The following is a 58290-nucleotide window of genomic DNA, read 5'->3' on the forward strand; positions in this document are numbered from 1 at the left end:
TGAATGATGAGGTCAAGCATCTGTGTGGAAATGAGCTTTGAGAAGAAGAAAACTCAATGTTCCTTATGGTGTGTTTTTATGTGCATCAAAAGTAAAGTATTACGTCTGTTTTTACTTTTGTAAGTACATTCATTTGACCTTTGACCTCCTGATACTCACAGTCCACGGCCATGTCTGTGGTTCTCACTGCTGGTAGAACACACAGCAGCATAAAACACACTTCAAGCACTCTGACCATGTCTCTCGTCTCTGGACGATGAGGTCTCTCTGGACAACTGGAGGATATTATTACAATAGAATTCAACTTTTATATGATCAGCTTCAATGTTTCATTTCAAAGAACACACAGTGAATATTATATATTGAAGTAATTTGGTGCAGACTTCAGTGTCTGCATGAAGGCATGTGTAATGCAGGTGATCACTGATCAGTCACATGCGCTCTTTGTTTGATTGGGGCAGGCTATTTAAACCTCCCTGCTTACTGCTCATTCTTCAAATCCAAGATTTGTCTGACAATTCTTTTTGTTTTTAACATGTCTTCACCCAACAACATTCACCCTTTGTCAAGTCACGCCCCTGGTTGTGCCCCTCTTCGCACCCATTGGTTGCCAAAATTCCTTTCCGCCAATCCACTACCATTGAAATAACGTGCTTTTCAGTTGCTTCGTATTGATATTCTGTGCATTCAAAACAAACTGGTCAAGGCTACTACTTGGCCTTACGCCCTGAACCCACCTCACCCCTGCCCACTTTGACAGGCTGGAATGGCTTAGGGTTGACAGCATCTTGCAATGGGTCTGGTCCACAAGATTCGATACACCACCAAGATACCCATGTACTGTCTAAATACTTCCTTATTGTAAACGAAGTCTACACCCACAACACCAGAGGGAGATTCGGCAGAAACAAGGGACTTAATTCATTTCGCTCCTATGCCACCAAAATGTGGAACGCCCTACCAACAGTCATTAAGACATGCAAATCCCTTGACTCCTTCAAAACTGCCCTCAAAGGGCACCTACGGACGGCTGCAAATCGAAACTGGCCCCCGTAAAAACCCACCCCTTTCCCCCCTGACTGTTTCTTTTCCCTTTTTACCTCCTCTATGATGATTTCCTGTTTTGACTACATAGCCTGCTGGTTAGTCGGTCAGGGACCAATCAGATGGCTGACAAATGGTGAATTGTGACATTCTTAAAAATGTCACATCATGAAAAGAGAGGAGAAATAAAACACAAGGTGGAAATAGGTCTAACAGTCATAATGTTTCCTGTGATTGTCTTTGGTCCAACATGGTGGCATTGTGCACATTGGCATGTTCCCTGTAACCATTCATAGTAATACTACTTTCAATACTGGGTAACAATTAAGCTGCTGTATAATATATGATGTCAGTGAGAAGAGAAACACTGTAAAGGCCTATTCATACCCCAGTTTTAGGTGAAGAGGTGGCCACCTTTTCGGTGGTTTTGATGGTGGCGCTCATAGTCCATCCCGGAGCGATCTTGTTGACCACCATTTCGGTGGTTAGTAAAAACAGAGAGAAGGGCTGGGGAGAGTGGATAGCGGTGGTCACCTCATCACTGAAAACTGGAGTATGAATAGGCTGTGTGTTAATGTACCATGATCTCATGTAGCTTCCTGTAAACCAGAGCCTTGTAAGTAAACTTGAATATTTGACCAGCAGTACTTTTTCAAGACTGGGGTTACTTTGTCCATCACTGATTCTAATAATTTATGTGTATATTATGCATTACATGATTACAATATAATGTATTATATTTATAAATATGTTTAAATGTTATCTTAATACTCACATCGTCCAATATGTGTGTTGTCCTACAGAGGTCTTCACTGGTGCACTCTGAGCTGCTGTGTGTTCTAATCTGACTTTAAGAGCAGGCTTTGGTGTTTCTTGAACAACTTTATGAAAACATGAATTTGCCTGAGGGAGAATAATATTTGATATCGGCATTCTAAAAAGCAAAATACAGAGATCACAACAGACCTCTCCATGTGTCCAGCCCAGTATGAGGAACCAGATGTTGGGGTCGACCAGGACAGCATCGAACAGGTGGTCAAAATAATGTTCTTGACATTTTGATAGGGTACATTATGAATGACAATAAAATAGAATTGTCGGTTTATTGATTCTGAAATTGAATATGGGCACAGGAGACGCTCCAATGTTTTGGGGGAATTGTCAATGCTGTTTTGTTGTAGTTTTGATAACTTGCAAACCATATATTTGGCAGTGACAGTGACAATGGTACAGTAAGTTATAGGAACTGTTAAGAATTGAATAATAATTTATTTTCCGTGCAACGCCCACATAACAATTTACACAGTATGCTGAAGTAGGTGGTAGTTATAAAACATCACACCATCACATGCCTGTCCTATTGTTTGGTGGTGATTATTGGTGACTCTCCTTTTAGCAAACAGATAGATTCCAGTTAGATTCTAACTCAACTTAAGGAAATCACCACAGATAGAATACTGTACATTTTAATAACAAATAGCTTGCATCCCTTAAATCATCATATTTATGGCAATAAAACACTAAATTAACTTCATTTTCAATTTCACCACATGTACACACCCACCCATGTGCTGATATGCTGCATGCATCTTTATAGGCCTCTGTCCTGTCCTCTTTTCTCATGGAATACTACAAAATGATGAAGCATGCATGATAAAAAAAATATCTCAACCACTTCTTTACACCTGTAAACCTGTGATGTGACAAAACTCACAATGATTTTCTTTTTAAAGAAACAAAGCATGGGTCATTGTTAGACACAACTTCCTCCTAGTGGTAGTGGGCTATATGTGGCTGACTGCTGTGTTATCGGGCCATGGCTCTTTAGCCGGAGTAGGCAAGTATAGGCAAGTAGTAAAGCAGCCACCTATAGCCTACAGTAGTCCTTTAGATAGCTTAGAAACGAATTAATTGACTTGGTTAGAAAGACTAATTCAGCCTATTTATAACTTAAAAAAAACTGCAGTGTTGTTTGTATCATTGAATATATAACTGCATTTGTAACTACTAACTTACTTAACTTGCCCTGCAGTTTCATCGCTGAACTAAGATAAATATACAGGTTTCTTTTCACAGATCCAGTAGGCATGATATGAACATAACCAATTATTCCACCCGCCATCCCTGTGAAAGTAGGTAGCACAGTTCCTGTCTTCATTCTTGCGAGGCCATCCACTGCCCCAGTACCTGCACAGTAAAACAACATCATGTGTTTAACCACATCCACTCAATCACTGACATAATGTGACTTGATAGGATTACAATAGAAATGCAGGTAAAATGTCTCACTGTGTTGTCAGTGGTGTTCCATCCACCCACGTCCATATACCCTCCGTCATTTTCACACCAATCCATGAGGATGCAAACAGATTCCCAGGGTTCAATCCTCTGATGAATTCCTGATCATTTGTACATGATTGAACCATTATTGTCTCTAATATGTACAGGGTACACTATAATCACAGAATTACACCATTTGCAATATTGATGACACAAACACTGTCAGTAGTGGGGAAATGGTTCAGTTGAGAGTAGGCTGCCATGGGGAGAGGTTGACACTCTGTTTAAGTTATGTTTGAGTTGCCTTTTCCTACAGTAAGTTGTCCAGTTATCCTGGTCTGGAACACATTAAAAACTTTTTTTTTCACCTGCAAGCATGCCTCCTGGTCCATTCTGTCATTTTAAAGGTTTTCTCACTGGCACAGCCAATGCACAATCCCACTTGGTAACAAACATGCAAACAGATATACTAACCTGTTCTTCTTTACTGTTAATGATCAGAAGATCTGCTCCTGTCTTCACACATTGTTCTCTACTTTCCTCCCAAGTTTTAAATGCAGTAGATGTGTAATAACAGCTGCATCCAAACTTTTGCCATCCACTGGGACAAGACTTGTCTAAAGAAATATTTTGTGGGGGAGAAAATTTAGTAGGCAGGTTTTTGTCATTTCAGTTAGCTTGTTATTCCCATTGATGATGGCATTGGTAGGCAGGTGTCTGAACTGTCCATAGTCCACCAATGAATGCATTTGTGCCGAATTTGGTGAAAACAAAATCCTGTTTTGTTTTGTGGAAGTGAAATTGTGATTCAAATTTGGGGCAGAATAAACTGCAAACTTTGCAAGCCAAATTGATTGGAATATAACAAATCTGACTTATACATGATTATCATTATACCTCCAGAGTAATGTGTACCGATTTGTATGAGTTTTGGTGAAAGTAAGTACAAAAGTGTGTTTTTTATTTCCCACTATTTTGCAACAATTTTTTTGTAATCCTAGGCGCTACACTAGACTGCCCCCCCCCAGGCGCCAACCTGGGGGGGCACTGGACTAACCTCATGCTTCCTTCTATGCATGAGGAGTCCAAGCTGCTTCTTTTCACCTGACAGGGGGAGTTTCCCCGGCCGGACGTAGCGCATGGAAGGACCAAGGAGCACGGTATTCCGATCAGTTCCTTTCCCCTCCATCAGGCGCCCCGGCTGGCCAGGGGGAGGTAGTTTAGAGACCAGGATTACTACATGTTTGTTGAATGAACATTCAAACTCCACACAGAAAGGCCCTTTCGCCAACCCCGCCTTGTGTATTGGCACTGATGACGTGGAGGAGAGAACATGCCCCAGCGCCCACAGCGTCCCCAGCAGGAATCAAACCCAGGACCTTCTAGCTGTGAGGCGACAGCACTACTGACGAAAATGCAAAATGGTGGAAAATATTGTGTGGCAGAAATGGGTGTGGCCTACGGACAGGGGTGGAAAGTCATCTGGTCTAGTGAGACAATATGCTACACTAGTTAATAGAAAATGCTGGAAACCTCTCTCACCTGCTCTCTCTCTCTTAAACTGGTTTACTTCTCTTTGTAATTGGTCTCTCTCCACAATCAGGTTGTTATATTTTGTGTATAGCTGGTCTCTCTGCAGGATCAGGTGGGCCTCTAGCTGGTCTCTCTCCAGGATCAGGTGGTTGTATTTGGTGTATAGCTGGTCTCTCTCTAGGGTCATGTTGTAGCAGTTGTTCTGGATATAGTCTGAATGATCTGTAAATGACAATAAACACAGTTGTTGCTACTGTTCATGATTAGATCAAGTGGAAGTGAGCTTTCAGAAAATGAAAAATGGATATGGGGGCTTTCAGGTGTGGGGGTATCGGGGGTGAAGTGAGTAGGGTGGGTGGTTATGGGGTGGGTATGGGGCTTAAGTTTCCTGGATATTTTCGGGTTAGATTGTAATTTTCAGGCTCAGTGTTTCTTTTATTTTTGAGGGGCGCTAGCCTGTCCTATGCCCAGCTTTGAGTGAAATATTGTGTAAGCACAAACATTGTGTAAACACAAACATTGAAGGCAAAAGTGAGGACGCAAATTGTGATTGGCCGGCGTGATTGGGTGGGAGATGTGCCATTGGTTGAGAATGAGATGATGTATGATGATAAGAGCGCCACTCACTTCACACAGGTGTGATTCTTTAATTTGACAATTTGACCTTTGACCTCCTGATACTCACAGTCCACGGCCATGTCTGTGGTACTGACTGCTGGTAGAACACACAGCAGCATAAGACACACTGCAAGCACTCTGACCATGTCTCTCTGGACGATGAGGTCTCTCTGGACACCTGGAGGATATTATTATATTATTATAATAGAATTCAACTTTAATATGATCAGCTTCAATGTTTCATTTCAAAGAACAATATTGGAATGCAATGGAATCACAGCAGCTTAATTAAGCTGTTGTGATTCCATTTTTTGATTTCTGCAGCTGCAATAACATATAGTTGAACATGTCTTCACCACCTAAAATGCAATTGTGACTGACAATGTGACAATTTCATCTTGAAATGAGAGGAGAAATAAAACACAAGGAGGAATAAGCTCTAATGTCCATAATCTTTCTTTTGATTGTCATTGGTCCAACATGGTGGCGTGTCCCTCGTAACCATTAGTAACTACTGGGCGATAAACTGCTGTAGTAATGATGTGATAAGAGTGTGTTGATGTGTACCATGATCTCCTGTAGCCTCCTGTGAACCAGAGCTTTGGTCTGTGAGACTGTCTGACACCATGTTCACCTCCTTTCTCCTCCTGCATCTCCTCCTTGACTCCTCCATCCTACTGAACCCTCTTTGATCTGACTGGCTGGCCAGGAATGTCTAGAAATGACACAACAAAGTAACTCATAATCAGTAAAACAAAATACTAATAATCAGTGGACAGTAGAGTACATTTACACGCACGCACGCACGCACGCAGCCTCTTCCAACAGATACATTACAAACACTTGACTGACTGATGTATGGTATTGGTAGTTATAATGTACTGTTCTGCTGAGTTTATAATCCATTATGACCAGCACATATGTCATAAAAATCTTGTTATACATAAATTATAATGTACGTTATAAACAATTATTATGATATGTATGAAGCCTTGTAAGTGCATTACAATAAATTATGTACATATATTATGCATTGTAATATAATATATTATATTTATAAATTATGTTTAAATGTTATCATGTACTCACATTGACCAATATGTGTGTTGTCCTACAGTGGTCTTCACTGTTGCACTCTGAGCTGCTGTCTGTTCTAATGTGACTTTAAGAGCAGCCTTTTTTGAGCCTTGGAAAACTATCATTTGCCTGAGGGAGAATAATATTTGACATATCCTAAAAAGATAAATACAAAGATCCCATCACAACAGGGTTGCATCATTACACAACACCTCTCCATGTGTCAACTGGACCTTGTGCTGCCCAATAAGATGAACCAGATGTGGAGGTCTGTCTGCGAGAACATGAATGATTGTCGGTTTATTCTCAAATATAAATACTATATGGTCACATAGACACTTTAATTAACATGCATACCCAATTAGGGTGACATGTCCAAACTGTTCATTTAAGGCAGGGTTTTTTTTTTTCAACTGATTATGAACCAGGGACCACCACGCTGACTAAGAATCAACCTGGGGACCACCACCGTGACTAAGAATCAACCTGGGGACCACTGTTGAGTTGGGTGAGGGGATATTAAAATTAATATCAAATTTGTTAATTTGAGGTGAATTAAATCAAGCCCTTAACAGTCAGTAATTTAACTGGCATATGCTAGTCGTCCGGAGCTATTCCTTTCCCATGGTTGCCCTTTTCTCTTAACCTTCCATATTAAACTCATAGATAGCAGACACATGCGATTGCATGATTATATGGGCACATTTGACATTTCGTAATACTCAACCAGTCAATCCGGTTCACTTTTCCTTGAAATTCAAACTCCCTTTCTGTGGAAGTTCGTTACATCTGACTTCCCAGTAACTGACATTGATGTCATCATAAATCACCAGGTCACTTAATGAACTAGTTATTTTCCCAACTAGTGGTCGATAAAAAACATACTAAATGCATGGCCAGGGACCACATGCAATACCTTCATTGACCACCTGAATAGTGGTCCACGGACCACCAGTTGAAAACCTCTGATTTAAGGGACAGAAGTATCGCTTGTGTGGGACAAGTGGGACAGGACGGGACGGGTTTAGTAACGTATTACTTAGTTGCTATTTAAATGAATTGATGTGATATTCAGAGCGGACGTAGAATACACACATCGACAGGCTGGGTGCTGGGCTAAAGAAACTTCAGTAGATATTGGATGGAGCCCGCACACCACAGGTACAAGAAAGACGTTCTTTATTGAGAATTCTGACGTTTCGATCTATTTGACCTTCATCAGGTCATACCCGACTTGGTACTGAAAATGGTAAACGTTGCTGTTCCCATCCGGTCACTCTATATCCCTGAGCCACTGCCGCCCCTACTATTGTAGCCTAGGAGATATTTTAACAGGCTTAAAAATACATCTTGCAGGAAAATAGACAATGAGAGAGCTTTACAACTGAAAACTGTTAGGAGACTAAATATTTGGGAATTTGAACACTGATGCCTGCCAGTCACAATGTGGGATAGAGTCTCAATTTGTGGGACGCCTGAAAAGTCTTGGAAATGAGGGACTGTCCCACGCAAAGGGGAGCATCTTTTAATTGTTTATATCAAACATTTACAGACACATTTGCCACAGACACATTTGTCCATGTACGGGCCCATGACCCCTGATCTTTTTTCTTTTACTCTGAAAACATATAAATGAAATCAAAGGCCCATTTGGTTCGTTTAGCAAGTTCTCTGAGTTAGAGACCTGTGAAGGTCATTTACATTATTATATGAGCCCTCATTACATTATGAGCAGTTATTATATTATGAGTTCCTACAAGGTCTGCTTCCTACTGTAACTGTCAATCATTTAACTGAAGAGCCCCTGGAATCTGATCACGGACACCCAGGTGTTGGCAGATGTTTTTTATGCTGAATTACTATGGTGTGTGTGTGTGTGTGTGTGTGTGTGTGTGTGTGTGTGTGTGTGTGTGTGTGTGTGTGTGTGTGTGTGTGTGTGTGTGTGTGTGTGTGTGTGTGTGTGTGTGTGTGTGTGTGTGTGTGTGTGTGCGCGCGCACGCATAGTGGATACTGTATCCACTGGATACTCATAATTTCACCCCTCCGAAATATAGGACAGTATTAAGATGTTGATATAAATTTTGCATTCATCTTTAGGGCTCCAAATCACACCTTAGAATGCACGAGTGTCTATTTCAAGTGTTTTTTGACTGGGGATATTTTGACAGTAAACTGCCTGTCATAATTTCACCCCCCTCCTTATCGAAGTATCGGACAGTATTAAGATGTTGATATTAATTTTGTATTCATATTTAGGTCCCCAAATCACGCCTTGTACTTTTTTAAATTTCACCCCCCTTTCACCCCCTAAATTATTGGACAGTATTAGGATGTTGATTTTCATCTTGTATTCTAGTGTCTATTTCAAACGCAAAGTGTTTTTTGACTCATATGACTCATTGAGTCATATTTTGACTGGCTGCACACACTATACTAGCAAAGCAAGTAAATCCCTGTTGTTTGTTTTCACATAATTGTAAATGTTCTTGCTTTTGTGAATATCTTTCACACACTGTCCTCCTGCCATCTCTATATTTGTTCAAGGCTCAGCTTGTATTCCTTACAGTATAACTTTCCTTGATATACAGTATAGTATACTGTATCAAGTCAAGTTATACTTTTTTTTTTTTTTAAATACATCATTAATAATGTAGTACTTTCAGATAAATACAAACTACAATACTTTCAGACACCCTAAATATTGCATTTGAATATTGCATTTGACAATAAATGAATGGCCTTTTTTTTGTTAGTAGTAAAAATCACTAAAATGCTACTGTAAAATACCTTCATGCTTGGATTTTGATTATTTGTTTTGTTTGTTTTGATTATTTGATTTCTGGACTGGCAGTGAATACCTTGTGCTCCTCTGTCCACTAGATGTCCTCTGTGTGTTATCCAGTCATTAAATTCACTTTTGTTGATTGTATATTGTATACTGTGTTTTTTACAGTATATTGTGTTTTCACCTGTGCTCCTATTCCTTTGACATATTTTTTGTCGTTTTAACGCATCCCTCACCAACCTAAATCTGGTCGGACCAGTACTACCAGTATGTCGAACCAAAGTCTGCCTCCCAATTGTGAGAGAAATGAATGCAATGACAGCAACGGTAGCCGTTAGGCAGAACAATACTGTATCTAGATGGGACAATAGGCGGACTGACAGCTAGGGAACTCACATGTTGGTATCTGTTGACCATTTATAGTCCAGGTCTTCATTCTGTGCTTCAATTCCTGTATTTTGATTCAGCTCAGAAGCAACCAGCCAAAAACACAACTTTGAATGGTAAGTCCATTTTCTGTTCATTTCATTATTATTTGGGCTCAAGAGGCAGAGCGGGCCCTTTAGAATCGGAAGGTTTGCAGTTTGCTCCCCGGCTCCCAGCTTTGTGTTGAAGTGTCCTTGAGACACTGTGAGCATAGTAAACAACCCAAAACTTAGGAAATCCTTGACTATAGGTACAGACTCAGTGAACACAGCCTTGCAATAGAGAAAGATCACCACACAGACAGACCCCTCTCCCAAGGGAAGATACATACTCCCATACCGATACGAAATACAACAATGTGCAGACACAGCAGCAAGATTTGTGAACTGTTGCGATAAAAGAAGGCTTTTTAATTGATTGATTGAAGTATTTATTAACAGTTTGCAGAATTGCAGTACTTTTCAAGGACTCCACCAGGGCAGGTCAGGTTGTGGCCTCCTGGTGGCGCTATAATAGGCCAATGTGAAAAGGGTGCCATTTCATATTATATGCCTTGGATGGCAATAGGATGATTTGAGGCATTTTGTTCCAAAAATGTGTTTTGCTAAAATCCACCTGTTGGTGGCGCTATAACAGGCCAATGTGAAAACGGTGGGATATATTAGCGGACAGGTCCGTATTGATCACATGACTGTAGAGATAGTGTATAGCATGAGTAATGTAAAGAAATGGGTTTTGCTAAAATCCACCTGTCACATTGTCAATGCAAAGTAATACCTTTAAATTAAAAAAGAGTTGCAAAAATATTTGGCCACAATACAATGGTCTTAAACTTGAGTACTTCTGTACTATGGTTGTATTTCCAGGCAGTTGTTTACAAAACAGGTAAATCTGGTAAAGTTTACACAAATTTTTCGGGGGCCAGTTTCGAATTACAGCCGTTCCGTAGGTGCCCTTAGAGAGCGGTTATCACACAGTCAAGGGATTCACATGTCTTAATGACTGTTGTAGGGCATTCCACATTTTGGTGGGATAGGAGCTAAATTAATTTACTCTCTTGTTTGTGCCGAATCTGGGTTGTACATGGTTTGTTGAACTCCCCTGGTGTTGTGGGTGTGGACTTCGTTGACATTAGTGGATAGAGCAAGTAAATCCCTGTTGTTTGTTTTCACATCATTGTAAATGTTCTTGCTTTTGTGAATATCTTTCACACACTGTCCTCCTGCCATCTCTATATTTGTTCAAGACTCAAGTCATCAATATGACGTATATGTATTCAGCTCACATTCAGCTTGTATTCCTTACACCTTTCACCAAAACTATTTAGCATGTTTTTTTAAAAGTATAACTTTCCTTGATATACAGTATAGTATACTGTATCAAGTCAAGTTATACTTTTTTTTTAAAAATACATCATTAATAATGTAGTACTTTCAGATAAATACAAACTACAATACTTTCAGACACCCTAAATATTGCATTTGAATATTGCATTTGACAATAAATGAATGGCCTTTTTTTTGTTAGTAGTAAAAATCACTAAAATGCTACTGTAAAATACCTTCATGCTTGGATTTTGATTATTTGTTTTGTTTTGATTATTTGATTTCTGGACTGGCAGTGAATACCTTGTGCTCCTCTGTCCACTAGATGTCCTCTGTGTGTTATCCAGTCATTAAATTCACTTTTGTTGATTGTATATTGTATACTGTGTTTTACAATTGTATACTGTGTTTTTTAAATTTCACCCCCCTTTCACCCCCTAAATTATTGGACAGTATTAGGATGTTGATTTTCATCTTGTATTCATTTTATAGGGTCCCAAATCATAATCTAGAAAGCATTATAGTGTCTATTTCAAACGCAAAGTGTTTTTTGACTCATATGACTCATTCATATTTTGACAGCTGGCTGGCTGCACACACTATACTAGCAAAGCAAGTAAATCCCTGTTGTTTGTTTTCACATCATTGTAAATGTTCTTGCTTTTGTGAATATTTTTCACACACTGTCCTCCTGCCATCTCTATATTTGTTCAAGACTCAAGTCATCAATATGACGTATATGTATTCAGCTCACATTCAGCTTGTATTCCTTACACCTTTCACCAAAACTATTTAGCATGTTTTTTTAAAAGTATAACTTTCCTTGATATACAGTATAGTATACTGTATCAAGTCAAGTTATACTTTTTTTTTTAAAAATACATCATTAATAATGTAGTACTTTCAGATAAATACAAACTACAATACTTTCAGACACCCTAAATATTGCATTTGAATATTGCATTTGACAATAAATGAATGGCCTTTTTTTTGTTAGTAGTAAAAATCACTAAAATGCTACTGTAAAATACCTTCATGCTTGGATTTTGATTATTTGTTTTGATTATTTGATTTCTGGACTGGCAGTGAATACCTTGTGCTCCTCTGTCCACTAGATGTCCTCTGTTTGTTATCCAGTCATTAAATTCACTTTTGTTGATTGTATATTGTATACTGTGTTTTTTACAGTATATTGTGTTTTCACCTGTGCTCCTATTCCTTTGACATATTTTTTGTCGTTTTAACGCATCCCTCACCAACCTAAATCTGGTCGGTCCAGTACTACCAGTATGTTGAACCAAAGTCTGCCTCCCAATTGTGAGAGAAATGAATGCAATGACAGCAACGGTAGCCGTTAGGCAGAACAATACTGTACATCTAGATGGGACAATAGGCGGACTGACAGCTAGGGAACTCCTGTTCCTGTTAGGTCACATGTTGGTATCTGTTGACCATTTATAGTCCAGGTCTTCATTCTGTGCTTCAATTCCTGTATTTTGATTCAGCTCAGAAGCAACCAGCCAAAAACACAACTTTGAATGGTAAGTCCATTTTCTGTTCATTTCATTATTATTTGGGCTCAAGAGGCAGAGCGGGCCCTTTAGAATCGGAAGGTTTGCAGTTTGCCCCCCCGGCTCCCAGCTTTGTGTTGAAGTGTCACTGACACTGTGAGCTGACACTGTATGCTGACACTGTGAGCATAGTAAACAACCCAAAACTTAGGAAATCCTTGACTATACGTAGGTACAGACTCAGTGAACACAGCCTTGCAATAGAGAAAGACCACCACACAGACAGACCCCTCTCCCAAGGGAAGATACATACTCCCATACGGATATGAAATACAACAATGTGCAGACACAGCAGCAAGATTTGTGAACTGTTGCGATAAAAAAAAAATCTTTTTAATTGATTGATTGAAGTATTTATTAACAGTTTGCAGAATTGCAGTAAATTTCAAGGTCTCCACCAGGGCAGGTCAGGTTGTGGCCTCCTGGTGGCGCTATAATAGGCCAATGTGAAAAGGGTGCCATTTCTTATTATATGCCTTGGATGGCAATAGGATGATTTGAGGCATTTTGTTCCAAAAATGTGTTTTGCTAAAATCACATGACTGTAGAGATAGTGTATAGCATGAGTAATGTAAAGAAATGGGTTTTGCTAAAATCCACCTGTTGGTGGCGCTATAACAGGCCAATGTTAAAAGGGTGGGATATATTCCTTAGCCTAGTAGGAAATGATTGAAAGATTTAACGTAAATTGCACGCTGTGTTCATGATGGTTTTTGTTCAAAACAGGCCAATCCTGCAAACTTTGAAAGCCAATGTTAGCCATTTCGGATGGAATATGAAATATCGGACAGATCCGCCTTGAACACATGACTATAGAGATAGTGTGTAAAGATTTGTGGGATTTCTGGACAGAATCTGGAGGAGTAATATCCAAAATATGTTTTTCCAAAGTCGGCCTCCTGGTGGCACTATAAAAGGTCGTTCTGGAAAATTTGGGGCAGAGGGTCATTGTTGGCATCCAGGGAGTGTGTGTGTGTGTAAAATTTGTTGTGTGTGTGTGCAAAAATCGACCGGGTTAACGGTGCCGGAGATCAGCTGGTAACAGACGGACGGACGGATGGACAGACACACGGACACACACTTGGAAACACCAGTGTTTCCCAACCTTTTTTGTCCCAGCGCACACTTTTCATAGCCTAAGAATCTCGGGGCACACCTAGATATACGGTGTATAGGCCTATATACATATACTGTACAATGTACATACATACATATGTGTATATCAGGGAGTAAAACTTATTTGATACTCAACCCAATATACTTTTAAAAACACACATGAGACAGTGCCTTAGTTTCACCAATTTATTTTTGAAAACTTATATACAAAATATAGCACACACATTGTCAATGCAAAGTAATAAAGTAATAAATTAAAAAGGAGTTGCAAAAACAAGAACATAAATATTTGGCCACAATACAATGGTCTTAAACTTGAGTACTTATACTATGGTTGTATTTCCAGGCAGCTGTTTTCAAAACAGGTAAATCTGGTAAAGTTTACACACATTTTTCGGGGGGCAGTTTCGAATTACAGCCGTTCCGTAGGTGCCCTTAGAGAGCGGTTATCACACAGTCAAGGGATTCACATCTTAATGACTGTTGTAGGGCATTCCACATTTTGGTGGGATAGGAGCTAAATTAATTTACTCCCTTGTTTGTGCCGAATCTGGGTTGTACATGGTTTGTTGAACTCCCCTGGTGCTGTGGGTGTGGACTTCGTTGACATTAAGGAAGTATTTAGACAGGTACATGGGTATCTTGGTGGTGTATCGAATCATAAGGACCAGACCCATTGCAAGAATCTGTACTCTGTCGTCAACCCTAAGCCATTCCAGCCTGTCAAAGTTCTCAGGGGTGAGGTGGGTTCGGGGAGTGAGGCCAAGTAGTAGCCTGTACATTGGCTAGCCAATGGAATACAACCACCGTCCACCACCCTACCAGGATTACTATCTATAATGAGTATGCTGCTAGACCTACTGCACATTTAGTTTGGTAGTTTGTGACATCTTGATGAGACATCCTACATATTAGGATTGTGGAGAGTTATTATAGTTATATATTGTTACACCACCAAGATCAAGCTCAGTGAGCAGATGGAGGTTCTGGGTCTTTGCTGTTTTCTCAAAACCTGTATCTGCCTAATAGAGACGAAGCAGTGAAACCTTTCTGTTTTATGAACAAAAGGCTGCTGTATTGTATACCTCATACAAAGCATTTATATGAGGTATAAAGTAGTACAGCAGCCTTGTGTTCATAAAACAGAAAGATTGGGTATTGGGTAAGACTGACGTTATGTATCTTTCACTGCTTCGTCTCAACCATTACTCAATGGCTCTGGTCTCAGCCACCGCGGTGGATATTTTGACATTCCGTTTAAGTTTTTTTAATGTAGCCACTACTGTTGGAGCAGCCATAAACTACACAGGTTCATCTCGATGTTCTGGGCATCTTTGTAATGTTAGTGTTAGTAAAAAGCAGGTAAAAGAGTAACGTTTGAGGCAGACTAACATCACTCACTCTACCGTTCACTGTAGTGCAAGAGATGCGCCTGGCTAACAATGCGACAGTATGCAACATACTAGCGTCATGCCCAGGGGGTGTACTTGTACATCAAGCTGCCTCACACTACAGAAACAGGAGATAGGCTCCTGCCCTATGGGCCTCATGATGGCATGTCAGAAAACCTGTATTCATGTCAGAAAACCTGTATATAGCCTCTCTGGCTATATACAATAGCCAGAGAGACGACGCCCACTGTGTAGCTCTGTGAATTATCTCTCGTCTTCCTCCAACAGTATCAGTGAGACAGAGATGTTAAAGAAGATTTTCCTGCTTCTGGTGGCTGTCAGCATTGTCAGCTTCCTGCTGAGATGGTGAGTGTTGAATTTGTCAACAAAAACTATGATGAAAAAATGTTTGCCGACTACCTTTTTTCACTGACAAATTAAATAAAGACTATAAACTATGATGACAAAAACTAAGACTACATATATTGACAACTTTGTCAACAAATAAAAACTAGGCTAAACTGAGAAGGACTAGTGGAGAAGAGATCCATTATAACTAAAAGACAAGTCATTTTAAATGTTTGGTTGCGTTCGGGACGGGTGTTGTGCTCTGAATGCAACCAAACTGTAATATATGGCATTATGACACCATCAATTAAGGCCCGCTAAAATAAAATTGTGTCGACTAAATTCTTATATTTAGTTGACTAAAACTAGAAATGCACTCTTGAGATGCCAACTTGCGCCTTGCACACAAGTAGGCCATGTATGGCCTACTAGGCCATGTATGGCCTACTTTCGTGCTGTGTCCGATCACGAAAATAAAATTCATGGCCTAATAGAAAATCACTATTCTTGGTCCCTGATTGGCCGATGGAATACACCGACATACATACCTTGCTGAACGCAGTACTTGCACTCTCTGCTTGCGCAAGTAACGAAAACATTTCAGATTTCTAAATGATATTTATTCAAAAGACAATGAATAAACTAAATTAGTTGTTAAAATTAACAGTAGTTGGGTGTTCATTTAACTCTCACATTTAAGCACTTTCAACAAGGCTTCCTTAAGGGGGCCATGCACACCATATGCCTACATTTGACATTTTTCAATAATTTTGTATTTTTAGTTTCCCCAGTGTGTATAAAAACAGCATGTATAAAAACGAATTGAAGGCCAATATTTATATAATACATTTGATTTAAAATGAATGGTGTGGCCCCTTTAATATGGTAATATCATTATAGTCAGAAAGCCTGTTGCCTGTGATTGGTTAGCTGATTTGTTTTGATGTTTAATTTACGTCATATTTAGCAGAATTTTGACCTAATTTCTCCGTTCATTGTCAATGGAAAATCTTGAGAGGTGTGGGGACAAAAGCTGTATATAAGAGGGGCTAACGCCCCTCAAAAAACACACCTGTGTGAAGTGAGGGGCGCTCTTATCATCGCACATCATCATGCATCATCTCACTCATACTGGCCAATCAGAATGCCATATTTGTCATGTCATATTTGGCGAACATTTGGCCTAATTTCTCCTTTGTCGATGAGACGTGTGGGGACAAGATGAAGAAATTTTTCATTCATTGTCAATAGCATTTAATGTTTGCGTTTGGGACAAAAGCTGTTATATATAGGAGGGGCTCAAAAACAGTTTTAAAATGCATGTTGTAGTTCCTATAAGTCAGGGGTATCCAAAGTGCGGCCCGCGGGCCAAATGCAGCCCTGGGACAAATTGTATACGGCCCGCAGCTTCATACCTGAATTGTATTATGAACGGCCTGCCAAACCCTGGGCATTTGCCCAGAGTATTATTTGTCAGTTTTCCTTGTTCCTTGTATATATTCTTTTACCTTGCTCGTCTGGTTTTGGTAATGTGACACATACCCCTGAATATACCCCTGATATAAGTGAATAAATTAAATGTAAATGCTCTCTCTCCAGGACCATGGATGGCTTCCACCTGAGCTTCTTTTCACAGTTCTCCCAGCCATCCCCGGGCCTGAAGCCCAAAAAGACCAATGTGGTTTTCCTGAAGACCCACAAGACGGGCAGCAGCACCATGCAGAACATACTGTTCCGCTTTGCCGAGCGTCACAACCTGACTGTGGCGCTCCCCATAAAGGAGTGTGGTCACCTGTTCTGCTACCCACACTCCTTCAAGACCCGCTTCATCCACCCAGGCACCCTGCCAGCCAACATCATCACCAATCACATGCGCTTCAACCACAATGAGGTGCTTAACTTTAAACTGTGCTTTCATCTGAGACACGGACGGTCTAATGTGTGCTGCTGTGTGTGGCTAAAAAATGACGCATATGCACGTGCATGCACAGTGACGTAGAGTCCGTGGGGGCCCATGAGGAATTAGACCTTATATATCGGCCCCCATGAGGAATTAGACCTTATATATCGGCCCCCATGAGGAATTAGACCTTATATATCGGCCCCCATGAGGAATTAGACCTTATATATCGGCCCCCATGAGGAATTAGACCTTATATTCGCCTCGGTTTGTCCCGTTTGTACCACACCAGGTTGCGTTGCACCCGTTCGCGCAATTTGAATTTTGTATGTAATCACGTCGCTCTAACCATCCAAGTCTGAATGCACCTTTAACTCCTCTTTTTTCTTCACTGTCCGGGGCGGGGGGTGGTGGGGGGTGGACTGTGTTGCCTGTCCTCTTGTACACATGCAGATCAGGCATTGAAATGCTAATCTGGGTGCTTGTTTTCACCTGCCAGATAGGTAAGGGCATGCATACAGTACTGTACTCTGCTTAGGCTACTTGTTCACAATGAAACCACCAGCAAGAACACCCTGGCTGGCAACAGCGATGCCAGCCTGCCGTTGAAAGCTTCTGCCGTGTTACAAATAAGTGTGGGGAGGGGGGGCGGGCCCCCATGACAATTTTAAAAACATTTAGTCTCTGTGCATGCAGACATACTTTAGACATTTTAAAGTATTCATTCATTCATTATTTTCAGTTTGTGTCATACAAACATTTACAAACTGTGAGGTGTGAGTGGGATTTAAATGGTGTGTAACCAAAGTGAATTGATATTTAAGACAATGGAAGCGGGACGCTGCAATCCAGCATGTGTGGGGGATAAGTTGTTATCCCAATAGGGAAGACAGTGGCAAATTAAATCACAGGAAAAAAAGTGTCAAATCGTCTCAAGACCGTCTGTGTAGTAGGTTGTCGTGTTAATACATTCTCACACGTAGAAGCACATGAAGGCACATACATGCACACTTCTATTACTGACTTTATTTCGGCCACTCAAAATTGCTGCTTTTACGCTTTAAACTGTTTCAATTCAAGTTCAGAATTGCTTCTCTTGTCTTTGTATCTTGTTAACTACTTATTGTATTCTGTGTGCAAAGTTTGTGTTGTGAGAGCACCTTTGGTTTTACTCAACATATGATGATAAAACTTCTTGTATCTTGCAGGTACGGAGGCTCATGCCGAACAACACTGCATACATCACTATTCTCCGAGAGCCAGCCTCCATGTTTGAATCAATGTTTACTTATTTCAAAGATGACTGTGAGAGTTTCAAAAAGGTTCCCAACAGTTCCTTGGAGGCCTTCTTGAAGGAACCATGGCGGTACTACCAGCAATACGAAAGATCTATGCCTGCCCGCAATGCCCTGACCTTCGACTTGGGCGGTGACAAGGACCGGCCAGAGACAGACGCAGCATACATCCGTGACTTTGTGGCGGAGGTGGAAAGCTCCTTCTCCCTGGTGATGATTGCAGAGTACTTTGACGAATCACTGGTTCTGCTCCGCCACCTGCTGTCCTGGGACCTGGACGATGTTCTGTATGTCCAGCTCAACATGCGTGCAGACAGCTCCAAGCTTAGCATCACACCGGGCCTCACCGCCAAGATGCATGCCTGGAACTACCTGGACACAAAGCTCTATGAACATTTCAACGCCTCGCTTTGGCGGAAACTGGAGGCCCTCGGTCCCGCCTACGTGGCGAATGAGGTGCGCCTCCTGCGACAGGCCCAGGAGAGCCTGATGCAGAGCTGCTTTGGAGAACGGATGCCGCAGCTCCGCTCGGCAAAGCTGATCAAGAACAAAACGCTGCAGCCCTACCAGCCCAGCGACAAAGTCGATATCATGGGCTATGACCTACCATATAACATCAGCCATGAGTCGTCTAGCCAGGTCCATGAGCTCTGCCTCAAGTTGATCATGCCTGAGACGCAATACAATAATGTTCTCCTAGACCGTGTCTCACGGTCTAGGAGAACGGTCCTAGACCGTGTCCGTGTCTCACGGTCTAGGAGACCTGGCTGGGAGGCTGCACACAATGCCAGTAGGCAAATTAAGTAAAAAAAAAAAATTTATTCACATATTGTAAATATTCTTGATTTTGTGAATATTTTTCACATTTTGTGAATTTATAATCTCAGATCCACTATCTGTCCTGTCATCCGTCCATATTTGCTCAAGACTGAATTTTTGTAATGCCGGACCTTCTGCTATACAGCGTCATGTCTGGAATTCCTGCTCCGTACACCTGAGAGCACCACAGTCCACTGATGCTTTTAAAATGGGCTAGCCTAGAAACCTATTTTTGTTACCTTGACCTTTTACTTTAGTCTAGTTGGTTCCAATGTTGTTTGTTACTTACCGGTATGCTGTTTTTATACCATGCTTTTAAACCCTGTAGCACCCTGTAAACATATGATTTGATGTAGGTTTAGTTTGACTGAACAGTCTGAAAGTTGTATCGTAAGTGATCATCTATTTGAGTGAATATTTCACTAACATTAAAGATGGATGATTTTTTTCCACCCTAAAACATGATCATCAGGGCTGCGTCCGAAATCATTCCCTATGCCCCATATAGTGCACTACTTTGAGGTTCCGCCATTTTGTTATAGTGTCCGAATATGTAGTGAGCATTTTTGCACCCTAACGTAGTGGACTGAAGTATCCCACAATGCACCGGGAATTGTAGGGAGCATCCGATGGTCACTACAAAAACACAGCGAAGCAAATCTGCCCCATAATGCATTGCGCAAGCTCGCTCTTGAGCGCACATGCATGCGTTTGCGCACGTGCGCTGCTTCTGCATGCATGCGCTCATTGCGCTCCAACTCAGAAGAGGCAGAAGTTGAACCAGCGAAAGAAATCAACACAAATGTACTTTTTAAACTTTCGTTTTCCCCTCTTTTCTTCCCTGGCGGATCTCGAAGCTACAGATCTCGAGACAAATGATCTGTGCATTTATTTGAAATTGTTTTATTTTATTTATAATAAATCTACTCATTTGCAATAGTATTACTAATCTGATTCATTGTATCACCCAGGCCCAGCGCATGACGTTAGGAGAGGAATCAGTTGCTTGCTGTAGAATATATTTGTGAGATTCTTTATCACAAACGTAGGCTAAATACATGCATGTGAGACACATATTAATTGTGTCCGAACATATGTTTTATTAATATTCATTCATTCCTGCCATGAAAAAATATGCTATCTAACATTATTTCATTGAATTGCGATAAATACATTAAAACTTCATTGTGTAGGCAGTCATTTATTGGACTGCTGTTTCTGTTAACACCAAACGTCCGTATTGTGAGCAGAGCTTGTAGATCGGCTACTTTTGGTAATTCTTTACCAAAAGTACCCAAGTAAAAGTATACAAGCTCACAACATGGACGTCGCGCGTTGCTTATAGATCGGCTATTTTTGCCGTATCCCCCCGCCCCAGGATTAGCGGGGGTTCATGTGGTTAAGATTCAATCATGCTGCTGATATTTTCATATATTGTCAAGGTTGTGCACTGTTTTCATATTGCTGGATAATGGATATAGCCTAATATTAATTTATTGATAATAAAATTGATTTTAAAATTGATGCCTTATATACAGCTTTTGTCCCCACACCTCTCAAGATTTTCCATTGACAATGAACGGAGAAATTAGGTCAAAATTCTGCTAAATATGACGTAAATTAAACATCAAAACAAATCAGCTAACCAATCACAGGCAACAGGCTTTCTGACTATAATGATATTACCATATTAAAGGGGCCACACCATTCATTTTAAATCAAATGTATTATATAAATATTGGCCTTCAATTCGTTTTTATACATGCTGTTTTTATACACACTGGGGAAACTAAAAATACAAAATTATTGAAAAATGTCAAATGTAGGCATATGGTGTGCATGGCCCCCTTAAGGAAGCCTTGTTGAAAGTGCTTAAATGTGAGAGTTAAATGAACACCCAACTACTGTTCATTTTAACAACTAATTTTGATTTAGTTTATTCATTGTCTTTTGAATAAAAATCATTTAGAAATCTGAAATGTTTTCGTTACTTGCGCAAGCAGAGAGTGCAAGTACTGCGTTCAGCAAGGTATGTATGTCGGTGTATTCCATCGGCCAATCAGGGACCAAGAATAGTGATTTTCTATTAGGCCATGAATTTTATGATTAAAATAACCTTTTTATCATAGATATATAGGCCTAAATGCCTGCAAACATATTTTCATTAACCTATTTTTTCTTTATTCATTCATGAATTTAAAAATAACTTTACAAACTGTCCTTGCAGGGAGGTGACAGTCTGCAGTCACTTATTTGATACAGTCTGTTCCTAGCGGAAATTCAGCAGCAGCGTTTTGATTGGTTTCTTGTAGTCAGTTGATTCTTCATATCCAAATGAGTGAAACGGCCGGGATGATTTGTTTATTTTTCAAACAGTTCTTTATGAGGCGATCTGAAAAAACCTAATGGGGATTTCATGCAAATAAAAAGTACATGAACCCGCGGAACTACAGCGCCCTCTATCGATATTGACGTCAGAGTCGGTGCTCCCCATACAGGGAGTATTGTCCTAAATCATCACTATAGAGTCCACTAGAGTCTGGATCCCCGTATGGGGGATAGGGAGTAGGGAACAACCCTAGCAATTCGGACGCAGCCCAGGTCTTTGTTAAAATGTTGTTTTTATGTGGACACGCCCACCTGGTTTGCCTGGTGGGTGGTGAACTTAAGCCATACCCACAGCTGATAAAGGGCGATTGGTTTTAAATAAAAAAAGAACATGTTCAAAACAAAGACCAACAATACTTTTGGGGTCCAAAAAGTAAATATTTTTAAACATTTTATTGCAGAAGATTTTCAGATACTGATGATAATACAGTATACAGGAAATGGATGCGGATATGCACAAGATAACACTGTCAAACAAGTTTAGCATGTGTGTGGATTGGAGTATTCTTCAGAGCATATTGTACAGTGTGCACTGCTCTATACTGCACACTTGTGGTCGTGATACAAAACAGCAAGCTTGCATGTACCTAGCTTGCATGTACCTATAGCCTATTGGGGTGCATATACTTAGTTTAGACTAGTCATTGGTTAGACATGGGTTAGGTTAGGTTTAGGGGCTCCAATTTCGTCTAATCTTTCTAAATACACTGTTTTGGGATTTAGCAGTGGGGAAGGGGTGTTCCCCAATAAAGTTGGTATTTTGGTTACCCGTCTAAATCCCTAAAATACCTCCGTTATACCCGTTATATTATGCATAGGTTTGGGCGTTACAATAATTAAACCAAATTTAAAACCAAATTTGTAAGCTTTGTTTTCCAAGTAAGAAGTTGTATAATTATGGTGTAAATAAATAGATCATACTAAAGTTACAAATTTCACTTGTATAATTTCCCTCTCTCTTACATTACCTCTCACTTTCTTCCTTTCCACACAGTACACACGCATGCATGCACATGTCTACAAGTATGCCAACATTTAGGTGGTTTCGGAGAGTTGCAATGTCCTTTAAATGCATTGTGTAAACGATACAGCATTACAGCAATGTATTGATATAAAAAAAAATGTACTTTGTAAGTTGTACTTACAATGTTATTAAGAGCAATACTTAAATTAACTTTAACTCAAGTAAACAAATTTGATTTCACTTGATGTTGATGTATGTATTGAATAGCAGTATATATAATTTGACTCAAGTACTGCAGTTAATAATTTACATTATATTATGTGTTACAATATAATGTATAATAAATATTTATAAATATGTATAAATGTTATCTTAATCACATTGTCTTCACTCTGAGCTACTATCTGTTCTAATCTAACTTTAAGAGCAGGCTTTGGTGTGCCTTGAAATACTTTATGAAACCGTTAATTTGCCTGAGGGAGAATAATCTTTGACATGTCCCTCCTAAAAATCTAAATACAGCAGGGTTGCGTCATTACACAAGTTCTCTCCATGTGTCAGGTGGACCATGTCCAGTCCAGTAAGAGGAACCAGATGTAGGGGTCTGGCTGGGAGAACTTTCCCCACACATCATCCAACTCATATGGCTTTAGCTCAACAATAACACAACAGAACACTGGCCAGTAGGCTACTCTACAGTTCAATGGGCAGACATACGTCACATTAATGGGAGTTAATGGACCTCCAGGTGACTGCTATTTGCCAAACTCTGTAGAACTTGTGTAACGCATCTGCATCGTAGAACATAACATTTTCTTGTGTTATGAATGTTATTAAAAGTACTGCGTACCGGTATGTTGAAATAATTTCCCTTTAAAAATACATTTCTCCCTAATTAGCAATATGATGTTGCTGAAATTGGTGCACTGCACACTGGGGCATAATTATGGTATTCTAGCTGGCACTATAGTAATTTGGGATGTATGCAGCCATCCTAAACATGTTAAGCCTACCGTGCACAACACTGTTCATCCATCTCTTGTCATCATTTCAAAAGAAACACAACGTGGCTGTTCCACATCTGTAAAACATTTCTCCTCTCTGAGATCGACTTCCTTGTGCAACGCTGTGCCAACATTCATTGTGTAAAACACATGCAGTCCATGTCCTGTCCTCGTAGTAGCCACAGTGAGCTGTTGTTATTCACCTTCCATCTATCAAAACTGGATTTACTTCCACTGGAGCATTGATACTGTGAGCAGAGCACTATGGATTCTAGAGATATGTTCCTCATGCTGTGTGTTGTGCTGTTGGCACACTCCACACTCCAGCAGAACTCCCCAAAGAAAAAGAATGGCAGAAAAGGTAAGACTGCTTTTATCTTGACAAAGCAAAGCTTTGAGTGTACGTAGTACGTACAGCACTTTTCAACAACACTGTTTTTAAATGTGGTCTATACATGAAGTGGATTGGATTGTAAATAAACATGAGTGTTGGCTGTGTTGCCGTTTTTGCTTACTTCAAACAGACGCTGCGCTCAATGCTGTAATTGAGGAGATGAAGAAACAGATTAATGACATTGTTCAGGAGCTGAATTTACTGAAAGAGCAGCAAGCGTTACAAACAGGTATTGTGTATACTAGTGTCAATGAGGTTTTTAGAGCGTATAAATGTGTGGGAGGGAAGGACGATCTCACATGGTGAGCAGCTGTTCGTTTTTAGTCAAGGATGACAGGGGAGGAGGGTGTGATGCTGAATTTACACTCTGCTGTATGACCCTGCACGTCACTTGCTGAAAATAGCACACAACAAATCAGCCTTATGAGATTTGTACTTTGTGCGTACAAATCAAGCTTCAGAAGCCACAGACTCCAAGGGATATAGGTCACCATGAATACCGGTGAACTCACCCCGGAAAGTGAAGACATCTCACCCCGAAAGTCCAGACAACTCACCAAAAGTGAAGACATCTCACAGGGGTGAGTTGTCTTCACTTTCTGAGACGGCGAAGTGAAAGACGGCGAAATGAAATTCGTCAATTGTTTCATTGAATGAAACACACTCACACACGCATGCGTGCATTAACATCCACACCACCACAACGTCTAATTAATATCTGTTAATTTATCAGTAGTTTAGTTTAGTTTTAGTCACTAGAAGAGTGACACAAATTCAACGTTTGCCACCTGAAAAGTACTACAAAAAGAGGTTAATCAAACAGAAACGTCAACATTTGGCCAACCTGGCGGGAAGGAAAGTACAAGATAGGGAAAACATTTGGCCAACCTGGCGGGAAGGAAACAAGATATTCAACAGTTGGTACTTTGAAGAGATGTGAAGAGATGAAATCTGAAACCTGAAACTAGAGAAGAGAGAAACTAGACTAAAGACCTTGGTACGGGAGGCCGGGTACCAGAGCACAATGGACGGGGGTCGCACGAGGGACCGCTGGGTACGACCCGGTTCCTGCACAACCCAGTTCCTGCACGACCCGCCTGCCCATTATGCCCGATATCCCAGATTCAACCCATACCCCGGGGAGAACTACACTATAACTGACGTAGATCCAGCGTCGTCCAGCTCGTAGATTTAACGTTGTCAACGTCGGGCCCCAAATTCAACATGCTCGTAGATTACACGTCGCGTCGGGCCAATCAAAAACAGATTCAACACACACACGGCAAACACATGCGCGCACACACACAGACACAGGCAACCCCCCCCCCCACACACACACACAAACGCCCACACACACACCCTTAGGCCCATCACAATTACTACATAAGTATTTGTGATAATCGCAATACTTTTGGGATAATAGTCATAATCGTCATACTCGTTCCCATGTTGGAATGTAGTGGAAGTAGCAGATCTAGGAGCTCAAAACCGTTTTGATCTCGTAGATCTGATACTTTCACTATTCATGTATTTTTATTGTAATTTAAATAATGTATTAATACTTGTGATGGGCCTAATGTACCTCAATGTACCAGCTTGAGCGGTACATTTGGGGATTCCAGACAACATAGCGCGCCCACTATCGTTGACCGGCTGGGGAGACCCTTGAGTCTTGACCCTACCCCCGGCGTTCTGAGGTCACTGTCCTGGCGGGGAGACCATCGACCCTATCCCTGGCGTTCCCAAGGAGCATTCCAGACATCAAGGGCAGCAGGCATAATTTTCCTTTAAAAGTAAATAAACAAAAAAAAGTGTTAAAAACAAGTGTTAGAAATGACTACACCTGTACGTGCCCATCGGCCTACTTGAGAACGATGCAACTAGGGAACCTAATAATACCCGTTGTCAACTTGTCATAGCACCCGTTTTAACGGGTCCCTTTTGTGCCCATACTGTATATGGAGGTCTTTGCATCTGTCTGTCTGTGCCTGAAGAGTGCAAACTGACTGTGACAAGTGGACTGGTTAAGTAATCAATTAACAGGTGTGGGGTTGCCGTGGCAATCAATTGGCTGAGGCAGAGACTGGAAATTGCACAGGTGAGGGACTTGGGCTCATTAGGTCCACTGGCAGAGCCTGACCAGAGCCTTTTGTGTTGTTTCTGGACAACGGTGTATGCCACCGACTCAAGGCCGGGCACTGCACTCCCTGTGGGGGTGTGGAACGCGTGTGTCAAGTTTGAAGTCGGTGGGGCAAACTGCGGTTGTTCTTGAGTTACGTGCATTACAACCGCGCGCGCACACACACACACAGAGACGTGGCACATTTATTTATTTATTAGGATTTGGGACCACAATCGGGCATAGCTCAGCCCTAATTGCTACTCCACTACATCTCAGAGGCAAATATGCTTTTACTCCAATACATTTATTATTTTTTTAAATCTCTGAAATGACAAATAAAAATAAACTAAGACATTGCTGCGTCTAAAGCAACCCCAAAAATGATCAAACATTAGCCAAATTGGTAATTACATCAGAAAGGCAAAGATTTTGAAAATAGCCGATCTACAAGCTCACAACAGCTCGCAGTGCAAGGTATTGCCTTTGCCACTGCAATGCTGTAGCTACAAAAAATCTTCTAACAGCAATGATGAATACTATTAAAAAGTATTGATGGAAGTACTCTCATTTCTGACTTGAAGGTTTCTTCAACCAATGTTCATGTTTTAGGTTATTAGAGAAAGTAAAAGATGAGTGTTTAATTGGTTTATTTTCATTTGATGCTTTGTTTCGTTTGAACGATTTTAGCTATTTTTGACAGTAGAAAACATTATTTAGCACCATGTTCGAATGCCCCCACCCCCATGTCAAAAATAGATACAAATCGCTAAAACGAAAGAAAGTAGCAAATGAAAGAAAATGTACACTCATCTTTTACTTTCTCTAATAACCTAAAACATGAACCATGGTTGAAAAAAATCAAAAGTTGTCCTTTAAGTAAAAGTATCAATAGTGCTGTATAGAAATACTGTTTCTGTGAAAGTCCAGAATTTAAAATGTACTTCAGCAAAACTACAAAAGTATTGGTTTTATAGCTATTGAAAAATAGCAGACCTACAAGCTTCGAGCTTGTAGGGGGGGGGGGTTGTCACTGGAAAAACATTTTCAGATCGGGGTCGGCGGCCAATTACATATATTTTTGGTGGTCCTTGGCATGAAAATGTTTGAGAACGACTGACATAGAAACATGGGCTTTTCAGAAAACTGTCAGGATTTAGAAGGCATTTGTAGTCCTCCGGTCTAAGTGGTTAATGTATGTTTTGTAATAAATATAAAAAATAATCTGCACAGTAACTAGTAACTAATGTTTTCAAATAAATGTAGTGGAGGTAAAAGTATAATATTTGGATCCGAGATGTTGTGGTTAGTAGAAGTAAAAAATATTGGGGAATATATATTGAAGTGCAACTACCTCAAGATTTTAAGGAACTCAAATTCCCTCGAAAACTGTTTTTAACATTATAACAACATAGTAGTAACCTTGCAATAACATTGTAACGCTAATGACATTGTAACACTGTAATAACATGATTGTAACATTGTAACAACACACTCACCGGTCTGCAGTGTCCACAGGCCGGGGAGAGGCAGGGAGCCAAATCTGTACCTCTCCCCCCCGCTGTTCTGAGGAGGGTTCCAAAAGCACCAGGCATCATTCTCCTTTAAAAACAAACAAAAAAAGTAAATATATTATAAAAAGATCAGACCTGTCTGAAGTGAGTGGTACTGTACTGCACTGTACTGTACAAGGCACGCCCTCCTCCCTTGCCTGTGTATTAGGCTGTGCAACAGTGACACTTGGTGGTGAACAAACGCTATAACGCTATTTCCGTGCTCAGACACAGGGACCCAGGAACACGCATAGCCGTCTATAGGAGTGGTTGCACCACTCAAAAATCACACCTGTGTGAAGTGAGGGGTGCTCTCGTCTGTCTGATCGTACATCATCATGACGTAACGTATGTCGGTTTGCTCAGACATATCTATGACATAAATTCACCATTCATTGTCAATAGGAACTGAAAAAATAAACCCAAAAAGAAAACTTTCTCTTTTGAATTCGGACCAAAATTGGGCATAGCTTCGCCGTCCAGAAAAATGTGACACTACTTCTTTAAAGCAGGGGTATACCATTCTGGCACGACAGTTACACAAACGGTTGGACGTTGTTATATAGGGAAAGTTTTATTTTATTTGAGTATTTCCAGTACTTTTACTTCACTTTCACTACTACATCTCAGGGGCAAATATTCTACTTTTACATTAATTTGAAAACTTTCGTTACTGTATGTTAGTTTGTACATTTAGATCAGTGGTTATCAACCCTCTTTATATCAAGGCCCATTATTTATTTATTGGGCATTTGAGCCACGGAACCACCCATTTGATGATATTTAGCCTCTTTTCATGTCGTTGGATAAGATTTTGCTGTACCATTAGGAGAGATAACAGGCAGACGTTGATCAAAATAACAATTCTTCTACATTCTCCAATTGTGTGGACTTCTGGTAAATTAAGTAATGCAGATGTTTAACAATTATTTAACTCTTGAGAGCGTAAAATGATATTGGTATAATTTTATGCTGTCAAGAGTTAAAGATCTAATAAGCGTTGTAAATAATTGCGTAAAGAATTGACGTAATATTGACGAGCTGATTGCTCAACCGATGTCAACCTCCACAGTGTCCAGTTAAAACATGAATGATGTCTGTTCAAAGAGATTTATTCCACTTCACACCCACATCATTGGTCGGGGGGGTAGGACCAAGGGATTTGGGATTTGTTTATAAACATTTTGGTATTTGTTTATAAACATTTGCGATTTGTTTATAAACATTTTGGGATTTGTTTATAAACATTTTGGGATTTGTTTATAAACATTTGTGATTTGTTTATAAACATTTGTGATTTGTTTATAAACATTTGGGATTTGTTTACAAACATTTGGGATTTGTTTATAAACATTTGGGATTTGTAAGTCTCATGGGGGGGGTAGGACCACTACCAGTTGACCTGTAGTAAGTCTCATGGTCGGGGGGGTAGGACCAAGGGATTTGGGATTTGTTTATAAACATTTGTGATTTGTTTATAAACATTTGTGATTTGTTTATAAACATTTTGGGATTTGTTTATAAACATTTGGGATTTGTTTACAAACATTTGGGATTTGTTTATAAACATTTGGGATTTGTAAGTCTCATGGGGGGGGGGGGGGGGGGGGTAGGACCACTACCAGTTGACCTGTAGTAAGTCTCATGGTCGGGGGGGTAGGACCAAGTCTCATGGGATTTGTGATTTGTTTATAAACATTTTGGTATTTGTTTATAAACATTTGGGATTTGTTTATAAACATTTGGGATTTGTTTATAAACATTTGTGATTTGTTTATAAACATATGTGGCCCCCACCTAGCTTCTTAATTTTGATCTCAAAGTGCACCAGATTGAAGCATTTTCATGGCAAATTTACAATTTTTATCCGGCGTGGCAAAGCAGGAGGGGGGGGGGGCTCTGTATAATATGTTGCCTAGGGCCTCAAAAGGCCTAGAACCGGCTCTGCACATCAACTTTCCACCACAGTCTCTTTTCGGTGTTACACGACTACACGTGTGTGGTTCTAGAATAGCAAAGAAAGAATACAGGGAATTCACAAACCGGACTAATAAAACAATTAACTTTAAATTATCAGAAAGATGCATGAAATGTTAATATGAGCGATATGTAATGCTAACATGAGCGACATTCAAACAACATTTGCATAAGACCATAAAAATAACAAAATTATTAAATCCAGCAAACATTTGTAGTACAAGTGAATGACTTTCTCATAATAAGCTACAGAAACACTGGTTGAGACACACAGTTTTAGGCCAGAGAAAAAGAGAGGGAAAAATCAGCTAGTACCTGCAACGCGTTTGCTGCGTACACCTGTACGCAGCAAACGCGTTGCAGGTACTTTGCCGCTGTCGACACGTCTGCTGTGCACACACACACAGTGGAGCCAAAGTTGGCGGGGATGCTAACTGAACACGTTTGCTGTGTTTACAGTGAAGCAGTAACCCGTGGCTATAGCCTAGCTAAACTGTGCTAACTGTCAACACGTCCGCTGTGTATACAGTAGAGCAGAGTTTAGGAAGCTAAAAAGGAACACGTTCGCTGTGTTCACAGAGTAGCTCAGTTTAGCAAGCGCTATCAAGAGCGCGGTCGCGTCCTTCTGCAGGACACGTGCTAAACAAAGAGAGTATAAAGTACAGTGTAAAAATTAGGGCCGTTCGCCGGTCAACTAATGAAGAACACTTACGTGAAATTTTCTGGAAAACCTCTGAAAAACAAATATCGAAGTGCAGTCGGGGTGCCAGGACCCGCTCCTGTCCGTTGACTCAAACTAGGATACGACTTTGCAGTTTTCAAATAATGCCGTGTGTCCTCGCATGAAGTTTCACAAAAGTGAGGACAATGGGTGGAGCCTGATTTTATACCACCAAGCTGGAGGGGGTGGTCAAGGCTCCCATTGGTCCCAAACCCAGTCAATCAATTGCCTGTGAGTGTATTATAATGCTTCTGTGATTATGATTATTATAATTAACACACATCAACCACATTAAGCCCCTATATACACTTCGGCCATTTGAAAATTGCTGATCTACAAGCATGCGATGCGACACATTGTGAGTTTGTAGATCTGCCATTTTCAAAAATATTTGTATACAATTTATACATTTGATAACTTGTGTGAAATGGGACATTCTGCATAGTAATTGCGACCGTAGATTACTATGAAAACCTGCAAAACCTGTGGCTCTGTCACCATATACGGGCGTCAGTGCATCACGCCATGTGACGCCAGAGCGACACGGAGGCTGCCATGACACTCACATATATAGGCATTGCATTGGGACTGGATTACCCAGAAGCCCTGAGAATTAAGCCATTTTAGACCAGAGGACGATTCTATACGAATGCCTTCTAAATCCTGGCAGTTTTATGAAAAACCTATGTTTCTATGTCAGTGGTGTTCAACCTTTTTCACGTCAAGGACCCACAGAATTATCTGTATTTGGCCGTGGACCCCCATCAGAAACTATGTTGTTGCAGGGACCAGGGACCAGCAAAGATTTGAGTTAAAAACGTTCACACGGAAAGAATATATATTCCAAATTTGCGACACATTTTCAAGATCTTTCAAAAATAGCTATAAATACAGTGCCCATAATTGCACGTTAACTCCATGCAGTGTGACTCAGGGGTGTGTGTTGGCCGCAATTTGCAACTCAAATTGCAATTGGCAACGATTAATCACATAATGTGATGAATCTAGAGTTGCAATACCCTCCATTGACTCCCCACTCATACAAATTGCTTTTGTGATCTGCTTGTATTAAACGACGGGAGGTCGGCCTTATGGGCAGTCCCCTAAGAAACAGCTTGTCCATGCATCCTGGCTTAGGAAAGTTAAAGGACTGGCAAGTCAAAACACAACTTCAGTGAAAACACAGAAATGTAACATGCTGCAAAAATGGTAAATTTTTATATAGCGCCTATATCCAAGGCACTTTACATAGATTGTGCATTACATTCATACACCGATTGCGTGGAAGCCATGCAAGGTACCAACCAGCACGTCGGGAGCAATTTGGGGTCGTGTCTTGCCCAAATCTCTCCCAAATGAGCACTGGATTTTGCTGCAGACCGTGAAAGCATTTTGTGTTCATTAGCTAAAGTTTCACTATATTATCTTCTTAACCAGTAAGACACCCTGAGGTTGTGTGCACGCATCTGCCTGGGTGGTGGCGGACTTCTGGGTGAGTGCTGGCGCTTTATGGAATGAATTCTGTAGCTACTGGCCAGAACAGGTCAGCTCCATATATGGAGATTTAAGGGTGGCAGCGGGGGCAGTGTCTTGAGTGTACAGGGTTTGATGAGGTCAGATCAACATATGGAATGTCAGAACAGGTCAGCTTACCCCGAAAGTGAAGACAAATCACCCCGGAAAGTGAAGACATCTCACCCCGAAAGTCCAGACAACTCACCCCAGGGTGTCTGCACTTTTTGGTGAGTTGGTGACCAAACAAACCTGTTTCTTGTACACAATGCAATATTGAAGCAATGATATGGTGTGTCCTATAAGTCCATGTGGGCTGGGCGCCTTTGGTGCATGACACAAAAATAAAGAATCTATCTATCTATGACAAATATGGTCTATTTGGGTTGTAGCTTACTTGCCATGTAACTCCAAATTGGGGAGATACAATAATTTTATTTAACATTAACTTTTAATGTTTGTTAACGGCGTGAGACGTCATGTGGCTGATATAAACCTTGCTTACTTCACACCAGTGATACTACATAAAAAGCATTCCTGTTGACTTAAAGGTATATTCAGTGATTTCACATAATTCAAATATCTTCTTTTTTTGTTTTGTTGTGATAATCCTCCCTACTATAGAGTGTGCTGACCATATAAGTAGTTCCTCCCTGTCCCCAGTTAACCCCTGGGGTCATAAAACCTTAGGTTTCATTTTTGGCTAGGTGGCCCAGCCTTCATCCAATCAGGATAGAGAGGGGCCTTCTGCCAATCATCAGGGTGGGCCTTGGTGTGTTTCCAAATCACTGAATGCTCTTTTAATTATTCATATATCCTTTGGGACAATAAAGATTATTATTTATTATGGGATAAATAAATAAAACTCGATTCTGTACTTTGCAATTCGATTTATATACCGTGGCATTAAAAATCGCGATATATCCATGTATGAATCGATTACCCAGGTCTCCTCTTTCCTTTCCCTTGTCAGTTTGCCTGAGAGGCACGAAGATCCCCGGCAAGTGTTTTCTGGCCGATGCGGCGAAGAAGACCTACCACGCCGCCAGTGAGGACTGCATCGCCAAGGGCGGCAGTCTGAGCACGCCCGTGACTGGAGACCAGAATGACGCGCTCAACGACTACGTGCGCCAGAGCATCAGCCCCGACGAGCACATCTGGTTGGGCGCCAACGACATCGTGACGGACGGCCTATGGGTGGACCAGTCGGGGACCAGCGTGCGTTTCAAGAACTGGGAGACTGAGATCACACTGCAGCCGGATGGCGGCCGTGGCCAGAACTGCGCTGTCCTCTCCACCACAGCCAACGGGAAATGGTTCGACGAGAGCTGTCGTGCCGAAAAGGCCTCCGTTTGCGAATTCAATATTGTCTAGTAAGACCAGTGATTCTTATAGTGGGGTCCGTTCCGGGGGTCTGTGACCGGCTGTTCGAAAATAATAATAAATAATAAATAAATAAAATAGCAGATCTACAAGTTCATGGACGCATTGTGAGCTTGTAGATCTGCTAAAAAGTTGACAAATCTTCTGGGGTCCCTGGCACAAAGTAATTTTCAATTGGCAGTCCATGACCAGATACATATCAATTAGAGGGTCCTTGACATGAAAATGTTTGAGAAGCACTGGTCTAGACTAGTAGAGGGACATGATGCATATAGCGTCCTCAATCCTCATTCTGTGGAGAGAAATATTCTAATCAACACGGTGCTATTGAGTATAGATGTGGATGAATGTTATGCTTTATTAATAAGTCAATAGTTGGCCATACCACCCATGACAAATTTTTAAACAAAATGTGAGATGCCAGAGGGGTTTAATAACAAAATGATATGCAATATTACTGGCCTATGGTTGAATATGACAAGGCATTTTTAACAGCAACCCCCATTGGGTAAAATATACCTGTGTTTAGTGATGGTTTAGTAAATGGTGTAACAAAAAATACGTTTAGTAATAAGTTGCTAACCCCATCCTGTCCCACTGTCCTTAAGCGATACTTCGTTTTAGTATTAACTAAAACGCTGGCTCGTACTTAGTGTTATTTGAGTATGGAAACTGAAATGTGATTATCTAAACATACTTTTTGAGAAATAGCTAACCTCTTGCTGTGTTTCTTTTTGGTTAGCACTAAACTAGAACCCACCACTTTCAACAAGTGGTCACTAGGCATATCTATGTAAACACACAGAACTAGTTTAAGTTTATGTCTTGTCAGTTAGTTGTTCTTCTCTTTTGTAAATCTATGTATGGTTTTTCTTTTCCTTTTTTTGTAGTAGTTTAGATTGAAATGTGAAAAGGGTAGGCCCAATGAACATTTGCCTACATCTTTTTGGTCTGTTTCCCTGATTGTATCTTTTTTTGTATTGAGTTGTACTTTTGTTTGAATTAAATGTACTCATTCTGCATACTGTTTATAAATCAATGCATTGAAACTGGGACTCAACTGATGCAAATTACAGCAATGTTGTTATTCAATTGAGCCATTTACACGTATATTAATTGCATTTCTGTTATATTAAATATGCTAAAGTGGCTTACATTTATTTAAATTGCCTTTGTACATTTCTTTAAATAAACAAAACAAAAGGAAGTTCACATTTCATAGGCCAGTGGTCTACTTCAACAGGAGAACAGGAGCGCCACCAACAGGTGGATTTTTGAAAATGACTCAAATCATGAAGGCAGTGTGCAATTTATGTGGAATCTCTCAGACTTTCATACTAGGCTGAGGAATATATCCCACCCTATTCACATTGGCCAGTTACAGCGCCACCAACAGGTGGATCTGTTGTTGTGGTTGTTCTTGTTGTATACGTAACAAAAGAGGCTGATGACCCCCCTTGGGCCCCCTCAACTCTCACTATAACTATAGACACTTTACCTCACCCCCTCTCTCTCTCTCTCTGTTTAAAAGTAGCTAGGCCTACAGGAAAAATCTCAAAGTAGGCTACAGGTGAAAATATAGTAGGCCTACAGCCAGGTAAAAATCTCTCTCTCTCTCTGGTCCTGTGTGAGAGAGAGAGAGAGAGAGAGAGAGAGAGGATAACTGTGGATATACACGGCTTGGGATATCCGTGGATATACACGGCTTGGCAAGCCGTGGATCTACAAGCTCCAAGTGTTGCGTCCACATGCAGCGCGTTGTGAGCTTGCAGATCGTCGTGCCCCACTCACCATGAATCCAAGCAGAGGTCCTCACAAGTATATTTTGATGCCAATACTTTGTAAGATATTACCTTCAAGTCATTATTATTATTATTTCCACAATCAGGGTACTTCATCCACCTCTAGTACAGTTACACCGTGATTATGTGGTGGTTGCAGTTGCACACTACTACTAGTATAATAAGCAGTTGGCTAGCAGGTTTAATGGTACATGGAGGAGTTCCGTCATTATGCAAAACTGCTCTCTCAGCAAGATTCCGTCCTCCACTGACACATACACGTCTCTGCACACAATTTATGGACATTTTCATATTGAGGACCCCCAAATTCATGTAGGCTACTGTATTTGGCCATGGCAAGGACCGGCCATCTGAAAAGCTTTTGTGCCATAGGGACCCCTATAAGAGTCCCTGTATGTGTTAATTTGAAAAAAAAAAATGCTTTGAAAATAGCCACATTTAATAATGCTAAATTGGTTAAACTGATTGTGATGGTATAGTTATAGTAACTCATTTTGTTGGGGACCCCAACAAGCACTTTGAGAACCTCTGCTTTAAAGAACACACAGTATCTCACTTGGATAGCTCTGCCCAAGATACCGTTTGCAATGTCTCCCTCTGCAGGTGCTTCTCTGAACTGTCTGATGCAAGAGTGTTCAACATGGTGTCTCACAACTCACAAGAGTGAGAGAACAGAAAGAAAAAACCACCAAGACTCTGGTTTCTTCCATGCATGCACATTTGTATTTGTCTTACAGGGAATGTCTGTATTTCACAGGTGGACATTTGCAATACTTAAGTTAAACGCCTGATTGTTGAACATACAGTACATTATGGCTGCCCATAACCATAAGGCATATTTGGCGGAAGATACAAATAAAAATCTTAGCATTACTTTAGACAACACGTAAGCAGCACTCTCAGACATCAGAAATGTGCTGGACTCATGTACTGTAGCCTCTTTGGTGCAACATTTCATGTAAAATTAGGTACAAAACATCAATACAAACACAAATGAAATACATTCCTTTGGCTAAAAAAACAATACAAAAGCCTCCGTGGAGGTGTTTGGCAGTAGAGGACTAGCTGTGACTCAGGATGTATGCAGTAGAGAGCGGCCGCTTGGGAAGCGGAAGGTTATACCCCGGTTCGATCCCCGTCTCCTACTGGCTTCACGTTGAAGTGTCCTTGAGCAAGACAGACACCGACTAAACCCCTAACCGCTCCCGAAGAGGGTGGTTCATTGCACTAGTGCTGTGTTACAAAAATATTATTTTACAAGTATAAATCAGACTTAAGTAAAGTGAGTGTGTGCCTTCACCTATGAGGCTTAAAGCAAAAACAAATCTCACAACAGAACATTTTTGTCAGGCCAAGTCCCGAAACTCCACACAGTACACACGAGCACATACACTAGTGCTGTGTTTCCTAAACAGTTAAAACAACATGTATATACAGTATATAGAAATATGATGTTTAGAAGCTTTAACCATTGGTTTTATCCAAGACCATTAGCGTTTTATGGAAGATGCTTCTGAACATGTTTTCTATTTCTAGTTTGACCCATTCTAATAAAAATCGTTTATCTTATGAAAACTACTGAAATCAGTCTTGGGCATGAAGACAGTTTCTTTTGCGTCCTTCAAGCAAAATCGCAACTTGTCACATAGATGCCGGGAGTGGGACCGGGAGGGTTGGATGCACCTTACAAAGTTCATGGTGATCAATTTGCAACTAAGTGATAATAAGACCGATCAGCTCTTCAGTCCCCTCCTTCGGGGTCCAACCTGGGACCACGCACCGCCTCCTCGCTGTGGTGGGAGGAGGAACCATCCGCCTCCCCGTGGATCTCAGTACCGTACAGCTCGTTGTCCACCATGGACGAGCCGTGGCTCGCAGGTCTGTTTGGCAGTGGAGGCGCCTGCTGAGACTGGGGCTTGTACGACTGGTAGACACCAACATTCACGTGCTCCGCGTCGCCCCCCGTTGAGCGCGGCGGGCCGGGCGGGTCCGTGGTGGGGCCCGTGAAGGGCTGGTAGGTGTCCACCTCTCCATAGACTTCCATGTCCTCGTCGCCCTTCCTCAGCAGGTGCGTGTAGACGAGCTCGTCCTCGATGGAGGCGTAGACATGCGACTCGTTGTCTTCCCGTGACTTGGGGAAGCCGTTGGGCCCCGGAAGAAAGCTGGCGCCGTTAGGGTTGTAGATGGACACCTGGTGGTTCAACATTTTCTTCTTCTTCTTCCTGTTTAGTTATGAAGGATGAAAGTATTTACAGTGAACAGTATTACAGTATAGTGACAAATGTAAAAATCCCAACATCCTTGAAAACTAAGATCTAATAGGTTCATGTACCCAAGTAACAGAAATGATCTGTTTTCATTTACTGTTGATTAATTCATTTAAAAAGTTCCGAATTACAATTCAAACCAAGACTCGGATTAATGTAGATAATCTAGTCTCAAACATGTACCAATGTAAAATGGATGATCAACTCAGCTGTGCGGTTAACAGAAAACAATGCACTCTGCAGAGAGGCTAACCACTTGTTTTTCAATAACCACATGGGTCGTCGTTGATTATCCCTTACTTATGAGTGCCGTGATTTTTTAACCCCGCTAAAACATGATCATCAAGTACTATGATTATACTAGGAGGAAGATTTATTTCAAAGAAGTGTACAGAAAGGGTTAAAAGTATGTTTTTATGTGGCCACACCCACCAGTTCATTAAGTATACCTGGTTTTCACCTTAGCACCACCCACCTGAACTTAAACCGCGCCCACAGCTGTTGTTGTTGTATGATAATGTGATGACACTAAAATGGTGTTATTTCGATTGGGCCTTTTGACTCAAATGCTTTCAGCTTTCAGGAAGAAACCAAAAATACACAGGGAAGACATATTTGAATATTATAACCACACCTGGGGGTCTATTAGAGTAATGTTAACTCCATAGATACATGCAAAACAGAAAAGGTACAAAAATCACGGCACTGCTTCAGGAAAAAGCTATAGCTGATGATTCACAAAACTGACTTTGATAAACATTCCTCATCAATAACAATAGCAAGTCTAGCCGATGATGACGCTCTCACCTGATCACCACACAGACCACTGATAGTATAGCCATGGTAAGAACACACAGGACAGATGATGACGCTCTCACCTGATCACCACACAGACCACTGCTAGTATAGCGATGGTAAGAACACACAGGACGCTCTCACCTGATCACCACACAGACCACTGCTAGTATAGCGATGGTAAGAACACACAGGACGCTCTCACCTGATCACCACACAGACCACTGCTAGTATAGCCATGGTAAGAACACACAGGACAGATGATGACGCTCTCACCTGATCACCACACAGACCACTGCTAGTATAGCGATGGTAAGAACACACAGGACGCTCTCACCTGATCACCACACAGACCACTGCTAGTATAGCGATGGTAAGAACACATAGGACAGATGATGACGCTCTCACCTGATCACCACACAGACCACTGCTAGTATAGCGATGGTAAGAACACACAGGACAGCCACCACGCTCAGGACGATGGTCAGGATCAGGTCTGGTTCGTTAAAAACAGGAACAAACAGACAAACAGGTTTTGAAACTGTAGTAGTTCGTTTTGCAATTTGGTTTTGTGAACCACTTAAGCCTCTATATGCATTACTTTGTCGTACAATGTACAGCAAAAATAGCCAATATACAAGCTATATGCAATATAGCTATAGCAATATGGATGTCAGGTTTAAAGTTGTTCATCGTGCAGCGTTAGTGAGGGAACAGGTGAAATGTTCTCTCACTCTTGTTTTTCTGCAGGGTGATCTGGGAAATGACGCTGAACTGTCCCGACTCGGGCATGCAGTTGGACATGTTGAGGTAGAACGTCTCGTAGACGAGGACATCGGAGGTGGCCTCGTCCTCCCGCCGGCTGTAGATCTCCTCCGGGGAGCTCAGGCCCCGCACCCCGATGTTAGTGTGCCGGTTGCCGCACTTGGGCCGACTGGCGTTGACAAACTCGATGCTGGCCTGCATCTTGGCCGGCACTGAGACTATCCAAGCCACTGTGGAGTAGGGCTTCATGCCTGCCGGCCAGCTAGGAGTAGCCAAACGGGTGGTAACGCCTTTCTTGGGAGATACCGTGAATATGTACCTCTCTGTAAGAATGGCAGAGATACAAGAGACAAACAGAAATTGAAAAATCTATCGAGGCACTTCGATGAATGAAATGGCTTTTTGTGACAATATTGTGATATATATCCTAGTGAAACAGGGACTAGGTCGATGTCTCAGCCAATCACAGCTAATCATCCCATACCCTCAGGCTATTAGCCTGGTGAAACCACTCCCCCTGCTGGACAACATTTGCATTCTGCCAGAAGGGAGAGTTTGGTCTCTCTCGGGCAGAGACGATTTACTCCGAACCAATTCTGGTCTGAGCGATATGCGGCTGTATGCGGCTGCTAGAGGCGGGATGAACGCGAGACTTATGACATAATGAAGCTGTGCCACAGCGCAAATGTAAACACAACCTAACAAGACTACAACTAGAAATTTATATCATATTAATTAATATTAATTAATTAATGAATAGGCCTATCATATTTTTGTCCCGCTGCTTCCGGGTTCATCGTTTCTGCTTGAGAGAGCCCAGATGCAGGCAGGAGGAGGGAACTTGTGAACTCAGTACTGCCGCAATCTGGCAGAGTCAGGTTATCAGGCTATGGGATCTAAATGAAATAACTCGCACTACAACAAGCCAGTGCTGAATCCTGTTTGCTAATGTACTGCCTATTTCTCACCTCAAATGTTTATATCGAGGATATAAAAATATACAAAAAAAAAACACATACACAGGTTAATTAAGGTTTTGAGAAATGCAAAAGCAATCATGATCAATACATTTAGAGTCTGGTTGAAAATGTTTCATCAGTTTCAATATCTCACCAAAGATCTCCTCTTTGAAACGGGCATTTAGCAGCGACTGTGACGCCACCAGCTCCTTGCTCCCCGACCTGGAAACCACGACGGTCACGTTGCTGTTGATCTGTATCTTCTGCACGGGCCCCTGAGGGCAAAACTGGCCCACGGAAGTGCCATCGTCCTCGGAGATTTTGAGAATGGCGCTGTCGTTGCACCTGAGAAAGAATTATGGTAGAATGAACACCTTATATTGTTATGTTTTTCAGCTTTTTTCCTCATGATTATGTTCTGAACTTCTGACCATCTGAATATGATAGAGTCAGGGCACACGCCTTGTATCTATTGTTTTTGGGTACAGTTTGGTCCCGTGACACAAGTGGTTCCTCTCCTATCTTTGTATATCGTCTCTGACGGGTGGAAACCTCATATGTCCAAAACTTTGGATTCAAATTCAAAAGTCGACAAGCTCGAATGAGGTTAAGGCGGTTCGGGACTTTTGCATTTAGTATAGTTCTCGTTTTTGACAGTCCGACAACAAACCGGTTAAAACGTTGATTGATACAGAATTCCTAGACACACCTCTGCTCAGGCAGAGACTGCCGCAGGCCGCCACCAGTGGAAGCAGACGGCCACATTTCCACAGTGCCGTGGAGTGGAGGGCGCAGGGTCCACGTCATGCTGCTCAGCGGGGCAGGAGGGCAATTGCGTAGGTCAGGAACGGTCAGGGCGAAGGGGCTGGAGCATCCTCTGAGCTCAGTACATTCTGGAGAAATGACACACACACAGCATTGTTTTCAAACTGTTTGTGCCCACGGCACACCAATGGGCAAGGAAAACAAACTGTTGGGCAAGTAACACAAGTCAAGGCACAGCTGTGCGCATAGCGAAAAAAGAAGATCAACAAACTCACAACGTGTCACAATCGGTATTGTTATAGTGGAGAAATAATCTACCAACGCTACATTTCCAAACTTATTGTGGGCAGTGGGCATATTTCTTTATAGTATCAATTATAGAACTTGCCTCTGTATTTATTATTAAATGACACAAAGCACAAAGTACACTGATTGTAAATTAAGAAAATGAAATGTTTCGCAATAATAATGTGTGGTTGTCACCTGTGCTAAAGCATGCATTTAAAAAACTAATACCAAAACAATCAAGCTGTTTTGTTGAAAAGGTGATACAGTATATCACACATAATAATTGCATGAGAATTAGGAAGCACATCCACTCTTATGATGCCACAAGCAGTAAATGACAAAGCGGTCACTCTTCGATCTCGTGTGTGAATACATAAAGCTAAAAAGGTATATGAGTCATGGCAGAAGTTTGCAACGTTACTGTTATGTGTGCCACGAGTCACAAAAGTGGTCAACCACACCATGGAGCTGGTGATTTTGTGATACACACAGTTTGACACCTACAACTAGAGTCGATACCAGGTTTTTGGGTGCTGATGCCGATCCAGATATCAGAGAGTCCTATACTACAGACTATTACTGATTTGAAAAACATATTAGGCTTACAATTATTTTATTAATAGTGTTTGTTCAGAAACGGGTCTCCTCATCTCTCCACTCTTTAGTGAAAAAAAAATAGATCTTCGGGTCAGGATACCAATTTTATCCCACCAAGGAGACTCGTGCCACTGACCTTTGAGACCTGGTATTTTAGCGTAAATACCAGCACTCGTCGCGAGTCGTCGGCTGCATAATTGCAGATACCGATGTCTTCAAAAAGGTCCAATAATGGAGGGTATATATGAGTTACCTATGATTTGCCTGGCGATCACAAGGAGGTCTTCGGGGTGACAGTCCTGGAAGGACAGCCGAGCCCGCTGTCCTGCCGGGACACTGATCTTCCCCCGGGGGACAGAGTCCATCTGCATCTCACAGTCAGAGTCCGCTGTGGTCTTCTCAATGTTCAGAGAAAGGCCCTTCTTCTTCGTGAGATCAACGCTGCACTGCACTGCACACCACACAACAATCATACATCAGAGGGTTTTCCCCCCACAAATGAAGGCCTGAAAATATGTGACGTCTGTATTGCTGCAACTATTCATTATGTTATAGATTAAACAAATTACTTTTGCAATCTATCAAATATTCGTGTGTTTATTTGTTATATATCAAGGAATCCTAAAAATGTAAATAGATTTTTATAATCGACTAAATCAATTACTTTAAAAGTATAGCTTGTAGATCTGCAATTTCTGGGGAAAATATAGGTAATATTTTATTCAAAGCTAATATTTCTTGGCATTTTGAGCAGTGAGGTGAGGACGTGTGTGTGTGTGTGTGTGTGTGTGTGTGTGTGTGTGTGTGTGTGTGTGTGTGTGTGTGTGTGTGTGTGTGAGTCTTGCATGAGGAAGCCCATCACTGCCAGCCAATTAGCACAGATTTGACATAAAGGAAGTGCATCCTTGAAACACTGCGTTCTATCGGTGATGACGCAATCCCAAAGCTCCCCTAAAGTTAACCAATGAGGGTTCATATCAAGGCCCACGAGGCAATGTGTCATCATGACATCATCCTGTACAGTGTTCTAACATGCAACGTTGTCGTCAAGAGCATGTCAGCCCACACCAAAAATCCATGGCAGCTAAGATTTAGAAAAAGACACGTTTGGTGCTATGGTATATGTCACAGTATCTAAAATACATTATCCTGACCACTCATACTGTGTATTTAGAAAACATCATCATTTTTCGACCACGTCGAGATCGTGGATTTCACAATATCACGCCAGACTTCCCGGTCCTTCATTGCCATCCCCAGTTCCTGCTTACTGATGCCTGTGTTCCTAGCGATGACATCAGGGAACGACAGTTTTCTACCTCTGGTATGCTTTGAGGCAGGACTCCAGAGAAGAAAGGAAGATATAACCTCATTGTCAGCTCTGTAGCAGTGGCCGGCAAACTGTGTTCTTCTGGATCGGACTAGTGAAGAAACACGGGGAAGGTTGCCGTATATTAGATTAGTCGATGGGTCGCTCTTCCAAGACATAGAGTAGAATCGGCTCAACGGTCGTCCTAAACATAGTATCTCCATTTTTTATGTGTTTATCTGCTTGTTTTTTTTCCCTAAATGAATTTATCGTTTTTTTGTATGACAGTGTCACACATACAGAAAGTGAAAAATAAATAAATAAGAAAAAAACAATTATAGCTAAAGTGTAGCGATGTGTTATGAGCTTGTAGATGTGCTATTATTGTTTTTGTCCACCTATAATCACATGTCCCAAATACAGACTACAGGCTAAAAGTGGTTTAAGTGTGTCTGTGGGTTCTAAAAGTAATAACAAGCTTGTGACTAAATACTAACCGGTGGTATCCACTGGAACACAGATTATTTTTTTCCATTTACTGAGAAGTGACGGTTTTGGACATGCAGCGACGATTTGTTTCCAACCAGCGGTGTAAAGTAATTTTACGTAAGTACATTTACTTTTACTTCTACTCCACTATCTCAGAGGGAAATATTGTACTTTTAACCCACTACAATATTTGACAACATCAGTTACTGGTTACTTTGTAGATTTTGATTATTATTATAAAACATACATTAACCTTCAGCCATAGCCATAGGCTATAGACATTTTGGCCATTTGAAAATAGTCCATCTACAAGCTCAAGATTTGTACACATTTTATACAATTGAAAACAACATTTGTAGATGAGTACTTTCCCCTTTTGGTACCTTAAGTACATTTCGATGCCAATACTTTATAATTATTTTACTCAAGTAAATTCTGAATACCAGACTTTTACTTGTAAATTTCCACATTGTGGTATTGATACTTTTACTCAAGTTAAAGAATGTGAGTTCTTAAGTTCCACCACTGAGCGACGACCACATGCTTTGCAAACCTGGGAAGCTCGTCCTGAGAGCAGAGACTTGGAAGTGGACAGAGAGTCCCGGGGAGTCGGTGCGCTTCCTGTCCATGTCACAGTTGCTCAGAGTCAAGGAGAAGTTGCCCAGTATCTGCGTCGCCTGGCGGGCCGCGGGATCCAGCACAGTCGCCCCTCTGCCTGCCGTCAGGTATTCCATGGCAGCCTGGCTCTTTCGACACCGGGGCTGCGTATGGTTCATGAACCGAACGGCGGCGGTGTGTTTGGCCGCGACCCAAAAGTCCCACTCCATCACAGCGTCGTCTGGAAGACTGTCAGGGTAGTTTGGAGACAGCAGCTCAGAAGAGGAGGTCCCCTCTGGTAAAACCACCTGGATTCTGGCAAGTGCTTCGGGAGAGAATGAGGAAGTGAATGAAGACTGTCAGAACACGCTGGCTTGTCTTAAAGCAATCCACTGTATGTTTGATCACATCTGCCAAAGGTGTGTCTTGTAAAAAAATAACATTTTCTTAAAACAGTTAAGCCCTAAACTACAAGTAACTAACTTAGTAGCCCTACTACAAGTAGTTCCCAACGTGTTACAATGCAATGTGATTTCAGCTTGTAGACAGTCTACATTCCCCAAAAGGAAATGCATGTATTTAATTCAGTCTAACCAGAAGCAGGGATAAAACATATCAAAATCCCATAACGAAGGTGGCTATAAATAATTATTTGCGAGAGTGGAACATTTTAGAAACTTACATTTGATTTTCTCCCCAACGGATACAGGAAACAGTGCAGCTTGCAGTTTCTGCTTGGCCGGCACTTTCAGAGAAAACCGGCCCTGATTTTGCACCTGAGCCCCACGGACGGCTCCGTCTCTGCAGTAGGTCCCGATCGCCACCTGCCCGGACGTCTGGAAGGCCTCCAGGGTGTACGTGTGTTTGTCCGGACAGCTCCCACTGGGCTCAATCTGCCTGAGGCCTGTCTTGGTGAAGTCTATTCGGAACACCGGGACCGTGGAGGAGGCGGCCGTCAGGTTCCAGGTGAAGGTGCGGTCGAAATCCGACAGAGGAAGGGAACCCGGTGACTCAATCAGGACGATCCCATCACAGAGCTTCGTGGTGCACTCTGTGAAAAGCAGGTACAGTAATAGTGGTCATGGATTGTGAGCTTGAATATATGAAAAATATACTTTTGTGTGACATTCCAACGACAAAGAAGCAGGGGATACATTTTTGGCAAAAGAAAACATGAAGCAAAAATACACAAAAGTAAACAATTGTAGAAAGCACAAAATGTATACTGTATATCAAACAATTTAGGTAATATAACCATTAAGCACTTGAATCGCAGAATCCATATTCAAAGGGAACATTGGCCAAGAATAGCCACAACGTGATGCGTTGTAAGCTTATGAACCGGCTGTTTTTGGCATCGAGATTTGGTGTTGATGTAAAATAGGTCCAGAGTCGACTCAGGTCCAGTTTACAAGTCAAGAGGTTTGAAGTGGTTAAACTTCATTTATACTTCATCACATGGTAGTGTTGCAGCTTCCCGACAGGAAGAAACCACCTAACTCCAAAATGTTCATTTTTCAAACAATGAAAAATATAAATTGTTCAGGAAATGAAGAAAACCTTATATTTTGAAAACAACGCAATACTGCTTCATCAAAGTTGGTGTTGTGACTTTATATGTTGTCAATTACTTGCATGAGAGGGGGAGAGGTGGTAGAGTTAGCTGTTTTAGCAGACAGTTTGAGGGTCCAATGGAGTTTTGTCCAAAGCACTTTTCATTTTCACTTTCCATTGGTTCAATATTTCTTTAACCAACACACAGACGTAAACATGTGTGCAATAGCACACATACAATTGGAAAAATCCAAAACCTCAAAAATGGAGTTAGGTGGTTTCCTCCCGACAGCAACTATGCTATAAATGCTGAATAATTTTAAAAATACACATCAATTTGGAGGTCCTTGGCACAAGAAAAGTTTGAGAACCACAAGTTTAGAAGGCATTCAAGTAGAATCAGCCTCAGGTGAATAATGTGTTTTAATAAACACTTACTTATGTATCTTAGAATGTCCACACTGAATACATCCTGAGGACTGGAACAGTTGAACTCCAGAGAGGCAGCGCCGGCGTCACTTAACCGCACAGAAGCACCACATTGTCGAGAGCGGCCCTGATCGGCACACACAACACACGCTGACCCTCTGATCTTATTACTGAGGAAGACTGTAGAGCCCCTATCAGGGCTGATGGTCAACTTCTGGACTCCTGGAGGGAGAACAAAGGAGGGGAGAGAATACTTTTGATGAAGTTAATTTAATTTTCTCTAAATGTTGCAATGCCACAACATGTTATGAGTTGGCAGTACCCTGGAGGCCGGAGGCAAGAAAACTAGGCTCAGAACGTTTCCTCACTGGTTCTCAATTTGTAGTTATGAACCCTCAATCTGGAACTTCCTTTCCCTTCCCGCAAACCGGTTTTTCTAGTGATGCACCGAATATTCGGCAGAAAATGGTTAAAAATGCATTTTCTGCCTATTCGGTTTTGGCCCAAATAGGCAGAAAATATATCACCGAATAGTGTATACAATTAATGCATTCAAAAGAGCTGAATAAATGTTTTATGGATCCATAATAGTGATTATTATTTAAGTTAAGTTTTGCCGTAACCATAACATAACATTTGTAGAATCAAACTCAGGTTAATGGGGATACTAAAACAGCGATATTCAGTTACACTTCATACCAATTATACTGTGCGGGTGTAGGTATGTTAAGTGATAATCACTTTCAACATGGCATTATAGGCAAAAGCTTTCTAAATCTTTCACATTTTTCAAACATCTACAAGCTTGTAGGTCAACTATTTTTGTTGTACAACAAAGTATATAGTGCTTAAGCGGCATTCTGGACTAGACCTGTCTGGCTGGAAACATTGTGGTTGCAAGGACTGCACTTCTGACCTTTCAGCTACAGGACTGTGTCATAGTCATTACCAGGTGATTGAGAGATTATTTATTCATTACTTATTCATAAACATACTATTTTAACTAGTGATGCACCGAATATTCGGTCGCAGAAAATGTTCGGCAGAAAATGGCTAAAAATGCATTTTTGGCCTTTTCGATTTCGGCCCGAATAGGCAGAAAATATATCACCGAATAGTGTATGCAATTAATGCATTCAAAAGGGCTGAATAAAGGTTTTATGGACCCATAATAGTGATTATTATTTAAGTTAAGTTTTGCCATAACCATTTATTTTGCCATAAATCAGGTAGCTTTAAGGTACGACCATGACAGCAATGGTAGGAAAAAAGATATAATATTAATCATATTCAGATCCCTGGTGGTCCCTGAACCTGACATTGAGAACCAGTGGGCTATATTGTCAATTCCTATCAGCTGGGAAAATCTGAGTAGAAAATCTGAACAACAGTTGACTGTGAACCGCTATTGCGGGGGAGTTGTATTCGCTCTGGCCTTTAAACAAGTTCAGCATCAGAAGATCTTCCCTGATTATATTAAGGTCCAAAAGGTTTGAACGTTAGTCGTTTTGGTATACTAGCACCTAATAAAAAGGCTTAAAATATCCGTGCTGCACCAGTGTCCTCTCCTCCTTCTGTCCAAAAGGTATGTTTGGTAGTGCTGTTGTGTTGTAACAAACTGACTGCGCTGAATGCAACACAGCCTGGCTTCACTCCCTCTATGACTAATAAGCCTTTACCTCCTGAACAAACAGGCCTGAACACACACACACACACACACACACACACACACACACACACACACACACACAAGCAACTAATTTGCAAGACAGTTTACATAAAGTATATTTCTCTCCCTCACCCCCCCCCCCCCCACACACATTCACACACACACACACACACACACACACACACACACACACACACACACACACACACACACACATTCACACTATTGTATCATCATTTGTTCCTCTGAAACTGTCATGTTCCATAGACATTTAAAAAGCAAAAATAGGCTGTCTACAGAAAATCTTCTGTCCATTTCATATAGTAATAAACGTATATGAACACTCTTGTAGCTACTGATACTGTATAATTAAATAACTAAACACTTCCTATGGGTAGATTGTGTTTTGTTTAATTTTTGGTTCCATTTCAGTTCTTGTTAGTACAGCTTGTTTTCCTGTAAAGAGGATGACTCATATAGCATACGTGTTTCACTGCCTTTCACACAAGACACTAACATTCTTATTTAGCCATTCACATACTCAAGACAAGTCATAAGACTGACAGTCATATTTCTTTTTCGGAAGGTAAAGCTAGAATTAGACCAGCTGTAACATGTTTCATAGGGTAAAGAACAGGCCTGGTACATGATATTATCTATTTATTATTTACTAATACATCCACACATTCATCATTCAAGCCAATCATCTTCAGCAGTGGTTCTCAAAGTGGGGCCTATAGGGCCAGGGACCCCCACCGTTCCTGGAGGGGCCTTCCAGGGGGTCCCCGGCGACTCGACTGCTCCCCACCCAGCTAAATTATACCAAATGGACTATACGTCTGTAACTCTGCACTAAACGCTCTGGCTACCTGGCTACAAATTCATCAAAAGTGTAGCCTACAAATGAATGTCCAATATGTACACTCTCAGCGTTCAATAACTGAGGATTTGACAGAGCAGAGATCGTATTAGAATAGGCCTAGGCCTACTGTACAATAAATAATACTTGTCATCCGTCAGCTAAAATCAATCAAACAGGCCAGGGGATAGCGTTTCCCAAAAGTTAAATAGCATTTGTTTTGATTTGTAAACATTACTAGTGTGCCACAATTTAAAATTACACCCAACGGCTGTGTAATTGATTTAGCGATGCAGCGTTCTGATCAACAGGTTATAATAGGGTACAATACAGAGATCACTTACCTGATACACTCAAGGCGGAGAATGCAAATAAACAAATCTGTAGAGCAACTCTGACTACTGATGCTGCGGGCATAGTGCATACTGTCCTTGGAGAAACACGAAAACAATAAACACGTGAATAGATTAGATTGATCCTGAGTCGTGCACCATGTTTTATGTCTTATTATCATCACCCAGCTCATAAAAGTTAGATCTGACCGTTTAGTGATACAGTAGAGACATGCAGCGGTGCTTCCTGACTGTAGGCCTACTACGATATTTCGTTTAGGTGTAGGCCTTAACTCCTCCTCCTGACGCAGGTAAAGGCGTGGCCCCATAGAATATGGCTCAGAGACAGTCATAGATATATGGCTCAGGGCAATTTGATGATGTTTGTGAATGTGATGAATTGATGACACGCGCGCGCGCGCGCGCACACACACGCACGCACACACACACACACACACACACACACACACACACACACACACACACACACACACACACACACACACACAATTACCATGTAGGGAACCGAACACTGCATACAGGAATATAGGCTATACTCGTGTACAGTGTAGGCTCAAGAAGTGTAAGCTCTTACACAAATTATGCAGGTGGGTTCAGTGTGCTGTTGTGATTAGTCAGGATGATTGATTGTAATTTGTAAACACAGCCCTGCCCAGATAATAGTATACTATGTCAAACACACATGGGCACTGTCAGCATGTAGGTCATGATGCAACTGGCTGGCTCATATAGAAATTTAATGCCATAAATAATTAAAGTAGCCTATACCTACAAGTGGGCCTATATGTAAACCATATGCTGGCATGTCTATAGCCTATTTTAAGCAGAAAACTGACTGATAAATGTGTGTAGCCAATTTATTGGTTGTATTGATTGATCATTTCTAGAAAGAAAATGTGTCAGTTTCCCCTTGCTTTATATAGCTGCAGCTATTGTCCAGCTATCTAAACTGTCCAGCAGTTAAACACAAACAACGGGGATAGGATTGGGGCGAGGAGGCTGGATGCTATCTGATGAACCCAGAACCCCTCTCTGATGAGTAGGGTTGAGGAGAACATTGAAGAAAAAAATAACTTCCACTTGGCAACCCCATTTTGGGCATGTCCTTTTGTAAAAAAACAAAAGAAAAAAGAAGAAGAAGAAGAAAAAAGTACATTACTTATTTTTATTTTCTTGCAAAACCAGCCTATTCACGAGCTCACAATGCATAATTGTATCGCAAATGTGTAATCATCTGTTGTACAAGAAGGGCTGATCTCAGCCTTTGTCACACATTTAAGAATTAAGAAGGAGCGGGTTGGGAAGCCACTGAACTAAATCAATACTGCTGGAAAGCTTTTGCAGGAAGGGAGAAATGTTTACTTCTACGCTGTCCTCGTTTACGGCACGTGACTGCTGATGGATGCAGAGATGGGGTTATTTGATTAGGTGGGTAATACCATTATCAGTGGAATAAATGATGTGTAGAGACATAATGTCTTGAGTGTTTGTTCAGTTACCGTTGCTAGTTTTTCCACCACTGGTGCATAATGCATGTATCCAGTATCCACTTTTATGCACAGAGAAATGGAAATCTGTCTTGTTCAGTTGTAGCATGCATGCATCCCAGAGGTTTTGTAATGGTATAATCTCACCAATATTTAAACCCCCACCTGACACACACACACACACACACACACACACACACACACACACACACACACACACACACACACACACACACACACCCTCTATGTGACAGCTAGTTTTACATTGTCTGCCATTCATGACTGTGTCTAACTATAACTACTCTCCTACTGTAGGAGAGAAATGCACAGAACAGGCACAGGAATTGGAATGGAGGGGTCCCTTTTACTTAAAAACGGCAACCTCAGGTACATATCCCGTAGTACGATATGTGTAAACTGCTTTGTTTTCAAATGGATAATGATATAAATGTATCCTGCACCAGGTCCATGATATCAATCCTTTGAACTGAGGGTTGCATCTGCAAATTCCTGCAGGTCTCATTTGAATTAAAATCATCCAAAGTGGCACAGAACAGGTCAGACCCAATGTAATAAGACTATAAACATTTTATTTTCTTTGTAGCAAGGGTAACATAAATACAAATCAGCATGGACTTTACTTTATAAATCTAACAATATAAACTTTTGCAACTGTCGTAAACATCTATTTTTGAGAATATACTGAAAAAAACACGTAGCCATACTTTCACACACCTTGAATAGTGTGTTCTGTGTAAAGGACCTATAGGATAAGGCAAAACAAAACAAATCTAGAAATATTAAAAACTAATACAAACACTGCTTTAAGGAAAAGGGTGTGCACAAATCACACTGACCTTGTCTATATAGGAAGGTCTTCTACATGGCTATAGAAAAACAAACACTAGACATCTTACTTGTAAGAGCTGAGCAGCTGGCCCCATTACAGATCTCAAAAGGTTATAGGCTATATATATAGCTTTAGGGCTGGGCAATGCGACTTCAAATCAATATCACAATCAATTCAAACTTTTGCCTCGATTACGAATCGATAAATGAACCCAAGTGATAATAGCCGATTTACAAGTCACCATACGACTCATTGTGAGCTTGTAGACCATTTCTGTTTTCACTATTTTCACTATTTGAAAAAGTCCTTGTTCCCAAACACCAAAGCAAAAAAATTAAAATAAATCACACCTGTGTGAACTGATCGGTGCAGGCTGCTCAACAACACTGCTGGTTGACTGCAGTTATAGTTATAAACAGTTATTAACAGTGCCACTTTAGGTCACCCAGCGGTATTGCAGCTGTCCGTTCTCTAAACAGACAGACAGACATACACAGTACACACACGGCCAGTCATTGGAGTAGTTAGACACAGTTAAAAAACCACTGTATAATAATGCAAAAGAATATAGTATTAATGCCTTCAAACATATTTTACAACTTTTGTTAAATAAACCCAAATCGTGCAGACTACTTTGAGTAAAACATTCTTCCTCAGGCAGTAATGTGATGCAGAGTAGATTGTACGATTTTAAACCATTGTGTGTTCGTTTTCCTAAACAAAAGTTATACAAATATCTGGCATTAAAACTATTATTCTGCATTATACATTCTGCATTATATGGTCTCTCTTCTCAGTTGTTTTTGCACTAGTTGTGTAAATGCCACCATTGTAGAATGAAGCATAATGTAGGGTTCTAATCAGTTTAGTTAGATTATTAAAAAAAAACAATCTATTGGATATTGATTATTTTCTTTGACATATAAAAAAATAAATATTAAAAAACCTGCTTCACGATTATTCGATTAACCTACACGAGCAAGATTGAGTTAGGAATTGGTTCTAAATGTCGGTATAGATATATTTTCGATTACGGGCCCAGCCCTACTCTTCACCAAGTTGGCTTAAAGGGGAACTCTACACTATAGGTAAGTTTAAGTTAACATATGTTTGAACAAAACACTTTCAACGTGTTCTCCATTCCAAACTCTCTCTCTCTCTCTCTCTCTCTCGCACACTCCCTCTCTCACACGCACACACACACACACACACACACACACACACACACACACACACACACACACACACACACACACACACATAGATGAACTTAATGGCTACAGATAGTATAGGCAGTGGTGGAAAGTAACAAAGTAAGCGCTTACTCAGGTACTATAGTCTACTTAAGTACAGCTTTGAGGTGGTTTTACATTACTTGAGTAATTAAAAAAGGCCTACTTCTACTCCATGTCAGAGGCAAATATTGTACTTTTTATTCCACTACAATTATTGAAACCTTTTTTTTCTTGTAAATATGAATACAAACCCCATATTCTAGCCTACTTCAGCTATTCGAAAATAGCCCTCGGTCAACACACTTGTGACATGTGTGACATTCGAAATACCTCACTTTTATGTTTTGCATTTTATATAGGCAACTTAAAGTAATTAATGTCAATACTATTGTAGGCTACTTTTAATGAAGTAAATATTTGAATTCAGGTCACTTGTAACAGAGTATTTTCTACATTGTGGTATTGCTACTTCTACTTAAGTAACAAATCCGGGCAATTCTTCCACCACCACGAGTACAGGCAGCAAGGCTTATTATTTCCAGGTTAAAGAACTTTTAAGTCATTCTTATAAATTATCTCGGCCGTCTCTGCTCCATCCCGTTGGGCAGAAACCCTGCAATGATCGGGACCGGCCATATGAGGGCAGCAACGCTCCACACGATGATGACCAGAGTCATGAAACAAGCCACCAGAGTTGACTCGATGGGCTTGCGGTTCAGCCTCCTTTTGTCCCCCTTCAGCTCATCCAGGCTGAAGTCCACGCAGCAGAAGTTGACCGCGTCTCCGCTCTGCTGCTGGCCCCTCGACCGGCCCTGCTGGCCGAACCGGCGGTACCGCGACAAGCCGCAGCCCACGCACAGCCTCAGCTCCTGCTGGCCGCCCGTGACCCCCAGGTGCTCGATGAGCACGGGCGACAGTGCCCTGTTGAACGACGCGGAGAAGAAAGCCCTGCCGTGGTTGTTGGTGGTGTACACTAGCACGTCGCACTGGAAGCCGAAGCTGGCGTCCCAGCGAGCCACCAGCGAGTTGGGCAGCATTCTGTGCACACTGACGTTGCACTGCAGAAGCGCGCTGTCGGACGATGCCGCCGCCGACGCCTCGCTGTCCTCCACGGACCTCTTGGAGTAGCGCACGTCCACCTCCAGGTCGGCGCGGTGCAGGAACGTGTTGGCGGCGGACGAGTTGATGATGGGCGGCAGGAGCAGGTCCTCGTCGCTCCAGCCATGGCATCGCTGGAGAAGCAGCGCCGCCGACGCGGCCAGAGCCGCCACCACCAGCACGGTGGATGGAGAGTTGTTCAGCATGGCACAGCCTGGTGCGTCTCTCCTGCTCGCATGTTGATCTCTGTGTTGTATGTGCGTGTGTGTGTGCGTGGGGGTGGAGCGTGCGTGGTGGCACTGACAGGCAGGCGGGCTGACGACGGACGGACAGACGGGGGGCGTAGGCTAGAATGTTTGAAAATGTCCCTCGCGATTCTTTCCCGCTACCGTAACAACCCGACTACCCGAGGCGTTGTGAAATCTGAATGGAAACGTCGTCCAGTGCTTGTCATCGGCGCCAGCATCTCCCCTCCTCCTCTCTGTTCTTTCGTTTTTTCCCTTTTTTCCTTCTTTTCTTTCCGCTTCCCAAAGTTGCCTGACTTCGCGTCCTAATTTCCACAGCTATTATTAGTTGGCATGAGCAGAACGTGGACGCTGAGCTGTTGTCGTCATGCCTGTGCTTTGCCTTGCTTGACTGAGTGAGTCCTATACTCCTCCTCCTCCCGAGTCCCGCTGTGATTTCAGGTGTGACCACAGTAGTAAGCACTCAGCAGACTCAGCACCACACTGAGCGTGGCAGACTGGATGATGAGGGAATGAGTGAGTGAGCCATGACCTGCCCTCTGCGCCGCACGGGGACACAGCGCCCTATGTCTGTGCGCAGCACTGCACTGGTACAAGAAGTAGGCTATATAACTATAGGTATACATTTACTCAAGTAGCCTACTGTAATTTCAAGACATTTTACTATTTGAATTGTGTCTTGTCTTCTATAGTTCTCAATGCCTTTGCCATGTCTCGCGATCCCCGTCCCTCCTCCCACCCCCAATACCAACTGACTGCAAAAATATAATATTAGAGAAAATATATCATAATAATGAATACTGAAACCAGATATAACAAAGTGTATGCATGTACTATATGTGTACTATGTAAACTCTTCATTGACTTTTTTATCATCATTTATTTTGAGGGTTTTCTCTTTTCTGACAAGTGAAGGTGGGTCCTGTGTCCTACACAAACAGGGTTGAAACTCTTCTTTTCTTTTTAAAGGAAATGCCTCTATGTATATGTGTATGTAATTTGTAAATTGATTAGCGGTATACTGTGGTTACCGGTACTTTGCATATATTCCCCGTTTGATGCGTATGTATCGTAGCAGCATATGAAGTCAGGGTATAACTGGTACAACTAGCTCTCAATGATGACGTAATAAAGATGTGGATTAGGACCCAATGCCAGGGTGTAATTGGTTCAACGTCATACGCTGGCACGGCGCATACACATCAAACGGCAACATACGAAAACGAAAACTATTACTTGCGCGCTCTGCTTGCGCCTGCTAGCCTAGTGCCCTCCCTCATACTTAAGTATTCAAAAGTACAAATTACAGTATCAATGCATTGCTGTAGCCCTATTGCAATTTAGAGATAGAGCCAAAATCAGTCAACCTCTTAATATCATACAACAGCCATGGGCGTAGTTTAAAAGGTCGAAGTATTGCATCTCTCGAGTATTGCGCAATGTCTGACATCTCTCGAGTCTAATAGTATAAATACAACGGGTGTCCTCATGGCACAATCGTTATGCAATGCTCAGCCAATGGCACATCTTCCACCCAATCACGCCGGCCGATCACAATTTGCGTCACTTTTGTGTTCAATGTTTGTGTTTCAAACCCGGCTGGAAAGCTGGGCATAGGCTATCCCCTCAAAAGGTAACCAAAGAGAAAATCTGCATATTTTACAGAATATAGGCTATATTCTGTGGCCAAAAAGAAAAAAAATTATGCAGATTCCAAATAGTTTTTACTCGTATCCTTTTTCTAAGCTATAGCCATTGAGTACACATGATTGCAATGACAACTAGAATTTCAATTAGGATAACATGTTAGTGGTAATAAAATAAAAATAAATACATGTTGCAATGAAAAACAAATCTGCTCTCCCAATGAGCGACCAGCCATATAGGCAAAACACTGATATTGCACTGTCAATTCAGTTTCAGAGCTTTCATTCAGTCATTGATTATCTTTCAACTGCTCATTATTGTTACAAACCATTTGACAGAAATTACACAACCTTTTAGATGGTTGTACATTTCCACTGAGAGGTCATGTTCATGTAGCTCTACTAACGTACGCACAGCAGGTATATAGACACATTGCCTTCAGGCTATGTAATCAGGTTAGTTGCTCACTAATGGATTTGGTCTTTAATGAATTCCTCAGCTCAGAATGCTTTTTGAGCATTTTCAGAGCTCTTAGTGCAGATCCTTTCAATTTTCATTAAATTGTCCAGGCTAATAATGTCACATTTACAACATGTCATGACGGTTATTATGTCTTCCATAAAGTGCCCACGTAATAGCGTTCTTCTTATTCTGTAATGGCGTCGATGTCCAAAATATTCCAAAATGGCTAAATTAGCAGATCTACAAGCTTACGAATCACAATGCCTTGTCTGTAGATTGGCTATTTTTGCTATTAAGCCATTTTGCAATTATTTATCAAATAATTGTGATCAGGCCAAATGACAGGCAGGCTTATGTAACTAACTGGTGACCTTTCTGTGCCACAGGCAGGCCCTGCATGTGATGTGACACATCCACTACCTCTGTGTGACACCATACCTCCATACTAACTGGCTGAGTCACCACGAATCTCAGCTGTACCCTTTCTGTGTGATCTCAGCATAACACCCGTCTCTCCATTTGCAAATAGAAAATGCTGTAACAGTAAGATCACCATTACAGCTGGGGACGCAGCTGCAGTTAAATAATTACTAATTAGATCCGGTTCTAATGAAGGTTTTTTACACATTGTTATGATGCACCTGCTCTGTTTTGGCAAGAGGCATCTTAATCTGCACCCCTCTGTGTGCTAGTTGTACAGTCCTCTGTTTAAGCTAATTGGATCACACACATACAAATCACTCCAAGCTTCAGGGAAAATCATTTCGGATTGCCAAGACTAGAGACCAGAATCCCATGCTTTCCAAGCCTGTGAATATGACACATTAATGAGTTATACTTGTAATCTTGGGCGTATACAGGGAGGGGAGGCAAGCTTCCATGTGTATAACAGAACAGGACGTTACCAATCAGAGACACTTTTTAAAGTCCCGGAAAAGGCGTGCTGTGATTGGCCAGTAGTCACTTTGAGTGGCAGCAGTGCACCTCCTGCATTTCCGCCTTCCCTGCTATACAGGCCACTTCAATGAACTGCAGTGGCGAATGAGGTTATAGGTTTTTATATCGATGGAGCCGGCCTGCATGCCCAGGGGATGAATTGAATCTTGACCTTTAGGTCAGAATTTGTGTCACATCCTGTGTCTAGTTGAGTCATGACCTTTGACACTATCTAAATGTCTTAATAGATGAACAGGGAGACAAAATATATCCACCCCAATTGTATGAGTTATATAGTATTAACATAATCTACTATACAGATTGGACAAAATTGCATTTTATTCATTAAGAAAAAGTTACAAAGTGCCACTTTATGATTTCTTTCTGCATATCTATTAAAACCCATTCAGGACGGGAACCGCTTTTGGTGTTTTACCCCTTCAGGACGGGAACCACCTTTTGGGGTTCTTGTTACTATGTACAGTATATAGCAATATAACATTTTGGAAAAATATTAATATTTGAACATTTTCTCTAAACGTAGGTCAGTATTTAGATGGCGTTTTTTAGCATCGGCCTTAGTCCTAAATGGGTTAAATTGCCTTTAGTTTTAAGCAGCTTGGACTCCTCATGCATAGAAGGAGGCATGAGGTCAGTCCGCTGCCCCCCCAGGTTGGCAGAGGAAGTGTAGCGCCCAGGATTACATTAGATAATTGTAACTGATAACTGGGTGAAAAGAAAACTGGGTTACAAAATCGTGGGATAAAAATTTAAGTAAAAAAAAAATGCCTTTAGTTTTCCTAATTGTTTAATAATAGACAATAATCTTCTTTATCGTAATCAACCTGGGAGGTCTTTCACACAGAAGAGATAAAAAAAATAAGGCTTATTATAACAGCTATACGTCTCCATTGCCAATCTCTTTTATCCTGAAATCAACAATTGATTATAATATTGATTTATTTAGCTATTTATCAAGACCCCCAGTATGTATTCCAATCTGAAGGGTATGTACTGTACATTCTCAAGTGAAACGAGTCCTTGACTTGGCAGAGGAAAAAAGACGAAAAAAGATAAATCATTCCCTTTCATCTTTTCCAGAGAATATAATGATACTTGTATGAATTGCTGCTTATAAATGGCTTCATTTGCTCTGGAGGACTGCCTCTGTTTGTTTGATTTGGAGAACAGTTGAAGTGAGAGACATCACTCGCCTTTGGCCTTGATTTGCACCTGAAAGCAGCCCTACACTCCCTTCCCCAGTTGTTATCAAAGTGTATTTCACTTCAC

The 58290-nt window shown here is 41.3% G+C and overlaps 4 protein-coding genes across 4 annotated transcripts; 2 read left to right on the forward strand and 2 right to left on the reverse strand.

Annotated features, from left to right (window-relative positions):
- Positions 1-12515: 12515 nt before the first annotated feature.
- Positions 12516-19726, forward strand: LOC308318604 (galactose-3-O-sulfotransferase 3-like; the record flags this gene model as incomplete). Its single annotated transcript, XM_080768220.1, has 5 exons — positions 12516-12629; positions 15455-15532; positions 17114-17405; positions 18623-19499; positions 19674-19726. Exons 2-5 carry the CDS (start codon positions 15471-15473, stop codon positions 19724-19726), a joined length of 1284 nt encoding a protein of 427 aa, XP_080624346.1. The 5' UTR covers positions 12516-12629; positions 15455-15470.
- Positions 19727-24033: 4307 nt separating this feature from the next.
- clec3ba (C-type lectin domain family 3, member Ba) lies at positions 24034-34703 on the forward strand. Its single transcript, XM_080767139.1, has 3 exons — positions 24034-24245; positions 24409-24507; positions 33134-34703. Exons 1-3 carry the CDS (start codon positions 24149-24151, stop codon positions 33532-33534), a joined length of 597 nt encoding a protein of 198 aa, XP_080623265.1. The 5' UTR covers positions 24034-24148; the 3' UTR covers positions 33535-34703.
- A 1954-nt stretch (positions 34704-36657) lies between these two features.
- LOC308317837 (CUB domain-containing protein 1-like) lies at positions 36658-49275 on the reverse strand. Its single transcript, XM_080767137.1, has 10 exons — positions 49032-49275; positions 46169-46381; positions 44859-45227; positions 44133-44501; positions 42035-42232; positions 40841-41024; positions 40286-40476; positions 39142-39495; positions 38816-38903; positions 36658-37567 (listed from the first exon to the last, which is right to left on the reverse strand). The coding sequence occupies exons 1-10, from the start codon at positions 49102-49104 to the stop codon at positions 37087-37089; spliced, it is 2520 nt and encodes an 839-aa protein (XP_080623263.1). The 5' UTR covers positions 49105-49275; the 3' UTR covers positions 36658-37086.
- Positions 49276-51140: 1865 nt separating this feature from the next.
- tmem158 (transmembrane protein 158) lies at positions 51141-54111 on the reverse strand. Its single transcript, XM_080767138.1, has one exon. It carries the CDS (start codon positions 53914-53916, stop codon positions 53185-53187), a length of 732 nt encoding a protein of 243 aa, XP_080623264.1. The 5' UTR covers positions 53917-54111; the 3' UTR covers positions 51141-53184.
- Positions 54112-58290: the final 4179 nt, after the last annotated feature.

Source organism: Protomyctophum bolini (genome assembly GCF_963924005.1).
Source record: "Protomyctophum bolini genome assembly, chromosome: 7".
Taxonomy (NCBI): domain Eukaryota; kingdom Metazoa; phylum Chordata; class Actinopteri; order Myctophiformes; family Myctophidae; genus Protomyctophum; species Protomyctophum bolini.

What these genes read in the sequence shown, in the direction of transcription:
- clec3ba (XM_080767139.1), top strand. Translation starts at nt 24,149, where the DNA reads ATGGATTCTAGAGATATGTTCCTCATGCTGTGTGTTGTGCTGTTGGCA. An exon ending in GAAAAAGAATGGCAGAAAAG is followed by an intron (nt 24,246 to 24,408) that starts GTAAGACTGCTT and finishes TACTTCAAACAG; the next exon opens with ACGCTGCGCTCAATGCTGTA. An exon ending in GCAGCAAGCGTTACAAACAG is followed by an intron (nt 24,508 to 33,133) that starts GTATTGTGTATA and finishes TTCCCTTGTCAG; the next exon opens with TTTGCCTGAGAGGCACGAAG.
- LOC308317837 (XM_080767137.1), bottom strand. Translation starts at nt 49,104, where the DNA reads ATGCCCGCAGCATCAGTAGTCAGAGTTGCTCTACAGATTTGTTTATTT. An exon ending in TTTCAAAGAGGAGATCTTTG is followed by an intron (nt 39,496 to 40,285) that starts GTGAGATATTGA and finishes CCATTCTTACAG; the next exon opens with AGAGGTACATATTCACGGTA. An exon ending in GTGGTCTGTGTGGTGATCAG is followed by an intron (nt 37,568 to 38,815) that starts GTGAGAGCGTCA and finishes ATAACTAAACAG; the next exon opens with GAAGAAGAAGAAGAAAATGT.
- tmem158 (XM_080767138.1), bottom strand. Translation starts at nt 53,916, where the DNA reads ATGCTGAACAACTCTCCATCCACCGTGCTGGTGGTGGCGGCTCTGGCC.